Source organism: Pan troglodytes, chromosome 7 (genome assembly GCF_028858775.2).
Source record: "Pan troglodytes isolate AG18354 chromosome 7, NHGRI_mPanTro3-v2.0_pri, whole genome shotgun sequence".
Taxonomy (NCBI): Eukaryota; Metazoa; Chordata; class Mammalia; order Primates; family Hominidae; genus Pan; species Pan troglodytes.
In genome coordinates this window covers 121241251-121313339 of record NC_072405.2, presented here as the reverse complement: position 1 = coordinate 121313339, position 72089 = coordinate 121241251, and the positions used below count along the sequence as shown (strand labels likewise).

The window sequence follows — 72089 nt, the reverse complement described above, 5'->3', positions numbered from 1 at the left end:
ATTCTACAAGGGATAAAATATTTCTTCTATTTTAATACGATGGCTGGAAGGTGGGTGGATTAATTTTCACTTGAATGCTTCTATTAAAATTATTCTTACTTTACACATCAGGCATAATGTGAGGAGTCTGACAGGTGCCAAGTTTAAATATCCAATTTTGAATTTGGTGATTTGAATGTAACTACAGCATCAAAGATTGAAACATATTGGACCTGCTGTGAAATGGACTTCGATCAAGATTGTTTTAATAATTTTAGTCATAATGGTATTTCAGCCCCTCTGATTTATTTGTGCTTGATCATATCTTGTATTCCACAGCCTTCATATCTATTCAAATCTATTCATAGCTATTCAAAAAATTCCAAACATTCCAAAGAATTCACAAAAATTGGAGCTAAAAAACAAATTCATCAGTTACGTGATACAAAATCAACTCATACAGATAAGTTGTGTTTTTATAAACTAGCATAAATAATCCAAAAAAGTTAAGTTCATTTACAATAGCATCCAAAGAAATAAAATACCTCAGAATCAATTTAACCAAGAAGGTAAGACTTACATAGCATAAACTACATTACATTACTGAAAACAATGTTAAAAATTTGAATAAATAGAAAAATATCCCATGTACATGCATTGGAAGATTAACATTATTAAAAGGGAAACACTACCAAAAATGACTTACAGATTCAATATAATCCTACCCAAACCCAAATGATCTTTTTATTGCATAAATGGAAAATGAATCCTAAAATTCATAAGAAAAGAGAGCCTAGAAAACTAAAGACATATTGAAAAAGACAAAGTTGGTAGGGTCACACTTCTTAATTTTCAATCTCACAACAAAGCTATAGTTATTAAAATGGTGTGGTATTGGCATAAAAATAGACTTTTAAAATAGTGCAATAGAATTGAAATTCCTGTATGAATCCCATTCCTTTATGACAATTGATTTTTCACAAGGGTGGCACTACCATTTGAAGAGAAAATAATAAGTCTCTTCAACAAATGTTGTTAGAACAATTGGATATCCATATACAAAAGACAGAAGTCGTGTCCTTACCTGAAACCATATATAAACATTAACTTAAAATGAATTTATAAAAATAAATTTTAAGAGCTAAAACTATTAAACTTTTAGAAGAAAACATATGGGTGAATATTTATGACCTTGAATTCAATAATACATTCACAGATAGTGTAAAATAAAAGCACAAGAAACAACAACAATATATAAATTTGGTTTCATTAACATTAAAAACTTTTGTGTATCAGAAGGCATTATCTAAAAAGTGAAAGGGCAATTTCTGAAATGGAAAAAATGATATGCATATATTTCATAAAGGTCTAGAATCCAGAGTATATGAATAATTTATGCATTTTGACGGCAGATATAAAAACTAAATTAAAATTTGACAATGCAACTTAGTAGACATTTATTCAAAGATTTCAAGTGATCAGAAAAATGCATTAAAATGCTCAACATTATTAGTTACAAGAAAATGCAAAGCAATCACACAATGAGATACCACTTCAAACCCACTAGGAACATTTTAAATAGAATAAAATGGAATATAAGTGTTGAAATGGAACACTTGTACTTTTTGGGTGGAAATGTAAAATGGTACAGCTACTGTGAAAAACATTTTGGCAATTCCTCAAAAAGTTAAACCTAGATTTACCATATAATACAACAATTTTGTTTTTAGTTTTATACCCAAAATAATAAAAAATAGGTACTCAGACAAACACTTGAACACTGATGTTTCTAGCAGCTGCATTCACAATAGCCAACAACCAGAAACAATCCATGTTCATCAATGGAAGAACTGATTAAAAATTTGTTATAGGCTGGACGCTGTGGCTCACATCTGTAATCCCAGCACTTTGGGAGGCCAAGGCAGGTGAATCACGAGGGCAGGCATTCGAGACCAGCCTGGCCAACATACTAAAACCCTGTGTCTACTAAAAATACAAAAAATTAGCCGGCATGGTAGCAGGAGGCTGTAATCCCAGCTACTCTGGAGGCTGAGGCAGGGGAATCGCTTGAACCTGGGAAGGCAGAGGTTGCAGTGAGCCAAGATCGTTCCACTGCACCTCAGCCCGGGCAACAGTGTGAGACCCAGTCTCAAAAAAAAAAAAATTGTTGTAAATATGTATGTGTGTATGTGTGTGTGTGTGTGTATATATATATATATATATATATATATATATATATATATATATGAAATTGAATATTATTCACCTGTAAGAAGGAACAAAGTACTGACACATACTGAAACATGGATGAGCCTTAAATATAGTACGCTAAGTGAAAAAAGCTGGATTCCAAAGCTTATGTATTATAAAATTGCCCTTAAAAATCATTCAAAATGGGTAAACCTATAGAGACAAAAATCATGATGGTGGTTGCCAGAGTCTGTAGGGCAAGAGAAATGGAGTGTGACTGTTTAATGGGTACAGAGTTTTTTTCTGGCATCATAAAAACATTTTGGAACTTGTTATGGTTGTCGTAGTTGCACAACATTGTGAAAATACTAAATTGAATGCTTTCATATGGTAAATTTTATGTTAATGTGAATTTTACCTCAATTTTAAAAAGAAGAAATAAGTGAATGTACATATACCATACTAATTCTACTCAAAAGAATGCTGGAGTAACTGTACTGATTATAGAAAAGCAGATTTTAGGATTAGGAAGATTACCAAGGATAAAAGGGGATAAAGGTGTCCATTCTCCTAGTAGGCATAATGTCCGTAAATGTTTATGCATCTCCAAGAGAATATTAATATACATGACACAGAACCTGCTAGAACAGTGGAACAAAATAGTCAAGTCCAATATGATAACTGAAGATTTTGACATCTCTCTTGATAATTGATAGATTAGTAAGGATATTAATAATCTAAGCAGCATCATTAATCAACTTGATCTTATTGATATTTGTAAGCTACTTCATTCAATATCAGCAGAATAATGTCTTTCTTACAAGTTCATATGGAACATTCACCAGATAGACTACACTCAGGCCATCAAATGCATTGTAATACATTAAAATAATATAAATAATTCAGCCTATGTTTTCAGACCTCAAAGGAAATAAGGTAGAAATTATTAGCAGCTAGATAGCTAGAAAATTACAAAAATATTGGGAGATTAAACAACATATTTATTTCTCTCTTTTTTCTTTTTTTTTTTTTTTGAGATGGAGTCTGGTTCTGTCACCCAGGCTGGAGTGCAGTGGCACGACCTTGGCTCACTGCAAGCTCTGCCCCCCGGATTCACGCCATTCTCCTGCCTCAGCCTCCCAAGTAGCTGTAAACAACATATTTCTAAGTAACACATTTATCAAAAAAAAAAAGACATTTCCAGATAATTCCAAAATATTTTGAATAAAATTAAAAATTATCAAAATTTGTTGAACGTAGCATAAGACATGCTTAGATGAAAATGTGTACATTGAATGCATATATTTGAAGAGAAGTAAGACCAATACTCTAAGATTTCACCTTAGGGAACTAGATAAATTAAAGCAATTTAAGAAACAGAAAATAGTAAAATTTAGAGCAGAAATCAATACATTAACAGCAGGAAAACAAATGTCTTATTCCACAGACATCTACAGACATTGAAAGGAAAATAATGCAATATTATAAACAACTTTACTACTGCAAATTTTATAACTTAAATAGATCAATTCCTTGAAATTCACAAACTAACAAAATCGTGAAAGAAGTAAGAATAGCCCTAGATCTATTTTTTAATTGAATAAATAATTTATAACCTAACAAAAAAGAAATCATAAAATTCTAGGAGGATTTATTGCTGAAGTATACCAAACATTTAAGGGATAAATTATGCCTATTTTTTTTTACAATCTCTTCTAGAAAACAGAAGCAGAGGGAACATTTTCTAATTCACTTAATTAGGTCAGCAGTACCCTAATATGTAAATCAGATAAAGACATTACAAGAATGAAACACATAGACCCATGTCTTATGCACATAGGCACAAAAGTCTTTAACAAAATACTATCAAATTGAATACCAAATTTATAATATAATTTATTTACCTTGATCAATTGGGATTTTTTCAGACATACAAAGCTGGTAGCTCAACAATCACAAATGAATGAATGTAATATCTACTTCATCATTAAGCTAAAGAAGATAAATCATATAATCCTATGAATAGAAGCAGAAAAGCATTTGATAAAATCCAACACCCATTTATGATAAAAGCCATAGCAAACTAAGAATAAAGAGGACTTTCTCAACTCGATAAAGAATATCTATAAAAATTCTGGAACTAATGTTATACATTATAGTGAGAACCTGATATGTTTTCTCTAAAATTGAGAACAAAGCAAGAATGTCCTCTCACAGCACTCTCATTCAACAATGTACAGTACTCCTGTTTTATTTCCAAGTTTTTTTAAAAAATTAAATTTTCATATTTTTGTTAATTCTTTGGAATTTTCTACATAGAAAATCATATCATCTGCAAGTACAGGCAGCTTTAGTTTTTTTTTTTCTTTTCCAATCAGAATGCTTTTTATTTCATTGGTTTTTTCCTTATCATTTTATGTAGGATTTCCAGTACGGTATTCAAGAACTAAAAGACTCAATATATTTAAGATATTGATTTTTATTATCTTAATCTATAGATTCAATGCAATCCCAAACAAAATCCCAGCAAGCTAATGTGTTAACATTGACAAACTTATTTTAAAGATTATGTGGAAAAGCAAAACTCCTAGAATAATCAAAACAATACTGAAGAAAAAAGTTGGAGGACTCGCTATACTCCAGTTGAAGACTTACTGTAAAGCTACAGTAATCATATAAATTAATTGAACAGGATAAAGAGCAACAAGGGAGAATCTCCAAAATGTGTAATCAATTGATTGTTAACAAAAGTTCAAAGGCAATACGATGGTGAAAGAATAGTCTTTTCAACAAATTGTGCTGGAAAAGTTGTTGACAAGTACGTAAAATCTGTCTCACACACAGACAAAGAATTTACACATTTTACAAATATTAACTAAAAATGATTTAAAGACCTAAATATAGAAATAAAAAATATAAACCACTTCTGGGAGAAAATATTGTAGAAGATCTGTATTTCAGTTTTTTGATAAGTTTTTAGATACGACACTAAAAGCACTATCAATGAGGGAAAAAATTAAATTGGACTTCATTCAATTTAAAAAGTTTTGCTTTACAAAGGACAATGTTAAAAAAGTGAAACACCATGAAATAGTGGAAAATATTTGCAAGATACATATTTGATAAAGAATTTGCATCTGAAATACACGAAGAACTTTTACATTGAAAAATAAGAAAACAAACGAAACAATTTAAAAATGGGCAAAGGATCTGAATAAGCACAACCACAAAAAAGATGCACAGATGATATCTAGACATGTAAATAGATTACAATATCATTTGCCATCTTAGAATTGCAAATTAAAACAATTTAATACCAGTATACATACCTATTAGGGTGGCTAAAATTTGAAAAACTGACAACACCGAATGTTGACAAGGATGCTGAACAATAGGAATTCCCATTCACTCTTGCTAGGAATACAATATTGTACAGCTCCTTTGGAGAAGAGATTGAGAGTTTCTTATGAAACTACACAATCTTACCATATGATCAGACAACTGAACTCCTAGATATTTATGTAACTAATTTTAAAACATATATTCACACAAAAACCTGCATGTGAATGTTTGTAGAATCTTTATTCAAAATTGTCAAAACTAGAAGGATCAAATATGTTCTTTAATAGGTTAGTGGATACACAAGTATGGTGAATTCATACAATAGAAAGTTATCCACTAATTAAAATAATAAGCTATCAAATCATTCAAAGACATGGATAGACATTAAATATATATTGGTAAGGTGAAAGAAGCAAGTCTGAAAGACCGCTATATGCATCCAACAAATTATGAGACATTCTAGAAAAGGTGACATAATGATTATATTTAATGCTGTATCCTGGATGGAATCCTGGAACACACAAAGAACATAAGCAAAAACTAGGAAAATCTTAATAAGATGTGGATCTTAGTAAATAATTATGTATCAGTATTTGTTGATTAGTTGTGATAAATGTACTATACTGGCTGAAGAGGTTAATAGGGGAAACTAAGTATGTGGCATATGAGAATGTTCTTTCCTATCTTTGCAAATTTTCTTTAAATATAAAATATAAAAGGTTATTTAAATAACCCACATATTACAAATAAATATGAATTAAATTATTATGCCTTAAGCTGCTGTACAGGATTCTTTTCCCCATTGATTTCCCATCAGTGTACTTAATATTCATACAAACACCTAGGATTCTCCAAGCTCTCTGCAGTGAGACGCAAATGTCAGTGAATAGTAACTAAATTACTAAAATGATAAAATTTCCATCTTAACGTGTTATCATAATAGTAAGTATTATTATTGCAACTATTTTGAGTTTACTGTATGCTTTATCATTCTAAATAATTTATACTATAATATTATCACTGATTCACTAGAACAGCTGTATGATTTACAGTATTGATACCTTCATTAAACAATTTTTTAAATATATAAAATTTGTACATTTTTACAGGGTACATGTGTTATTTTGGCGCATGCATAGAATATGTAATGATCAAGTCAGGGTACTTAGGGTATTCCTCACCCAGAATATTTATCATTTCTATGTGTTGGGAATGTTTCAAGTCCTCTCTTCTAGCTACTTTGAAATATATATTAAGTTGTTATTACAGTCACTCTACTCTGCTATTGAATATTGGAACTTATTCCTCCTATTAACTATATTTGTACCCATTAACCAAGCTCTCTTCATCACACTTCCCCCAGTGAGTGCGCGTGCGCGCGCGCACACACACACACACACACACACACACACACACCCTTCTCAGTTTCTGATAACTATTATTCTACTTTCTACCTTGATGAGATCAACTTTTTTAGCTCCCACATATGAGTGAGAATGTGCAATATTTGTCTTTTTGTGCCTGGCTTATTTCACCTAACATAATAAACTTCAGTTTCAACCATGTTGCCGCAATTGACAGGATTTTATTCATTATTACGGCCAACAAGTATTTAATTGTGTATGTATACCATATTTTATTTATCCATTCATCTATTCATGGACACTTAAGATAATTCCATAGCTTTGCTGTTGTGAAAAGTGCTGCAACAGAGGGGTGCAGGAATACCTTTAATACACCGTTTTTCTTTCCTTTTAATAAATACCCAGTAGTGGGATTGCTGAATCATAGGGTAGTTCTATTTTTAGTTTTCGTAAGATATCTCCATACTGTTTTTCATAATGGTTATATTAATTTACATTCCCAACAACAGTGTATGAGAGTTTCCTTTCCTCTGCTTCCTCACTAGCATGTTTTTTAAAATGTCTTTTTAATAATAATCATTTTAACTGGGGTAAGATTACATCTCATTTTGGTTTGGATAGGCATTTATCTGATGATTAGTGATGTTGAGAATTTTCAAATATACTTGTTGGCCATTTATATTTCTTCTTTTGAGAAATATCTATTCATGTCCTTTGCCTACGTTTTAATGACATTGTTAGTTATTTGCTATTGAGTTCCGTATATATTTTGAATATTAGTCCCTTGTCAGAAGAATAGTTTGCAATTTTTTTCCATTCAACAGATTATCATTTCACTCTGTTGTTTCCTTTGCTGTGCAGAAGCTCTTTACTTCAATATAGACCAATAGAACAGAATAAAGAACCCAAAAGCAAATCCACTTTTTTATATCTACTTGATTTTTTTAAAAGATGCTGAGAACAACCACTGGCAAACAGACACCCTTTTTAATAAATGTTACTGGGAAAACTGGATATCCATATGCAGATGTATATCTTGCATTATATATAATACAAAAATCAACTCAAAGTGAATTAAAGACCTAAATATAATATACAAAACTATAAAACTACTAGAAGAAAACATAGAGGACATACTGCAGGATATTGGTCTATGCAAAGATTTTATGGCTAGGACTTCAAAAGCATAGGCAACAAATACAAAATAGGCGAATGATACCCTCATTTTACAGAAAATCAAAGGGAGCCCCTGGGAACTTAAACATTATGTACCTATCGAGTAGCAAGTCATGCAAGATGTGTTAGCATCAGACTACTATGAAAAATTTCTTTAGAAAACTCCTTTGATAAAAATATTACAACTAAAAGACTGCCTGGCCTGAATCAGTGGCTCTGTTTATAGAAAGAACTTTTTCAGTAACTTGAGGAGTGGCTTAGGTTTCAGGCATGTATACTTTTTGAAACATGACTTCAAGTCTACTATAGAATTCATGAAAAAGTGTTCATTTGAGTATGTGTGCATGTGAGGGTTTGTTCAGTCATGGCAGGATGACTACTAAAGACTATGATAAAAATCAGAAATATTGATTAGGTAATGGATATACAGAGTTTAGGTGTGTGGTCAGGATGGAAAAAGTGTTTTGAAATTTTTTACCTGTAACTGAACACATGGAAGTAAAATAGCTTTTCCAGAAAAGGAAAATTAAAAAAAAAGGTAGAGAACCACTCTCAGCATCTTAGTTGAGAACAACACTGAGAGTGGAAGGAAGGCATATATGAATACTATGGCAAAAAAGTGGGTGATGGCTGAAAAGTTTAGAATAAGAAGCAATGGAGAAACTGACTTTCAGGGTGGAATAAAAGTGTCCCTATTTCTAATACTTCGGAGATGATAAGAAAAGAAAATTACTGCTATAGTTGGCTTTTGTCATGCTCACTTGGGCTAAGGTAAGGAAACAATGAGGTAGCAGGCTCTGAAAAAGTGGGAATAATGTAAGCCATTATTTTGAGGATCCAGAGTATGAAAAGATTGTTAAAATTCAGTAGCAGAAAGGAGGCATAGATTAGAGCAACTTCAGCCCATTTAATTTATAACTAAAGTGTGAGATTGTTGTTACGTAACTCATCCTTAAGTATCTTGACTTTATTTACATAAACACTATTGACCTGGGGAGAGAAAACTTTATATTCAGTGCAATGCTGGCAATATGAAAAGACTACATATTTGCCACGGTTGAATTTTAAAAGATTTTTTAACTCAGCTGTCCTTTGAGAAACAAGTGAGTCCTAACCTCCCTTACATCCCTGTCAAATTGAAGCCTGGAGCTTTTATGATATTTATAAGGGTGTCTTCCACTAGAAACAATGATGTTGCTGGAATTACTGAATCTATTAAATGTTATCCGAACATTTTCTTATATAGGCATATCAAGGGAAAGCATTAAAAATTACATTATAAAACTGCACAATTATAATATTTGTAGAACCATAAAAGAAAAAGAAAGGTTTATGTTACAAATTGGTCCTGTCTTTTTGAGTCTTAAGAACTGGCCTAAAGTGCCTTATGCACAATTATTTCAAATTTGTATTCTTAAACTTCTAATAATTCACTGGCTAGAAACAGCATTCCATTTAGATTCTGGTGTTAGTGGTAATGTTACATTTTGTACTTTGAAAACATATCAGCATGAATTATCTCTGCTTGCATAATGACAAAATCATTTTAAATACTTATGTCTGGAAGGTTATGTTAACCATGTCTGTGCACAACTAGACACTATCACAATCAAGTGCCCAGAGTTAAATATTTTATTTTGTTCTCTTTTAAGGAAACCCAAAATAGAAAGTCTCAAAAAATGTATTTGTAATATTTCAAAGCCAATTTCCATTTCCAATGGATTATCTCTTTATCATATGCAAATCAATGTCAATTGCCTAAGAAAATCATTTGTATCCATTTCTCCAAGAGTCACAAACTTGCCCTGTTTTACTGTAACTTATATATCACTGTATTTTAAATTAATAAGATGATTAATTTCTTCCCCTCCACTTCACAGAAACATTTAATTAACTCTTCTTACCCAAATTCTCTTGAGAAGTTTCTAGGTGAAGCGTTTCTAATATCATCTTCTATCATCTTCTACATTTAGCACTTTTATAAGTGTATGCACACAATCAATGCTCCATTAATCTTGATAATAAGAGGGAAAAATTCAAATGCCATTTTTTTGTTTATGATACCATTCTTTTGTTCAAATGTTAGGGTTCTTAGAAATTTTGTCATTAAAGTACACTATTTTTGTACAATTAATTGTACAAATGCATATTACATGTAATTTTTATGTTTTGCATAACATCCAAATACATTTTTACTGCATTACTAACAAAATATATATATTAAGTATAATTATGTTAATATGGCTAAATTTATATGGCTTTAATTTATATATTAAAGCTCAGACTGATCTTTGACCCTTCTCATTCTTCTCTATTCACCATATCCAATATATTAACACATCTTGTTGGAACTTCATTCAAAATATGTTAAAAATTATCTCATATCTTTTCAACACATCCGTTGTTTACCTTGACCTAGGCCACCATTAATTCTCAGTGAAATTACTGCACTAGTCTCATTACAAGAATAAAAAACAAACAAACAGATTTTAGCCAGTAAATGAGACAAGAAAACTAAACGAAATGTATAAAGATGAAAAAATCAAAAAGTAAAATAGATTTCATTTAAGATGACATGCTTATGTTATACGAAATCTTTAGAAATATACCAAATCTCTTTCTTCCCAAAACACAGCAAAACAAAAGCCTAGAGCTCATAAGTAAGGTCTAGTGTGACAGGTCCCCCACTAGATTACTTAAGGATGTAGGCCTGCTGCTTGAACCTTAAAGGCTAGTCAGTGAGTCAAGGCCATGGGCTCTCAGGGACACCAGCCATTGGATTCTTAGGGATGCCAGGCGAGAAGCAGGTGTCCCTGAGAACCAAAACATCCCAGCGAGTAGCTGAGAGCCTACCAAGGAGAACAGTCCCATCTCACACACGCACAGTAGGCAAAAAGCCAGAAAATTAGCTTGAAAGCAGCTTTAAGATGAAAAGCGGCAGGACTCTTTAAAGCTGCCTGGCTGCTGCTCAGAAGTCTCCCATATGTAAGTGTTAATCAACTTACCAAACTGGACTTGTCTGGGTCATCTTTTGGTTGCCTGGCAGCCTTCCAGTTTGGGATGGTGGATGTTACAGTCCCAAGTTTTTCTCATAACACAAGGTTGGTAGAGCTACAGAATACACTACTAATGTGCATAATCAATTGAATTTCTATGTCCTCAGAATAAACAACCCATAACTTAATAAACTAATTCAATTTAAAACATCAATCATTATAAAACATTTTTACACAGTTTTTTTTTTTTTAATGGGGACCTGCAGCATTGCAAATTACAACACATTGCCTAGATATATTAAATAAGAGGCAAATACATGGAGAAAACTACATGTTCATGGGTTGGAAGTCTTAATAATTTTAAGATGGCAGTTCTCCCTAAATGGACATAGAGATTTCATGAAATTCCTATAAAAATCCCAATAGCACTTTTTATGGAAATTGGCAAACTGATTAAAAACTATACATAAAAATGCAAATGATTTAGACCAACCTGAAAAGAAAAATTATTGAAAAACAAGAACTTACACTTTCAGCTTTCAAAAATTCCAGTAAAGCTAAATAATCAATATGCTGTGATACTGGCATTAGGATAGACACAAAGCAAGGGAACAGACTAGAAATAAATGTGACATAAACCCATTAAAAGATGCTCACCATCATTGGTAATTAAGGTACATGCAAACATACATATACAAAAACACACACACATGTAATTAGATACATCTACACACTTACTACAATGGTTATTAAAACTAATGACAAAAATCAAATATTACAGAAGTTGTGTAGAAAGTAGAGCCCTCATACATTGCTTGCAGGAACATAAAATAGTATAAACATTACAGCAAACAGGGTGGCAAATTATATATCCTCATGACAAGAAAAAAATTAAAAATCACTTATATATAGAAAAGATAGTAGGACAGCAATGCACAGTTACTCTCTTGCCCAAGGGATACATCAACTTTTCAACTGTTTCATATTATATTCTGTGGGAACCTTTAACATATTGATACTGTACAGAGCATCACACAGGTGATATAGCAATGATAACATGTTAATCAGAATGAGTTAACTACATGTTAACATCTAATTACAATGGATGTTATAGTAAGACCCATGTTCACATGGAGGGGATAAAGTCTGCACAAAGTGGTTTCCCCCATTTGTGAAGACTTCAGGAGTTCAAAGATCTGAGTCATATTGCGACACCCCTTCTAAGATTAAGACAAATAAAGTATTGTACTGTATATCCCTTTGTCTCCAAGAAAGACAGCTAGTGCTATTTTTCTTTTCCAGTTAAGGTATCACTATTCACACACCCTGTTCCCTTATGTCAGGTCTACTTGACATTTAAGGTGATACATTTCTTCTCTCAACTACTGTTCATTTTCTTACTAAAAATAATAGTTCAGATAAAGTAAATTTTTTACATTTTTCTTCTATATAACAAAAATCTTGAGAAAAATCTATAAATTATAATCCTTACTCTCCAAATTCTGCAATCTCAGAAAGGTTACTTTAAAACAGTAATATTTAACTAATGTCTAACCCAATAGCTGACTCCTAATTATACATAACTATTACAATAGCTAACATTATAATAAACCCCTTCCTGGATTTCTACACTTCACCACACTTCATCTCTATCATGAACCCAATCATTTGAGTCACATCACTTTATTAACATAGGTATAATGTGCAGTTTCAAAATATATAACTTTCTAAAAAATGATAGTCTGGGCTGAGCATAGTGGCTCACGCCTGTAATCCTAGTACTTTGGGATACCAAGTCTGGTGGATTGCTTGAGCTCAGGAGTTAGAGACCATCCTGGACAACATGGTGAAAACCTGTCTCTACAAAAATTATCCAGATGTGGTGGTGCACACCTGTAGTCTTAACTACTCGAGAGGCTGAGGTGAGGGAATGGATCATTTGAGGATGGAAAGTCGAGGCTTCACTCAGCTGTGATTGCACCACTGTACTCCAGTCTAGAAATAAGAGACCCTAAGAAAAAGTATTCTTACTTTCCTCTTTTTAAAAGACATCTTTGAATCATTGCAAAAAGTACAATTTTTAAGAGGCTTTTACATGAACTTTCCATCTTTTTCCATTATTCACTATGGCCCTTTCTTAGAAAAGATTGGCCTTTCAGATTCAATGTGCATTTGGATTTACGCATTTTGAAAATGTGTGCCCCTAGAACAGATAACTACATGCCCCCCTTTCCAGGAGTATAAATTTTCCTGAAAGTTTAGGAAAATATGTTAATATGTAATTATCCAGATATATTATTTAAGGTAATTACATTAATGTTAAAGTCAGACTTCAAATACATGTTACATTGATTAATATTACTTTGAGCTACAGCCTCTGACACCAGGGAAACAGGCACACTATTCTCATTGCACATCTAAAATCAAAGTTCCTGAAGTAAATTTTACATACCTGTCTGTAGTATTGAGAGGTGACAGCGTGCTGGCAGTCCTCACAGCCTTCGCCTGCTCTCGGCGCCTCCTCTGCCTGGCCTCCCACTTTGGCGGCACTTGAGGAGCCCTTCAGCCCGCCGCTGCACTGTGGAAGCCCCTTTCTGGGCTGGCCAAGGCAGGAGCCGGCTCCCTCAGCTTGCAGGGAGGTGTGGAGGGAGAGGCGCGAGCAGGAACCGGGGCTGCGCCCGGCGCTTGCGGGCTAGCTGGAGTTCCGGGTGGGCGTGGGCGTGGTGGGCCCCGCACTCCGAGCGGCCGGCCGGCTCCGCCGGCCCCGGGCAGTGAGGGGCTTAGCACCCAGGCCAGCGGCTGCGGAGGGTGTACTGGGTCCCCCAGCAGTGCCAGCCCACCGGCGCTGCGCTCAATTTCTCGCCGAGCCTTAGCTGCCTTCCCGCGGGGCAGGGCTCCGGACCTGCAGCCCGCCATGCCCGAGCCTCCCACCCCCTCTGTGGGCTCCTGTGCGGCCGGAGTCTCCCCGATGAGCGCCGCCCCCTGCTCCTCGGCGCCCAGTCCTGTAGACCACCCAAGGGCTGAGGAGTGCGGGCGCACGGCGTGGGACTGGCAGGCAACTCCACCTGCAGCCCCGGTGCTGGATCCACTGGGTGAAGCCAGCTGGGATCCTGAGTCTGATGGGGACGTGGAGAACCTTTATGTCTAGCTCAGGGATTGTAAATACACCAATTGGCACTCTGTATCTAGCTCAAGGTTTGTAAACACACCAATCAGCACCCTGTGTCTAGCTCAGGGTTTGTGAATGCACCAATAGACACTCTGTATCTAGCTACTCTGGTGGGGCCTTGGAGAACCTTTGTGTCCACACTCCGTATCTAGCTAATCTGGTAGGGATGTGGAGAACCTTTGTGTCTGGCTCAGGGATTGTAAACACACCAATCAGCGCCCTATCAAAACAGACCACTGGGCTCTACCAATCAGCAGGATGTGGGTGAGGCCGGATAAGAGAATATAAGCAGGCTGCCCCAGCTAGCAGTGGCAACCTGCTCGGGTCCCCTGCCACACTATGGACGCTTTGTTCTTTTGCTCTTTGCAATAAATCTTGCTACTGCTCACTCTTTGGGTCCACACTGCCTTCATGAGCTGTAACACTCACCGGGAAGGTCTGCAACTTCACTCCTGAGCCAGCGAGACCACGAGCCCACCGGAAGGAACAAACTCCCGCACGCCGCCTTTAAGAACTGTAACACTCACAGAGAGGGCCCACGGCTTCATTCCCGAAGTCAGTGAGACCAAGAACCCACCAATTCCGGGTACGGTATGAATGAAAATCCAGTACTTTATATTAGTTTCTCCTTTTGGGGGGAAAAAGTATTATGGTGTGATTCCAAGAGCTTATGAGGTGTGTTCGTTACCTGGATATCTATCTATATATACCACATCCAATTTTAATAAGTAAATTTCCACCAAGTGATATATAGATGCGTACTAACTATTACATAATAAATATTGGAGAGTCTTTGTGGTACTAGCACAAGCTGGAAAAAGTAATGTGATGCTTTTTTTTTTTTTTTTTTTTTTTGAGGCGGAGTCTTGCTCTGTAGCCCAGGCTGGAGTGCAGTGGCGCCATCTTGGCTCACTGCAAGCGCTGCCTCCCGGGTTCACGCCATTCTCCTGCCTCAGCCTCCCGAGTAGCTGGGACTACAGGCGGCTGCCACTGCGCCCGGCTAATGTTTTTTTTTTTTTTTGAGATGGAGTCTCGCTTTGTCACCCAGGCTGGAGTGCAGTGGCATGATCTCGGCTCACTGCAAGCTCTGCCTCCCGGGTTCACGACATTCTCCTGCCTCAGCCTCCCTAGTAGCTGGGACTACGGGCGCCCGCCACCACGCCCGGCTAATTTTTTGTATTTTTTAGTGGAGAGGGGGTTTCACTGTGTTAGCCAGGATGATCTCGAACTCCTGACCTCGTGATCCGCCCGCCTTGGCCTCCCAAAGTGCTGGGATTACAGGCAATGTGATGCATTTTATACAAAGAGAGGCCAGAATACGTAGGCTTCTATTTTCAAATTTTGTCTTCTGGCAATGTTGATACATTTGCACCATTACATCTCTTAGGTAATTTTCAAGCATTTGCCTTTCTTTGTTATATAAATCTTCTCTTTCTAAAGGGATCAATTGGGATTAGAATTTTATCCTACCGCTAAAACATAAAGCAAAAAGGCCAAAAGTGATCTCACCTTTTCAGAGAAACGCACTTAAACAGCAGCAGCAGGTGCCTCTCTTTTCTGAGTTTCCCTTCACCTGAATGTGGTTCTGGTACTTAAAGGTACAGTATTTATTTTTTACATAACATAGCCCTAATGTAAGCCAAGTGCGTACCATGTGCTGTTACAAAGAAGTATTGATCCATTTTCCTGTTGAAGGAAAAGTTGCTATTTTTGGACTTATTGAGAGATGATATGTGGATTTCCAGCTTGATGTCTTCCTAAGGGATTTAAAGGTGATTTTTGCTTTAAAAGAGCAGAACAATACTATTTTTTAAATGGAACCTTTACATACTGGCTAAGTCATAGATATTTTATTACTTAGCAATATTGTCTGTTTTTCTCTTTATTGTAAAGACTCCTACATATATAATTATCTTACTTGCTCAAAGGTATATTAATAAAGCAAAAAGGTATATGTTAAACTAAAATTCAATGGTTTGAGAAGAAATTTCCTGACACAGTAGTTGAACAAAAGTCTTAGATTGTTCCATCTGAGCTTTCATAGATTACATGTTATTCTTATTATGAGCTTGTCATAAATGAACCTTGTAGTACTAGGGCACTTTAGTTTACAGAGTCTAACGAGTTTGTAATACAGTAAGAATGGAAATCCTCTTTTAAAAGTAGCTTATGTTTTAAAAGCACATCCTGTCCTTTTATAATGTCAAAAAGTTTAACAAAAATTTTATTAAAATTCACAAGATTAAATTTTTTTTATTTAACAGTCTACTTTGATTCTGATAAGATAAACTAAAAATTGTGACAATCCTAGGCAAAATGTATAGTAAGCTAAGTCAGATTTTAATGTAACTCTCTGTAGCCTAAATTTTCTTAGAACCCAAGAGTTAGCATAATATACTATTAGCATAAAAATTACAGGATTACTCTGGAAGTGCTGTTGTTTCTGGACCATGTTGGGGATTTTATTTCTATTATTCCTACCATCAGTTTTTACATTCATTCTGAATCTGTTTGGGTGACTGTGATTGTTAGTGCCAGTAGATGTGTGCTAACTAGTAATATTGGAAGATGCTTTATCTTAAAGTAATGTAACTCTGCTATAGAAGAATAGTCTGTCCTCCAAAGAATTAGTGTACTTTTATTAATAACTTTAAAATATTAAAGACATTCTCTTCTCCCCAAATATCGGTATCAAACATTGTTTACCTCCTTACATCTTAGTTTCACATGCATTATCTCTAATTTTACAGCAAGTTTGAATTAGGCAGAGACATTAATATCCTACTATTATAAATGATTACAGAAAGCTTTATTAACTTGCTAAGGTTTATACATCTAGTAAGCAAACAGTTGAGAATTCACATACGGATTTTCCGATTTCTTCCCCAATGTGCTTTCCACCGTACCATGCAATATTTCAAATGAAGTATCACTATGTTGTTGACTGTTCAAGATTAAATATGCATGAGAAATAAAAATAAGCATAGAGGATGAGGGTGATAGTTTAAAAGTAAGTAAAATATTTTTATCTCCAAAAAGCTAAAGAAGGAATACTATAAAAGAAACTTTAGTAATTAATATATCATAATAATATTTATATAATTTATCTTATGTATGTACTTAGTATAAGTAAAATTTGTAAACTTACTTGGAACAAAATTTCAAGTTACAGTTTCTATTTAATAGAAAATTTGCATGTTTCATATTGCTGTTGAAGACACTTAATTTTCACACAAAATCTTTCCCAATCCTTTTTCTAGCTTTCGCCTGCCATGCAAACTGAAAAACCAAAAGGTCACTTTCTCAGTTTCCTTTACTTGCATGGAAACCAATCAATGAGAAGTGAACAGAAGTTGGCTAATTAAAATTAAATTTAAAAAATAATATTATTATAAAAAGAGACAAAGTTTACCGAAGCAAACTTTCTCAGTTCTTCCATCATGCTTTCTTTAAAGTGAACAGGTGACTATAGCCATAGTAGCCATCCAGCAACCTAGTGAGAAATATTAACAGAAGAATCATAGACATGAACTTAAAGGTGGTTGAACCATGAAACCAACATAAGCAGCATCTACTGTCAGACTTATTATATCAGGAAAATAAAATTCTATATCTATAATATAATTAAGTTAGGTTTTCCCTTACTTACCAGAGAATTAATGCTTAACCATTTCAATTATTCTTAAAATTTACACTTGAAAAACAGTAGGTGTAAGTTACATTCTTTAAAAGGAAAGTAAATATCATCTGTGAGCTTTTATGACATTATCAAAGGTGAAGATGAATATAAAGCCAAAGTCAATATTTTGATAAGTGCTTTGTTTTAAATTTGAAAGGGGCTGTGTCAGTCTAATTCTCCCTCTCCTTTTAAGTTTAGTGACTGAAGGGCCAAAGAGCTGGCAAACGTGGTTTGATATAAACAAACATTACCACCCAAATATTACTTAAGTGGTAACTGAAAGAAATTCATTTCTCATTGATTGCTCTTTCCAAAAACAGATGCATTGGAAAACTGCAAGCTTCTGTATTGCAATTAAAATGGTGAACATACAGCAAGTATATAGTAGTTAAGATTATTAAGAGCAAAGCCTTATTAAATTACATATAGGAAATTATTCTTAGAAGAAACAAATTATGACAAAAATGATGTATTTCCTGAAGTTTTGTCTACTTTTCACAAAAGTATTCTTTTCCTGGATGATATCTGATACTCTTATGACTTGGTTTCAACTACTCACTTTATGTTGGATATTCAAATATGTAGATCAGCAGTTCTAAATCATGTTTCTAAAAACTTAGTACTTATCTTCCAACTCATGTTAACTTCTCTCAAATGCCTTTTGATTATCATGTAGCATGAAAGTATTTGTTCTCCTGTATTTTCTACCATATTTTAAGGTACTTTTACCTCCACAGCAGTCAATATTTAATCCAGATCCAGTCTTTTCATTATATTTCATTATATTTCCAGTGTCTCTCAACATCCTGACCTCTTATTCATTTTCACTGTCATTTTAGTTCTTCATTATCTTCCATGGACTACTAAAATAGTGGTAGAGGAGCATATTTCCCTACTTGCAATCATTCCATTTTCTATACTGACTCTTTCCTCAATATGTGTCTATTTTTGTAAAAACTCTTCAGTAGCTTCACAGTGGCAAGGAAACTCATTACAGCAAATAAGGCCATTCACAATCTGGCTCTATCTATATACAGCCTTAACGTCCTGTTCTTTCCGTAACCAAAGCTATGCTTTGCACAGATAAAACCACATGCTAGCTGATGAACACACAATTATTTTTCTTGCCTCTTTTATTTTGCTCATATTTAAGTGCCCTTTCACCTGCTTCCACTTGTTGAAGCCCTATTCATCATGTAAGACATAGGCCAAAGTGTGATACCTACTGATACAACTCCCTGATTTGATAAAACAACAAATTTCCTGGTAAAACTCTGCCGTAATGTCATCAGAAGAATTGTCTGAATGAGCTTGCTATAAAGAAGAGGAACCAAGAAGGCTTCTATTCTATCTGAATGCATTTTATTGGTAGATTTCACAGTAGTGATTTCCTTTACCCTCATAAAATCTGAACTTATTTATAACATGTTACTTCACATATTGTATTTTAATTATTGTCAATTATGTTTATTACCTCTGAGAGCCTATGAAGAAAGAGACAGTTTCACATACTTTTTATTTAAATACTTGCTGTACACAGTGTCTGACAAAATGTAGATGCACAGTGTGTTCAAATACTATAAAAAGTCAATGAGACTAAAATTGACAAAATATGGTTGATACTATGGTTAATTCACTGAACAATTCTTCTTCTTTTAACTTTACTATGTTGAAGCTTATTGGCTATAAACACATAGGATAAAAATAATTTTAATGGATTATTTATGGTTTTTTGAAGTTTGCCCATTATGTTTCTTTTCTCCCAACAATTACTCAATTTATTATAATAAACATTATTTTTTGCACATACAAAACAAAAAATATATAAACACTGATTACTACCTGGCACTAAAGTGTGCAATGCAGGTTATATGGCCATAGAAGAGCTACATTCCCTGACATCATTTGTAATTCTACACATACACACCTAATAGAGCTTTAGTGAGTATATTTTTCTTAAATTAATTTTTTCTACAAGTTCTAATACATTGTATTTGAAAAATATAAAAACCTAAATTTGGGAAAAGATGGTTTTGACCAGAGAGATGTGGAAAGAAGTGATATATGCTTCTGATGCCTGAAAAATTAGAAATGGAACATTTGCTTAGTCCTGGAAATGAAAGGCACATGTTGAGCCTCACAGAACGCTGTATTGCTAGATTTAAACAACTTTGGCCAAAATATTCTTCCCAGGTTTTCATCTCAGATTTTTATGGTTTGAGGTCTTACATTTAATCCATCTTGAATTAATTTTTGTATATGGTGAAAAGTGAGAGTCTAGTTTCAATCTTCTGTATTATGCCTAGCCAGCTATCCCAGCACCATTTATTGAATAGGGTTGTTTCATCAACCTTGTTGAAGATCAGATGGTTGTAGGTGTGTGGCTCTGTTTCTGAGTTTTCTATTCTGTTCCATTGGTCTATGTGTCTGTTTTTGTACCAGTACTGTGCTGTTTTATTATTGTAGCCTCATAGCATAGTTTGAAGTTGGATAGTATGATGCCTCCAGCTTTGTTCTTTTTGCTTAGGTTTGCTTTGAATATTTGGGCTCTTTGTTACTTCCATATGAATTTTAGAATTGTTTCTTTTCTAATTCTGTAAAAAATGACATTGGTAGCTTGATTGAGATAGTGATGTATCTGTAGATTGCTAAAATGACAGTATGACCATTTTAATGATATTGATTCTTCCAATCCACAAGCATAAGTGGTTTGTCCATTTATTTTTGTCATCTCTGATATTTTCAGCAGTGTTTTGTAGTTCTCCTTGTAGAGATCTTTCACCTCCTAGGTTAGCTATATTCCTAGTTATTTCATTTTCCTTGTGGCCATTGTAAATGGGTTTGTGCTCTTGATTTGATACTCAGCTTGGACATTATTGGTGTGTAGAAATGCTACTAACTTTTGAACATTGATTTTTGTATTCTGAAATCTTGCTAAAATTGTTTATCGTTTGTCGTGTCTCTTCTGGATTTTGGTATTGGGATTATGCTGGCTTCACAGAATGAGTTAGAGAGGAGTCCCTTCTCCTTGATTTTTTTTTGGAAAAGTTTTAGTAAAGTCGGCCTTGGAAAAAAAATTATGGTCAAGTCCCTAAAAGCAATTATGAAAAAAAAATTGAAAACCAGGACCTAATTGAACTAAAGAGCTTCTGCATAGAAAAAGAAACCGTCAACAGAGTAAACTGACAACCTTACAGAATAGTAGAATATATTTGCAATCTATGCATCTTACAAAGGTCTAATATCCAGACTCTTCAAGGAATATCCAGACTCTACAAGGAACTTAACAAGAGAAAACCAAGTAACACTATTAAAAAGTGGGCAAAAGACATAAACAGATACTTCTCAAAAGAAGACATAAGACATAACATTATGAAATGTTCAACATCACTAATCACTGGAGAAATGCAAATCAAAAGCATAATGAAATATCATCTCACACCAGTCATAATAGCTATTATTAAAAAGTCAAAAAACAACATATGCTGGCAAGGCTGCAGAGAAAGGGAATGCTGATACACTGCTGGTGGGAATGTGAATTAGTTCAGCCACTGTGGAAAGCTATTTGGAAATTTCTCAAATAAATTAAAACAGGGCTACCATTAGACTTAGCAACCCCATTACTGGGTATTTAGCCAAAGAAATATAGATCATTACACCAAAAAGACATATGCACTCATATGTTCATCACCATGCTATTCTCAATAGTAAAGGCATGGAATCAAATTAGGTGTCCATCAATGGTGGATTAAATAAAGAAAAATGTGTACATGCACACCATGGAATACTACACAACCATAAAAAGTATAAAATCATGTCCTTTGCAGCAACATGGATGAAGCTGGAGGCCATCATCCTAAGTGAATTAACACAGGAATGGAAAATGAAATACCTTATGTTCTCATTTATAAGCAGAAACTAAATATTGAGCACATATGAACATAAACATGGGAATGATAGTCACTGCAGACTACTAGGGAAGGGAGGGAGGGGGACTTGGTTTCAAAAACTACTTATTAGGTACAGTGCTCACCACTTGGGTCGAATATACCCATGTAACAATCCTACATATGTACTCCCTGTATCTAATATAAAAGCTGACTTTTTTTTTCCTAAAGATGTAAATATGGATTGCTCTCTTGTCTTCTAAATTTAATGGTACACATAATAATTCTGGATGTGGCATGAGTTTGGTTCCTTTGCAAGTACTTTGCATTTTATTTCCTTTTTTGTTCATTTATTGTTGTTTATTGATTGTTGTTTATTGATTGTTGTTGGTTGTTCCTAGGCTTGTTAGCTGGCAAAGCAAAAATTTATCTGTGTGTGTATATCAACCTCTATTTGGATACAAATCTATACGTTTTCCTGCATGAAACCACTGTATCATTATTGAGCTAATTCATTACCACATACATCATCCCAGTCTCCTCTCATTGCTGATCTGTAATCTAACATTCAAAGTAAGAAACCCGGTTTCTGCCATCTGCTATCCATTTACTTAATTGTTCACTTTTTGCATTCTTGTATATTGGCTCCAGAATTGTTAACTCATTCCCGTATAAGACACAACTTTATAGAATAGAGTATAGTGCTTATGAATAGTTCCTTTTACCTGTATTTTTTCATATGCCACTCATCAAAGTTGCTCAGGTTAACATCTCCCCATACCATGCTTCAGTGAAGTTGTTTGCTACACTTGTAAAACAGTTAAATTATTTTGTCACATTTTACATTCCATCCTGGGAAGTTCCAACTTCCTAACTTTTTAAAAAATCTTCATATGTTAGGTTTTACTATTTGTGCTGTAATTCACTATTTTGTCATAACTTTCCATTGGCATTAATAAATGTATAGTGTCATTTTCTACTATTACAGCATCACAAGAAATAGTTGCATAATGCCATGACGTTCTCTGTGTTTTATTTATTCAGACTCCCTCTTCTCAAACTCTAGTAACCATTGACTTCTGTCTCTGTAGTTTTTCTTTTTCAGAATGTCATATAAATGGCACATTATAGAATATAGCCTTTTCAGAGTTTCTGTCACTTACGTATATACACTTAGGATTCATCTCTGTATGGGTTGACAGCACATTCCTTTGTATCCTTGGATATACCCTGTTGTACAAATGAACCAGTGTTTGTACACGTATTAGCTTATTGATAGGCTTATTGGAGACACTGCTTGCTTTCAGTTTGGGTTAGATTTTAAATAAAACCACTATAAATAGTCATGCGCATGATTTTGTATGCACGTATGGTTTTAAAAGTTGGCTAAATACTTAAGAACACAGTTGCTGGATCTTATGGTAAGATGATATTCAGCTGTGTAAGAAACTGATAAATTATTTTCCAAAGTGGATGCACCACATAGGAGAATTCCCTGTTGCTCTTTATTCTTGTCAGCATTTGGTATTGCTAGTTTGCAAGATTTTGGTCATTGAAATAATTGTGTATTGATACCTCATTCACGTTTTAATATGCATTTCCCTCATGACAACAGAGGTTGAGCATCCTTTTGTATGTTTATTTGCCATATGTAAAGCTTCTTTGGTGAGGTATTTGGCCAGATGATAGTCCATTTTTAAGTTAGTTTGTTTGTTGTTTTATTGATGAGTTTAAATAATTTTTGTATATTTTGGATACAAGTTCTCTATCAAATATGTATTTTGCAAATATTTTCTCCCAATTTCTGACTTTTTTCATTCTCTTTACAGTGTTTCTCATTGAGCACAAGTATAATTTTAATGAATTCTAACTTATCTTTTTTTTCATGAATTATGCTTTTGGTGTTGTAATTCAGATTTATTACCATACCCAAGGTATATAGATATTTTTCTATGTTAGGTCCTAGAAGTTTACAGTTTTACTGTTTATGTTTAGATCTATGTTCCATTTTGAGCTAATTTCTTGTAAATGGTAAAGTCTATCTAGTACCACCATTTTGCATAGGGCTGTCTAATTATTTCAGCATCATTTTTGAATATGCTATTATTTCTCCACTGAATTGCCTTTTTGCATTTGTATAAAACAGTTGACTTATTTGTGTATGTCTGTTTCTAAGTTCTTTATTATACTTTTTATATACAACTTAGTTTATGTGTCTATTCTTTTTTTTTATTTTTACACACATATTTTTTAGATAGGGTCTCACTATTTTGCCCAGGATGGCGTCAAACTCCTGGAATTGTTGTATTTTGTTTTGGTTTTGTTTTTGTTTGGTTTGGTTTGGTTTGGTTTTCAGACAGTGATATAGTTTGGATATTTGCCTCCTCCAAATCTCATGTGAAAATTCATTGTTAATATTACAGGTGGGGCTTAGTGGGAGGTATTTGGGTTTGAAGGTGGATCCTTCATGAATGGCTTGGTGCCTTTCTCTTCCTCCTGGTAACAAGTAAGTTTCCATTCTGTCAGTTCCTGTGGGAACTGATTGTTATAAAGAGACTGGCACTTCCTTTCCCTCCCTCTTTCTTCCTCTCTTGCCATATAACGCCTGCTCTCTTTCTCCTTCCACAATGAGTGGAAACTTCCTGAACTCCTCACCAGAAATAGTTGCTTGTGTAATGATTCTTATATAACTTGCAGGACTATGAGCCAAATAAACCTTTTTTTTAAAATATAAATTACCCAGACTCAGGTATTTCTTTATAGCAACACCAATGAACTAAGACAGACTGTGTCTATAGTGAGTATTGAAATCAGGTAGTGAAAGATCTACAATGTTGCTTTCTTTTTTAATTTTTAGGGGAAAAAACGAAGAAAATAAATGACTTTAACTTATAAGGTTGTTTGCCAAAAAATATGCCATTTAATTTGGAGGAAATAAAGTCATAAAAGGCATAAAATAATAAGTAAAACATTTTCTAGAAAATTATTAGTAAATTAATTTCCTCTGATGACAATTGGCACAGGTATGGAGATAGATTTGTTGTCAGTTCTTGGTTCTGTCATATTAGGTATATGACTGTTTCAATGTTATGTGTAAACAGTAATAATAAAGACTACCTCAAGAATATACGTAAGGATTAAGGTGAAAAGTATGCATTCAGCTGAAATTGTTGTTAGTGTTATTTTTAACATGATTATCCTAATAAATGACTCTGTGGAAAAGCATTTGGAAAAAAAGTTAAACGTGAGTGACTGAAGTGGTTTCATGATTGTAACATTTGATGTAACCTTAAAAATCATTATTAGGTAGAATTGCATTGAGCAACAGTTGACACTCAATAAGCAAATATCCAATATGTTATTCTGTCAATATTTCTTTGCTGGTGTCCCTTTGCTATAAAGTTTTCCTTTTTATATTGTGCCTTTGTAATGGTTACTTTATTAGGTAGAAATTTCTTGAAATCTTTTTTGTAACTTAGAGAACTGAATAGTTTCCTTTTGTACTTGAAGTGTAATTAGATAGAGCTAAGATACTTAGGACTATAATTTGAAGACTAGCTGAAATCAAACAGATGACACCTAACACCAAAGACTCAGAGTATTTTCAGTTCAGATCACAGCTTTTAAGAACTAATAGATGGATGGTGTAAATCTCAAAACAGATGATATACTATTTTCAATAGTTGTTTAGTAGTCCTGTTTTCGAATTAGAGGCAAAACATCGTTAATTCTAAATTAAGAGGCAAAACATCAGTATTTCTAAGTTTAAGATAGAAACACAAAACTCAAAAGAGGTTTTAATATTTAAAAATTATATAATAATTTCTAAAATTTTCTATTATTAATGTGGAGCTATTTTGAAACATGATTACCCATACCTTCTCAAGGTTTCTTATGTAAACTGTGAGTACATCAAACTGGCTTTTTCATAGATTCAGTATTGCTAAAATGGCTATGAGGATTTTTGTCTAAACCATCTCTTTCTTTTGTATAATATTATTTAAGGAATTGCATTTTATTAGCTCCTATAAATCAAAAAGATGGAACAAACATGAATGACATCATTAAAGAGCTTATTATCTACAAGCAGATAAAGACCTATATATAAAACAAAACCACAAGCAGTGGCGTGTGCCTATAGTCCCAGCTCCTCCAGAGGCTGAGGCAGGAGAATCAGGAGTTGGAGATTGTAATGCCCTGTTAATGCACCTGTGAACAGCCACTGTACTCTAGCCTGGGCAACATAATATGACCTTAACTCTAAAAAAAAAAAAAAGATAAATAAAAAAATTAAAAGTCTAAAGTATTATGTGAGTTTTTAGGACAGAATGGTAAATTGCAGTTTGAGAAATTAGAAAAATCTTTTTTGTTTTTAAATAACCTACTTTTTAGTATAAACTAATGAATACTAGCTTTATATATTTTCAAGATGATTAACAGAAGAAATAGGAATATAAAATCACTAAGCATCTTAGCACAATGGCAAAATATATTTTATAGATTGATAAAATACATTTTTAAAATATACACATAGCTATGTATATACACACATACAAACATGCTTATATTTATTGGAAATATGTATGCAATGTCAATTTTGCATACATATAGGCATATACATATCTATACACCTGCATAGACACATTCGTACAGACACATATGTGCATGTATGCATACATACATATATATGTAACTTTACCTAAGTGACATACACACATGCATGCATACAAACACATTGTATATGGTGTTTTCCTGTTAATATTTTATAAGCAATTATATTGGGACAATTCTTCCTCCAAAGATTTCTCTTCTAGCAAAATGGCAGACTAGGTACCCTGAAATAAGTCTGTGATCTAAATTAAATATATAAATATTAAACTAAAAAATTCTAGATACATATTCCAGAATCTTATATTTTAAACTAAATGACTGCACTTGAAAGAAAATGAAGTAAATCCTTTACTCTCGGTTAAATACATAAGCTTTGAAGTAACTAGCTGCCCCACTATCATTACCAATACAAGCAGATTGAGGGTTTTGGTTTTAAAGACAGCTTGGCAAATGGTGTGAGATGGGAGTGGATAGCGGGGACTTGGACCCATGTAGAATCTGAAAAATCTCTGCATAAATGTCAAAAATAATACATCTATATGCTCAAAAAAGTATAAACTGGATATGAAATCCTGGCCCGCATAGACAAATGTCAAAGAAACTTTTCCCATCACATTATCGTTTATTGCAAGAAAAAACATCTCTGCTGAGAATTTGAGGCCACTGGCTAGTCTCATTTTGGTTTGGGCTTGAATTGAAACATTTTCATGGCCAATCCAGGCCTACTATATTAATAGCAATTTAAAAGACCCCAGACTTTTGATACGAATAAATACGAAATTTCTCAGGGGTTGGGGGAGAGGGAAAGACTTTCAAACTAAACCACAAAGAATCTTTTAAAGGAGAATGCAAACAAATAGGAGCTTATAGACTCAGTAAAATTTCTCTATAAACTGAATGTCAGCTCTGAAATGTGCCTTCACATCAATAACGGCATCCAGCATGAAAGCTGTAATATAATAGTTTGATTGTTCCCTTTCCAGTCTTCCTTACAGTCCCCTCTAAAGCAATTATTCTGTTCAACAGAGGATTTGTTTGTGATATTCCTTTAAGAATCTTTATTTATTCCCCCAACAGTTTCTTTTTCTGCATCCGCTGCTCTGTTAAGTGATCACCACATTCATTGTTCTCGTTTCTATTATTTCTGAAAAAAATCTTCAGGATTCTGCTTGTGGGAGTGGATGACATTTTTACAGTGTTTACAGGTAAGGTTTTTTTTTTTTGTCTAAGTATTAGTTATTATAAGGAATTTACTGAGTATTTGAAACATTAAATCCAAGCTCAAACTCAATTAAATATTGAGAAATTTGTTTTCTCACATACTGGAGATTTAAAAGTAAGGCAACTTCAAACATAATATAATTAGCAGTTTTGCAGCTTAATAAAGCTACTAAGAACCTAGGTTATTTTCTTCCTTCCAAAATGGTAACCCGCTAATAAATAGGTTTTGCTTTCAGAAGGCTAAATTTTGTTGCTTTTGCCAGATTGGGTCACATACCTACCTTTAAACTCATGATCAATAAGGGTCATGGTTCCACTAAGACAGATGAATCACAAATTTCATATAAGCTCAGGATGTGGTCTTCTATATGTAGGTCACCTAGAGGCAGAGTGATGTCTAATCACTCTGATTAAATAAAATCAACATATTTTGTTAGCAAGAATATTGGTTGAGTAACTAAACTTCTAAAGTAGACATAGTTAAAAGAACGATCTTAATTGTTATTTTAGATAAAATGAAACATAAATGTGCTTCTATTGACTTTAAAAGAGTTAAGAATGTGAATATGCCATAATTTACAGAAAAATTATATTACTGTTATTATTGCTCTAATTTTCATCAATTTTTTGCTATTGCCTAAATAATGTTGTAATGAGAAACTTTGTACTTAATATTTTGCCTTCATTCTGATTATTTCCCCTTACCTATTCATAGAAGGCAAATTAATGTTTCAAATCACATTTAAATGTTCCATCTTAGATATTGTGTAAAATTAGTTTTTCAGAAACATTGAATTTATTTCTTCATCAACAATGTAAAATATTTAAAATCTTATAGCTCAAGTCAGAAAGGAATATTTTTGGTTACTTCAACTTATTGACGAATTCAACTTAATTGATTTTAAAATAAAATATTCTTATTATTTAATTTGATTTTAAATATTACAAAGCTTGATTATATATTATATATAATATATAATATGAAATCAGTAGCCTACATACATATGCATGCACACTTATTCTGCAAATTGCTTATATACTTTATTTTTCTTTTGTTGACTTTTTCTCTTATGAATATTGGAAACCTATACACATTAAAAATGAACTTTTTGTAATATGTACTGTAAATATTTCCCAGTTTATTTTTTATTTGCTTTTATGGCACTTAATTTACAGTTTAATATTATTTGTATACAAATGTATATGTTTTTCTTGTTTTCCAATTACACAATATGTTCCACAATGATCCAACATAATCTGTATTTTTCCACTTATTATCTCTCTGACATAAGCAAGTTTCTTCTGTCCATCTTCATTTCTTAATATGTAAAAGGGAGTGAAAAATGTATTTACTCCACTGAATACCAATGAGAATTACTTAGACAAAACCAAGCTTAATTTAAAAATCAAAAATAATTATTAAATCACTATAATCCTGCTAGTTGGGTAAAATATTGAAAAACCGATTCATTTGTTTATGTTAAACATTTTAATTGTTTATGTTAATTATTTTAGGTTGATTATAATAATTTTTCTAATTCTTAAATATTTAGTTTGAAAAATCTAAACAAAATATGCTTCAGAGCATAAAATTAGTGTCTAATGAAAGCATCTTTGTGAACACAATGCTGGATTATTTTATTGGTTAATTTTAAATTATGTCAGTTATCAATGTGTTGTTAGATGGCTTCTGCTAATTCAAATCATGTAGTTTCTAGATATAAAACTAACCCCTCAGTTTGAGTTAGATTCCCTATGCCAAAAAGCCTAATTTAATTTTTCTAGCTTTAGGAAAAAAATAAGAATAACTTTTCAACTCAGTCTATTTCCTTTCAATAACTTCAAATGATGTTTAAAAATCAGCACATTACAAAATTATTTAAAATGTGCTTTGAAACTTTGAGGCTGGTTCCTTTAATTACTATTCAGATTGCATGTTCCCTTTTATAAGTTTGCTAACCTCTTCTATAATTAGGAAATTGTCAATGATGTTAGGCATTTCTCTTCTACCCTCTGCTATTATTTCACCCAGAATAGACTGGGTAGGGCATGTGCAGCCACTTCAACTTCCACCCATTTTTTATCAACTATTTTCCTAACTAAAAACAGATTCTACATGCCAGTTGATTTTTAAAAACTCTTGTTTTCCTATTCAGATTTTCTATTACTTATTTATTACCTTGCTTTATTTTGAATATTGCTCCTCCTTCATCATTTTTTTCTATTATGGGATACATGTATATATACACACACACACACACACACACATATTAAAAATGTAAATATATATATATATCCCATAATCTTACTGTGATGCTTCTTCTACATTGTTGCATAGGTGGAGAGAGAGTGCTCAATAACTATTTGTTAACAATAAATTTGCCTATACTTTGAATTCTTTTTTTTTTTTTTAAGAGGGAGTTTCGCTCTTGTTGCCCAGACTACAGTGCAATGGCATGATCTTGGCTCACTGCAACCTCCGCCTCCCGGGTTCAAGCGATTCTCCTGCCTCAGCCTCCCAAGTAGCTGGGATTACAGGCATGTGCAAACACGCCCAGCTAATTTTGTATTTTTAGTAGAGATGGGGTTTCTCCATGTTGGTCAGACTGGTCTCGAACTCCTGACCTCAGGTGATCCGCCAGCCTCGGCCTCCCAAAGTGCTGGGATTAGAGACATGAGCCACTGTGCCTGGTCTACTTCGAATATTTTTATAAGATGACTTCGTTTGGCTAAAACTAAGGTTATGTTTCACAAAATTAGAATCAAGCTTACATGTAAATAGACTTAATGTCCAGCAAAAATAGAGGGGATTCATCATTACATATTAATTCCTCCCTTGACTTTTTAATTCATCACAGGGAGCTTAAATGTTAGCTGGGTCAAACTATGTCGTGAATTAGAAAGTCTAATTGTCATGAATAATTCCATAAATTTCTGATAGTCTTCCAATATGACATATGAAAGAATACTATTTCTCTTAAAAATAACACTGAGGTGAAGCCCATCTTTGTGCAATGATAAAATATCATTGTAAGCATGCAAATTCAACCCATCCAGAATATCTACTTAGAATTTTTACATCCTCTCTTCACATTCTCAAAATATTAATAGTAAGTATCTGTTATGATTTACTATTAGTTAATTTTGCAACACTTTGAGGTCAGTTTAGAGATGGTAACTTAGTCCAATATTTTATACAACTCCATACATACGCATCATAACTTAAATAATTGTCAGGTTATCAAGTTTATAGCATAGGAATTTGATTACTTTTATTCAAAAAAACACATCAATAAATATGAATAGATTGTCTATGAATTATATAATCACTTACTTAATGTGTTTAGCCAATAGTTGGTGAAACCTTTATTATATTCAAGTGCTATGTAATCAGATAGAAAGAAAGAACATATATGATCATTATGAAATACATATTCTAGAGAAGATAACATTAATTATAAAGGAAAAAATATTTTCTGAATAGAGCTGCAGTGAGAGCAATAAAGAAAGATAGGGAAGATAGATTAAGAATTAATAATATGAGTAGAGAATTAAAGAGATTAATTGTAGTTCTCTTAGGTCCAAGAAAGAAAAAAATATTTGCAGAAAAATGCATTGGTATATACAAATCAGTAAAGACTTAGCATATGCCAAGAAATAAAATAGTTAAGAAACTCTGCTCATCCAGAACCTTGTGATTTGCTTATTTTGTGTTTGGGGGACAAAGGCTGTTGTGTAATATGGGAAAATGTTAGGAATTGAAACTAAAGAGAAATATACAGGTATTTTATGTGATGCAAAATAATTTAGAATGTATCCAATAAAACATGCTTAGTCTCTGAAAATATCTGAGTCAGATGTGCATATTTGTTTGCTATAAAGATCACTCTAGTGGGAGCATTGATGATTAACTTGAAAGTAGCTAGCCTAAAAGCACCAACTTCCTGGTAGTCTATTTATAGGTCTTGGAACTGTTAATCCAGTCTTAGAAAGCGTTGATGAAAGTTTGCATTATGCCAGTGTGAATGCTATTAAAGAAAAAGAGGCATATATAGAATTTGATTCAAAGATAGAAGGAATAGAATGACTGATCAGATGTTTATCCAATCGGCCATTATATTTCAGTGTTGGAAGTGAAGCTGGGTGAAGATTTCCGGGTAATTGTCAAATATCTGTTAAGCCCTTAGGTTTTAAGAGTTAATGTAATCTCTGATAAACAATGTTCACAGAAAGTGGGGGAGTAGTGTCCAAATTAAAGTTTATTTTGCCCTCTCAAACCACCTGAAAAACTCTTTAGAAAATTGTATAAATCAGAGTAAGTAAAAATAACACACATTTCTGAATACCTATTCCCACATATAAATATTTTCAAATTTTGGCCTTTCCATAAACCTGAGATGTAAATATTCCTCTTATGTTATAGTTAGAGATGTAGTCTATCTTTTAGCTATTGGGTTATAAGAAATATTCCCAAACTCATACTAATATTACAAAAATAATACAACACTGTATAATTATAGCTCATGTGTCATTGGCTGAAATTCACTGATCTCAGTGGGGCTTAGCTTATCAAGGCTGTCTGGCTGAGATAAATGGGACATCTGGGCTCAGTGTCTGTCACATTTCTCTCATCCTCCTTTCGGAGTAAGCAGATTGGACTGGGACATGATCTTCTCTTCAAGAGGGCAGAAGTACAAGGCCCAATGTATAATTGCTATTCATAACTCTACTTATGTCATATTTGTTACCTGGGTCCCTACATTAGCCAAGGCAGAACACATGGTCAAGCTGAGGTGCAGAGAATTACACCTTGACTACACAAGAGTATAAATACAAGGAGGAGTGAAACTCCAGGGCCATTACTGTTGCCAATCTAACACAAATAGGACACTCCATTTTTTAAGATTGTAAGTTCTGCAGGAAAAATGCCTGAGTCAATATCCTGGCCCTACCAGGAGCTCTGTAACCTTGGAAAAATTACTAAGCCTGGTTTCTCATTTTAATAAGGAAAGACAGCAAAACTATACCTCATATCATTAATGAGTACACATTTGTGAGCCCTATATCTAACACAAAATATGTACCAAAAATATTAATTGTATTATTCCATATATGTGGGCATTGAGGTTCACAGGAGTTGACATATTTAAAAATAAAATTTAACATTAATAATATGTGCTGAAATTGTGCTTGAATGCAGAAATTCAGATTTCCTGACTTTGGATTTCAGGTTTGTTAAACAACATCCTGCTATTACTATGTAAAAACATTGAAGTATAATCACTATAGAAAAAGGAAATATAATTAATCAATTATTACATTCTTTCTTTCTTTCTTTTTGGGGACGGGGTCTCACTCTGTCCCCCAGTCTGGAGGGCAGACCATCTCAGCTCACTGCAACCTCTGCCTCCTGGGTTCAAGTCATTTACCTGCCTCAGCTTCCTGAGTAGCTGGGACTATAGGCACCTTCCACCATGCCTGGCTAAGTTTTGTATTTTTTGGTAGAGACAGGGTTTCACCATGTTTGGCGAGACTGGTCTTGAACTCCTTACCTCAGGTGATCTGCCCATCTCGGCCTCCCAAAGTGCAGGGATTGCAGGGGTGAGCCGCCGGCCTGGCCTACATTATTAAATTCTTAAACTGATGTTACACAGACATCATTATAAAAATTACACGGTAGGGAATTAGTCGATAACTACTTTAAAATCTTTAAAGTATAAAATACATACTTTGTTCTATTTATAAAACATGATATGAAATAAATGACACATTAGCTGTATTAAATCCAATATATTGTCAAAAATAGATGCATTACGTGTAGACTAGTATGGATTATTGAACAAATGTAATAATTACATTTTTAAATTCAAGCTGTCTGATACAGAATGTAGAACTAGGACACTTGCAAAGGTAGCACTGTAGTAAACATTTTATCTTAATGATATTATGCTACTTTAATACAAGGATTACTATGTAATAGCACAAAGTCAACACTTTTAGGATGCCCAGGTACATACTGGAAATTGACCATTATATTCATTTTTTTCTACAGATATTGAATATTCTTTTAAGGGATACACACAGACAACTAGCTCTTTCTACCAGAAAAGCGTTTTTGTAGACACATTGCAGTTTCATTTTTCTTTAATGACTGACACTGCTCCATATGTTCAGAGCTCATACTTCTAAAAGAAATTTGACAAATTGTTTGCTGTGCATAGATTTTTTTTTTCTGTCTTTTGAATAAAACTTCCTTGGCTATGGTACATTTTACAAAACAATTTCTGCACATGTGACAGGTGGGTGACTTAGTACACAAATTGTCAGGATTCTGGCCTGTGCTGCTTCAGCGATTTATCCTCTAGGGACAAATAAAGTGTTCCTCTTCCATGGACATTTATGCTCTAACATTTTCTACCAAAGATAAAAGAGCAATACATCCATTTTACTTTCACTGATCATGAAAATATTCCCATAATCATCATACACAGAATAAATATCATTGCTTTATTTCTGCTCTTCTATCTGAAGGTGCCTAAATTTAAACTGCAACCTCTATGTATCATGGCATTTGCTAAACTCTCATCATTTCATCATGCTCAAATTATTTAAAACTAAGATTGGTTCTGGAGTACTCTCAAACAACTTCTTTTTTTTACATAGAAATATTATTGAATAATGGATCTAGGATATCACCCACCTAACTTTACTTGCTCCAGTGTGTATGAAAGGGAAGAGAGGAACCGAGGCAGAGAGGGAAAAATAGAGAGGGAGCAAGGTCTGGGTAATATTTACCACTTAGGCAGTACTGAATATGGGTAGGCGCTATTCTATATCAATTTAGACTTAGATTTATCCTATGAAGTGAAGATCGGTATTATGTATATTTGCCTAACAAGAAAACTACACAAGTTTACTTGATCAAGTTCACACAGGTAGCTACCTGAGACTTATGTGATATTTTTATTATTAATCTCTAACAGAATGACAACTATTGTATCTTCAAACTCATGTTATACCATTAGGGAATACAAAATGTATTAGCATAAGTACGTAGACTAATTATTGGAACGAATGTAACTTAAACATATCTGTCTCCTCTTCTACCTCTCTGGTAGTACAATTTAGCAACCAAATTAACCATCACAAATTTTTTGAGTCTGAAGATCCTCATTACATTTAAGAATATGAGTTCTAAATAGGGCCAAAAGAAATGCACATGTAGGTATTTAATGTTTTTGGCATCAAGGAAATTATGAAGACCTCTGTACCTTAGAAAAAGCTATAGGGTGAGTCTAACCAATCTCTTGATTTTCTGAGCAGATCAGTATGACATCCCTAGCTGTAACTGTAGGAAGATTAAGATTTTATATTCTTTTAGCATTGATAGAGGATTAATGTCAACTTGCCAATAACCTTTTACATATTATATTTGAAAAAAGATGGGTCTTTCAACATAGGCTGCCCCTAAAAAGAAAGGAGTACTATTTGTTCATCTAGTCAACATCAGGCCACTGAGGAAAATACTCAGATATTATTTTTATTGTCTGTTTAGTCTGAAAAGCCAAAACAAATGTTGAAAGATACCACACACAATGGCTGAAGTATCATGACTGAAATAATAAAAAGAAGAAAGATGACCAATATAAATACATAAGTATATTGCCATAAAGGAGAGCTTAGTGAAAGCAAAAGAGAAAACCAAACAAAACAAAATATTCCAGAAAAACATTAAGTTACACAAAATAAATTTAGAAATTATAAAATTAAAGAAATCACCTCTTTCAGAAAGAGATACAAAATAACTTTATATTTTGAAATACAAAACAAATAAAATATGGCACACACCCTGGAATGAAATTAGAATGATTTGAAAAACACAGAGATAAGGTTAAAAGACATGACAAAGAGTTCCAGGAGAGCAAATATTTAAATAATAGAAGTTACAATATAGTAAACATCAACAGATGGAGGAGAAATAATAAGAACAGGAATGAATGAAGAAAGCTTTCTACACCATTGATGGAATTGTGTTTCAGTTGAAAAGGTTTACACAAAACTTCAGGAGTAATACTGAAAAAGTAACAAATAACATATGCTGGTGAAATTTCTGAAATCCAAAAAAGAAAATAAATTTTAAATACATTTTAGATAGAACAAATAGCAAAGTAAAGTGATATGATAATTTATATTTTTATCACCTAAAATTGGAAATATGATATTTTTATAATAGGTAAAATAATGCTTCTTAGAAATATTTATAGTATCAGCTGAAATTTAAAATTATCCTACCTATAAGTAAATATAAGGAATGGTGCACACCAAATTATTAATTTTGATTTCTCCAGAGAATGCAATATGAAAAAGGGTGCAAAATATAATTAGAAGAGGTAGAGGAATTCTGTTTCTGGCTCTGTTGGAGTAATTTGTAATAGAATTACTTTACTACTGTAGTTTAAAAGAGTGGTAAAGTATATACATTAGTCCATTTTCAGGCTGATGATAAAAACATACCTGAGACTGGGCAATTTACAAAAGAAAGAGGTTTAATTGGACTTACAGTTCCACATGGCTGTGGAGGTCTCACAATCATGGTGGAAGGCAAGGAAGAGCAAGTTACATCTTACGTGGATTGTGGCAGGCAAAGAAAACTTGTGCAGGGAAACTCCTCCTTATAACACCATCAGTTCTTGTGAGACTTATTCACCATCACAAGAACAAACATGAGAAAAGACTTGCCCCCATGTTTCAATTACCTCCCACTGGCTCCCTACCAACACACGCAGGAATTCAAGATGAGATTTGGGTGAGGACACAGCCATACCATATCATTCTGTCCCTGGCACTTATCAAATTTCATGTCCTCACATTTCAAAACCAATCATGCCTTCCAAAGAGTCCCCCAAAGTCTTAAGTCCTGTCAGCATTGACTCAAAAGTCCAGTTCAAAGTCTCATCCAAGACAACGCAAGTTCATTCCGCCTGTAAGCCTGTAAAATCAAAAGCAAGTTAGTTACTTCCCAGACACAATGGGGGTACAGGCATTGGGTAAATATAGCCATTCCAAATGGGAGAAGTTGGAAAAACAAACAAACAGGAACTACAGGCCCCATAAAGTCCAAAATCCAGCAGGGCAGTCAAATCTTAAAGCTCCAAAATGATCTCCTTTCACTCCATGTCTCACATCCAGGTCAAACTGATGCAAAAGGTAGGCTCCCATGGTCCTGGGCAGCTTCGCCTCTGTGGCTTTGCAGGGCACGGTCTCCCTCCCGGCTTCTTTCATGGGCTTGCATTGAGTGTCTGCGACTTTTCCAGGCACACAATGCAAGCTATGAGTGGATCTATCATTCTGGGGTCTCCAAGACGGTAGCACTCTTCTCACGGCTCCACTATGTGGTGCTCAAGTAGGGACTCTGTGTGGGGGCTCTGACCCCACATTTTTCTTCTGCATTGCCCTAGCAGAGTTTCTCCATGAGGGCCCTGTCCCTGCAGAAAACTTCTGCCTGGGCATCGAAGCCTTTCCATACAACTTCTGAAGTCTAGGTGAAGGTTAAAAACCCGAATTCTTGATTTCTGTGCACTGGCAGGCTCAATACCATGTGGAAGCTGCCAAGGCTTACAGCTTGCACCCTCTGAAGTCACGGCCCAAACTCTACATTGGCCCCTTTCAGCCATGGCTGGAGTGGCTGGGATTCAGGGCAACAAGTTCCTAGACTGCACACAGCATGGGGACCCTGGGCCTGGACCCTGAAACCACTTTTTTCTCCTAGGCCCCTGTGATAGGAGGGGCTTCTGTGAAGACCTCTGACATGCCATGGAGACATTTTTTCCATTGTCTTGGGGATTAACGTTCGGCTCCTCATTACTTATGCAAATTTCTGCAGTTGGCTTGGATTTTTCCTCAGTAAATGGAATTTTCTTTTCTGTCACATTGTCAGGCTGAAAATTTTTCGAGCTTTTATGCTCTGCTTCCGTTATAAGGAGGAGGCCTCACAATCCTGGTGGAAGGCAAGGAGGAGCAAGTCACATCTTATGTGGATGGCAGCAGGCAAAGAAAGCTTATGCAGGTAAACTCCTCCTTATAAAACCATCAGATCTCATGAGACTTATTCACCATCATGAGAACAGCACGGGAAAAGACCTGCCTTCATGATTCAATTACCTCCCACCAGGTCCCTCCCACTATACATGGGAATTCAAGATGAGATTTGGGTGGTGACACAGCCAAACCATATCAGTATATGAATTTATTATTTTCAGAGGCTGTAAAAACATGTAGCAGAGGATTAGGATTCCCAAGTTATGGAAAGCAGGCAAGATAAACCCTAGAGTCACAGAACACACAGAGGGCTAAAAGATGCTTATGTTAGAATTTGCAAATGTAAAGACACCTGGACATTTAGTGAAAACTTCACAGTTGCAATATTTCAGTTGTATAGCTAAAATAGTCCAAGTCAGCTGTTACTAAAACACTTTAGGAAAACTTAAAAAAATTCAATCAATTCACAAATAAATTGTCAGTAGAAGCAAAGAACATCACCATTTACAGGGAAAAAAAACCACAATCAATCACTCAAAAGTATAATAGTTATGATACCAAATGTCCAATCAAATATACCATCATGCAAAGGTAGGAAATTGTGGCCCTTAAGAAGAATAAATTCAATTAGTAGAGAAAGACTTAGAAACAACATAGATAATGAAAAATATAAATATGAAATTAAAAGACATCAAGAAAAATTCTGGGAGAAACAATACTCAAATAATAGAACTTATAAGATAAATAAATGTAAAGAAGTAGATAAATTATAATTACAGTAATGATAGAAAATGATGAGAAATGATAAGGTTGGTGAAAGAAGCAGGCAAGGACTTTACAGCAGCTATTACGAACAAGAAAAATGAATGTAATGAAGTGAAAAATGGAAAAGATAAAAGTGACTCAAATCAAGCTACTGGAGATGAAAAATACAATAACAGAAATTAAAATTATACAGAATGAAATTAAAAGCAGTTTAGAGAAAGGAGAAGAAAAAATAAATATATAAATAATTAAATGCTCAGCAATAAAAACAATCTAATGTAAACAGCAAAAACAACTAAAAAAGATAGAGCCCAATTGATCTGAGATAATCTAGGGCAGTCTGACATACATGTAATTTAAGGCCCAAAAGATGAAATGCAGGAATTAGAAATGTATTTTGTAAAATATTGATTTAATATTCAAAACTTGATAAATCATTATGTTCAAAAATGCAAAAAAGTTTATACAATCAGAAAAATGCAAATGAAGCCATAATAAGTACAATATAAAGACACTTCTGAAAACCACGAATGAAGATAATATCTTCTAAGATGCCAGAGAAAAAGACATATTACATACAAGAGAAAAAAATTAGAATGACAACCAATTTCTTGAGAGAAACAATGAAGATAGATCCTGGCACAGAACAGTGGATTATCACAGTAACAGTCAAGCACTAGCTCCAATTTTTATCGTGTGCCAGTGTAGTATCAATTTCAGGAGCAGATTAAAATAGCTTCAAGCACGTGCTCTGCAGCCATGGATCTGGCAAATGTGCTTTTCCAGACATACAAAGAAAGAGGAAGAGGAGAAGTTCACATTTACCTAGTAGGACTAATAGTTATAATTTTAAAGTTTTGTCTTAAGTCTTTGTTAGATCTCTAACTTGATGTTTCAGTATGGAAGAACATGGACAATCTGAACATTTCTTAGAATATGACATTTATCCTCCATCTTGCTGACATCAGGCTAAATAGATTGAAAGAGCAAGGTGCAGCAAGAACTTTGGTGAGATGCATGCATTCCACAAGATGGGAGATGAATTCATTCTATCAACACTCCAGGACCTTACACATCGGTGGTCTGGAGCATGCAGGGACATTTTGTCCAAAATAAAAATTATAGTGTCTCATACCTCCAACCAAAGAAGAAAAGATGATATATGGTGGACTTCTTCATGATCTAGAAAATGCCTTGCTAAATGGGCCATACAAACAAGCAGACCCTATGTAGCTTACTTATGCCCTTACTTATACTTAATTGCAACTGATATTATTAGTTATCCTAGGTGGAAAAAGAACCCACGTGGAGTTTCTAGTAGTTCCCAGAATGTTCTGGCATACGCCTATACCACTTGCAGCAGAAAATTATACATATTACCATAAACAGTTCTAATCATCCTAAGAAATGTAATGATGAATATCTGATCATGACCTGTCAAGCAGAATTGCCTATCATAAGCTGTCTTTTCTTACATCCTAAAACTTATAAGGTTCAGGGAGAACAAACTGGTTCATTTAGAATTAAGTGAGATCAGGGCCAGAGAGCTTAAGTGAACTGCATGAGCCATGACCCAGATTCCCAAATGATCCATCACACTGCAGCTCTTTACAAGCCCTTATCTGTGGCCAAATGAAGAGTTTCTTGTAATCAACGGATGGAGGAGAAAATGCCAAAATTGGGTCTGTAATGGGTCAGCTAAGTATGTGGGTATATGCTGAAAATGAAACACTGCTACACTACAACCCCATTTAAGTACTTGGAAAACAGTCATCAGGGGAAAACACCCTAAATAGGAAAAACTTGAAAGAGTATACATGATCACGTGGTTATCTAATTTCTGGAGGAATATATGAAGTCTGAGATAAGAACATTTGCAGATTTCCAAGTATGTGTGAATGGCTTAGTTCATTGTTCAAGGCACATGGAATGGAATGATTGGAAAATTGTGAGGCGGTGCTCTACAAAGGTCCTGCTTTCAAGACGAAGGAGCTTATTCCTAAACTTCCACAAGTGTGGGCTGCCTATGAGAATCACATCTTCTAGACTAAACAGAGCTGCCTTGTGAAAGTTTGTCTCCCTCCACAGGGAGGATGCTGGATGACAAAGGCATGATCTCCTTTCTTCAATATGGGACATTTGTGAAAGCCATTTTATCTCTAGAGCTGCCTATAAAATTGGCTTGAGGTGTCAGCCTCAATAAGCTATGCTTGCTCCATTAAAGATTTTATTATCTAGAGCATTTTTTGTTTAAACATCTGCATGTAGTCAGTTTCCCTGAAATCCTGACCAAAGAGTAGATGTTTTATTATACCTAATGCTAAATGATGAGTTAATGGGTGCAGCACACCAACATGGCACATGTATACATATGTAACAAACCTGCATGTTGTGCACATGTACCCTAAAACTTAAAGTATAATAATAATAAAATGTTTAAAATTGCATTGTTATTAATTGTAAAAATAATAATATATAATAAAAAGAAATAAAATACAGCCACTTCAAGCTCTCAAGGCAATTAAGACTTTTTAAATGAATTCCCTTTATTGTGCCAGGCATAGTATTAGACTTTGAAAATACCAAGGTGTGGAGTCATAGTATTCTTTCTCATGAAACGTACTTTTATTTTACCTTTATTTGCCTGATTTTGCAAAATTATAAACTGTGCTTAGATAACTTCCTTGTTATTCCATATATTTAAACAATTTTAATTGTTAATAGGAGAACTGAAGGAGTAATATGTGGCACACTTTCAGAGCAGAAGTTTGTCATCATGTAGACGAGTGTTGCGAGACTTTCTTTCTTGGAGAATTTAATACTTAGTGACAAATTTTATTCTTTAGAAATTTGGCTACAGTGGTTATTTCTTTACACATCCTGTCTAATTAAAATTGGAACAGCTCATGTAGAAAATGTCCTTAAAGATTCTGAAGTGTTTTAAAATAAGTATTTGAAGGTTTTATTGTTTTTATTTCTAACAGTTCATTTTTGCTTGTTGATTATTTTTCTTACTGATTGATTTGTCATCACAGAAAACAGTTATATTCATGCCAATGCAGTAACTTTCTTTAACTGTTTAGTGTTTAACTTTCCAATGTTTCTAATTTTGTTAAATTATCGTGTTATAAAGCTGTACTTTTCTTTGTAATTACTTAGTTATATTTGGTAAGAGGAAAAATTGAGAGATCTATAAAAATAAGCAGGAGCAAATTATAAAGGATAATTAGAAACTGGAAAACAGTGAGCACAAAAGTACTATATGTATTATAGGTATCAAGGTCTTTTTGTTCGTTTGTTTGTTTGTTTGCTTTTTAAGCTTCCTATCAGTTTGTCTATGAAGAACAAAATAATGGAGAAAATACATTCAGAGGAAAACAGATTGGCTGTTATTACATAGTAGAAGATAAAAATAAACATTGCTTTTAATTATACCATCTCAGCAAATTATGTATGTTATATTTATTTACTTAATTATAAGTAAGTTATAATTATATAATTACAGAAATTATAAAACATTATAAGAACTTATAATGGTGTACTAAATGATATACATGTCTGAAAAAAGCACACAAGATGAACTTAAAAAAATATATATATATATATATATGTATTTTTTTTTTTTTTTTGAGATGGAGTCTCGCTCTGTTGCCCAGGTTGGAGTACAGTGGGCAATCTCAGCTCACAGCAAGCTCCGCCTCCCGGGTTCACACCATTCTCCTGCCTCAGCCTCCCGAGTAGCTGGGACTACAGGCGCCCACCACCACACCCAGCTAATTTTTTGTATTTTCAGTAGAGACGGGGTTTCACCGTGTTAGCCAGGATGGTCTCGATCTCCTGACCTCGTGATCCGCCCACCTCAGCCTCCCAAAGTGCTGGGATTACAGGCATGAGCCACCGCACCCGGCCTGAACTTAAAATATTTTAACTCTGGATCTAATTGAACCAGCATGAGTGATTTGCATTCTAAAATATCATGGCAATTGCTTTTTAAAAATGTACTGACCCCAGTAAATTAAATGTAGGATATACTTGATGATGTCTATATTTCTGAGCTACTTAATTGACATCTTGATTCATTTACGCATATGGTTTATTATGCACACAGTCTAGATTTATGGTTGACTTCAATTATTTTTCTTTTCTATTAGAGGAGAAGATCTGAGTAGCATAATATTTTGGAGAAAATATGAAATGAAATTTTTTCTTGTGAAAGATATCGTGTATATTAGTTTTATTTCTGACTAACCTATGGATAACTATAATCAAACATGTATCAAGTAGTACCACTGAAGAAGTGTTTGAGTTTACTGGGAACACTTATGACTCAGCCTATTACCCTGGCATAATTATTAATAAAGAGCTTTTTGTCCTTCTTAGAAGTGAGCCATTTGGGGTAACACCTTACACTGTCATACTATGTTTAGGTAATTAATTTGTTCTTCTGAATAAACTCTCAACTCCTTTCTTACACCCAATTTTACACAAATTTAGTTTTAATTACTGCTTTAAGAGCTCTCTGAAACCAGGAACTCATTTCTGAGGCATAGTAAATCCTGAGACCACCATGCTCACACAGTGCTATCATGTACTGTATGAACTTTGTAAAATAGAGCTTAATCTTATTTTATAATATAAGATGATTCAGTGATTACCTTGGTCCATGTCATTCAGCTGGTAAGTGGTGTCTGCATTATTTAACTATTTTAAACATTCATTCATTTGTGAAATGTTGGGTACCAATTATACTCATGTACTGCAGTTGCAGAGATGAATAACATGTAATCTAGGAACTCAAAAAGTTTAGCATCATTGTGTGGGTGACATATGATTTGAATTAAAGCTTCTGTTTCTTTATCTAGCATTCTTACCACCATACACATCGCTTCTTTAACTTATTTCAAATTAACACAACAAATACTAAGAATTTTATTAGCTGTGGTGTACATCCTAGGTTTATGAAGTAAAATATACTGTTTCTTTTCTCCCATGGTGTATTATTTTTTATATCAGAATGCATGACCCTGTAGTATTTTTGTAGCACATTTACTAAAACTATAAGGTATTATATTTAATGTATATGTTTTTACCGTATTTATAAGCTATCTCTTTCTACACAATTTTAACATGTGCTCTCACACACATACACATCTGCATTTTATCTTCCATAAGAGAAGTACTGATTATATATGAATAATAATATACAAAAGTAATCATAATTACCACATAAATGAGCAGTATTAGAATTTAGTAATAAAACATTTTGAATTTTTTGTTCATAAATAGGTATGGTACTGATAGTCACACATGTGTATTATTATCTTTAAACAAAAACCTCTTAGAATTCATGAGATATAATATTTTCAAATTTTATGTTTTCAAGAGAGATATTTGCCTCCAAAATTCACTCTTATATTGTTGCGTTTTTAATTTTATCAAGATAACCAGTTGAATTTAATGCATATGTGGTGCCATTTCTTTCAGATAAAATTGTTAACATCGCTTTAAAAAGATTAGAAATTTGAGGCCAGGCATGGTGGCTCACACCTGTAATCCCAGCACTTTGGGAGGCCAAGGTGGGCAGATCACTTGAGGTTAGGAGTTCGAGAGCAGCCTGGCCAACATGGTAAACCCTCGTCTTTACTAAAAATACAAAAATTAGCCAAGTGTGATGGCACACGCTTGTAATCTCAGCTACTTGGAATGCTGAGGCAGCACAATCTCTTGAGCCCAGGAGGTGAAGGTTGCAGTGAGCCAAGCTCCAGTTTGGGTAACAGAGCAAGACTTCATCTCGAGAAAAAAAAAAAAAAAAAAAAAAAAAAATTTAGAAATTTGAAATGATGCCAGAGTCAATATAAGATGCAGTTTTTTGCCTTACATTGCATTTGATGGAAAATAAAATTGACAGGTCTTTGCAAAACTAGTCATATAACTTTATTTGGGCAAAGCTAAAATTTCAAGAGCAAATAATTCATTATTCATAATTAAATGTTATATTGAAACATCTTATTCAAGTTCAAATGTTATTTATCTTAGAGTGACCAGCAAGCAGAAATATGTTTTGTTTTTACTTTTTACATATGAAATAAGGTTAAATTTTAAATTCACCTAGAAAATTTTAGATTGCAATGAATACCTTCTTTCTTATTTTGCAATAATTGTTTTTGTGTTTTAGAAGAGTACTTAAAATTCAGAATAGCATGAAGCAAACACTTTAATTTTCAGACATGTATTTCACAACATCATATCTTTTGGAAGAGAAACATCAACAGTACATTCGTTAGAAAAATAAATAATGTGTCTGGGCATTGTGGCTCTCACCTGTAATCCCAGCACTTTGGGAGGCCAAGGCGGGCGGATCACTTGAAGTCAGGAGTTCAAGACCAGCCTGGCCAACATGGTAAAGCCCCGTCTCTACTAAAAATACAAAAATTAGCCAGGCGTGGTGGCATGCACCTGTAGTCCCAGCTACTTGGGAGGCTGAGGCAGGAGAATCTCTTGAACCCAGGAGACAAAGGTTGCAGTGAGCCAAGATCATGCCACTGCACACCAACCTGAGCAACAGAGCGAGACTTGATCTCAAAAAAAAAAACACAAAAATAATCAATAAATACATAAAGTATATATATTAAACGTTAATATGCATGTTACCTATGATACAGCAAGACCATTAATTTTAACAGCATATATGTGTTTAAGTATTCACTGTAATTTAGCTAGTGGGAACAGTTAACTAAAAATACACTGGAATTCCATTAATAGGATAACAAATAAAATATATGTTGGATGCATAATATAGAATACTAGATAGTCAAAAGCAAAGTGAATATATATTCAGCAATGTGATTAAATTTAAAAATAATAGATATAGAAATGTAATAAGAAAAATCTAAAACAATATAATTGGAGCTAATTAAAATAATCTATACATACAAAAACAGTGTTACATGTATTAGCAGAAGATATATCTCAATAATACATTAAATGAGTATTCACCTGAGAGAGAAGGAGATAACAAAGAAGGAGGAATTTTTAGTGTAATTTAATTACATTAAACAATAATAAAAATGTCCAATCAAAAAATAGGATAAAGTTTATCCTATTAATGGAAATGAATGTGAAATCTAAATGGAAATGAATCTAAAATCTAAAATGAATGATCATAATATGTCTTCAATTGAGGAGCATAATTATCTATATTACCTACTTGGAGTTATACAAATTCCTCCAAAATGACAATTTATATGTGTATAAATAAAAAATAAACATGTACACCTAATTTATTAGATCATATGTCAATATATATTAGCATTTGTTATATGTTTGGAGTATTGTGTTATAGGTGCCAGAAAAGGAACTTTAAACAAAATCAATTTTTTTCTTTCATGGATCTGACTTTCTACCTCTAGGAAGCAGACAACAAGCATATAACCAGATAAATCAATAACATGTAAAAGTAAAATGTGAAAAAAATAAACATCAGAATAGTCTTTTATAAACTAATATTTGGACAGAGACCTGTATGAAACATGAAAGAAAGATATGCATGTTTATGCGAAAAGAGATTCTAAGAGCAGACAGTGAGTACACCTCTAAAGCAAAAGTTGATGCTTAGTTTTTAGGTGGTAGAAGTAGCACAGGTAAAGCTCTCGATATAACGTGAATATTTCAAGTTTATATTCATTTTTTCTCCAGGTCAAAATTGACATTTTAGGCATAAATTTTTAATCAAGAATATTTCATTTGGTGACATGACAGAAACCCAACTCGATCTGTAATAGGCCAAAAGGAAAATCCATTGATTCATGCTACCTAAGTGTAGAAATAAAGAAAAAAAATGACTGTCATCATTGGAATTCAAATATGCTGTTAGGAATTTGTGTCTGTATTATTTAAAGTTTTCAGTCATCAACATTAGAAACCAAGTTTTGCTAATTCAAGCAGTAAATAAATGGTTGGAAAGAATATTTTGTAGCTCACAAAATTTGCAAGAATTTTCAAGAACCAGACTCAAAAAGTAGGCAGGGAACAAAAAATTTTCTCAGCAAGGCCAAACAATATTTCTCACTAGGGACTGCCTTTGGGACCTTTTGAAATTTATTGGTCCATTTGTGGTTTGAGGATTTGCTATTAACATTTAATATGTGGAACCAGAGATTTTAAATATGCTGCAATGCACCGGGTAGGTCCTAGACTAAGAAAAATGTAGTGACAGAATTAGAACAACCCAGAATATTCACTGCTATGTGCCTGGACTCTGAATTCACTGTTCTAAGTAACCTCTATTCCTCTATTTTTACATTATTCTTTCAGTATTAAGCTTCCCAAATTGGGCTATTATTTGGTCATGTATACTTCACATCTTACTGTCTTGCTTTTGGGAATAGTGAAGAGAAAACATCTACTTTATTTCTCTTCCACACTGAGATTCACTTGTAAAGAAGCCGTTTTCAAATGTTAGGTGACTAAAAATTTCAAATCCCTACCACAGTATCTCATGACTGCTTCTGCTTAATTTTATTTTTATAGACACAAAATGAACAAGATGTCTGTGACAACCCTCAGGCCATTGACGCCTTCTCTCCTATGTATCAAATCACACATTTGGACTTTGACTGAACCCTCACATGTCAGATGCTCAATACTGAGGTAAACACAGTTGCCCCATGAACAGCTGCACACAGTCTGTGGCTAAGAGTCAATCTCTACCTTATTTGAACTTTATGGATGAGTTCCTTACAAGACATAGAAGTTTTATTTACAGAATAAGTGAAATGATGCTTGAGAATAAAGACAATAGGCATCCAGTCCTGTCGGTATGTAGACACGTATTTTTTGTGCGTACAAAACTCTAAATTGAGTTATTCACTAATACAGTTTTTACAAAGTTCAGATTTTTAAAATATTTTTCTGATGAAAAATACCTCAGGATATACATATAAAAAGTATCTTTAATGTGGAAAGAGGAATGTATAAACAGTTCTTTCCACTTAAAGACCTTTAAAAAATAAACTTTGTTTCTTGTTTTTAAGGCCAAATAAAGTTATATTTTATTGTTGATACACACATCTACATCTTTACTATTGTGTTTGGCTAAAACTGTGTCTTTGAATTTTAAGTGAACTAGGCAAGAAAAAAAGTGTATTCCTCATTTCTATTATTAATGAAATAAAGACTGAATGTAGAGGAGCTAGATTTAAGACCATTGCTTGAAATGTCAACTAATATCAATGGACCATGGAATGTGCAAAGTTGTAAAAAAAAAGCTTGCTTTGAAATCTACCAACAAAATATTATTTTAAAAAATCATCCCTAAATCACTCTATAAGATTTTACATTGGCTTCTAGCATAAATAGACATGCCACATATTGTCCCTCCTAAAACACTCTCATTTTGTGTCACTCACAGGTATAGTAAAAGGGAGCATGAACTTGAGAAAATATGCTTTCAACACAAAGCTGTAATAATATAAGGTCAAATCAGATTCTGCATTGGAGATAGAAAACTCTGAAGGAAGGTAGAGCTGTTTTGTCCGTATCCTAAGTGTCAGTAGCTCTGTGACTTTGTGTATTATTTAAATTCTCTAAGCATTTTGTTTTTCAACAAATAGTTTTAAAAATATTAATTAGTATACCTAATGCTATAAAAATAAGAGGTAATAAATGTGATTTGTGAAATCTTTCCTCAGGATTCTTGAAGATCATAGGCACCATACAGAGTAGAAAATTCCAGTAGACTGTAATAACTACTAAAGTAGCATTAATGCTAGATACTAATGGGAGCAAATACAGGAGTACTTACTACAGTGTAAAAAGTCAAAAAAGCTTTCCATGGAAACTAATGTTGTAAAGATAGCGGTTTAAGAAGATAAAGAGGATGATGGAAAGTATTTCAATAGAAATTATAGTATTTGTAAAGTCTTAGAAATGAGAGAGAGCCTAGGCATTTGAAAGAGAAAAAAAAGCACAGAATGGTCATAGCACAGAAAGTGTGGAAGTGGTTTAAAATGAGGCTGGAACATTATAATGAAACCAGTTTCTGACATTCCCTATAAGGTATTTTCAAGTTTTTGGCTGAGATAAGTAGAAAGAGCAAATAAAGAGTGAGAAGTGAGGAATAGATGAGGGAGGTGACTTCAAATCCAGATATTCTAACTTCATTTTCCAAATATTTTATGTTATTACATAGATAATACATTTGCCTCCACATTTACTGACCCTTAGCTTTACTTTGATTGTTCTGACAATCATATTTCTCTCTTCTGGTTTCTTGCCTTTCGGTACACATATCTAACTCATGCTTAAACAAAAGCCTTTCCTTTGATAATAACATACATGTTATTTAAGAATTAATGGGTTTTTTAGAACAGGTTTAGTTTCAAAGCGAACTTGAGAAGGTACAGAGATTTCCCATATACCCTCTACCCAACACGTGCATTCCTTCCCCCATTATCAACATCCCCCAACTAGAGTGGTACATTCATTACAGTTGATGAATCAACATTGACACAAAATCACCAAAAGTTTATCATTTACATTTGGGTTTGCTGTTGATGTACATTCTGTGAGTTTGGACAATTTACCCTGACATGTATCCACCACTATAGTATCATACAAAGCACTTCCATTGACCTTAAAATACTCTGTGTACCAACTATTCATCATCTCCCCTCCTACCTGCCCACTGCCAACTCCTAGTAATCATTCATCTTTTTGCTCTTTCCATAGCTTTATCTATTCCAGAATGTCATATAGCTGGTATAAGGTATGTACTCTTTTCAGATTGGCTTCTTTCATTTAGTAACATGCATTTAAAGTCCTTTAATGGCTTGAGAACTCATTTCTTTTTAGCACTGAATAGTAATAGTTCATATTCTAGAAGTACCATATTTTATGTATCCATTCATCTCCTAAGTGTATCTTTGTTGCCTTCATGTTAGGGCAATTATGAATAAAACTACTATAAATATCCATGTGCAGGTTTTGTGTGAACATAAGTTTGCAACTCCTTTGAGTAGACACCATAGAGCACACTTGGTGGACTGAATGCTAAGAGTATGTTTATTTTTATAAAAAACTACCAATCTCTTCAAAAGTGACTGAGCCATTTTACATTGCGACCAGCAATAAGTGATGCTTTTGTTCCACATCCTTGCTAGAATGTTGTGGTGTCTGTGTTCTAGATTTTGGTTGTTCTAATAGGAATGAAGCAATATCTCATGGTTGTTTTAACTTTTATTTCCATTTATTATGACATAAGGTGGAAAGTATTTCATATGTTTATTTGCTACCTTTATGTATTTTCGATAATATGTCTGTCAAGGCCCGTTTTTTAATCAAGTGTTTTTGTTTTCTTATTGTTGAGTTTTGAAAACTCTTGGTAACTTTTAGATAACAGTCCTTTATTATATATTTCTTTTGCAACTACTTTTTCCCAGTCTATAATGTCTTCTTGTTCTCTTGACATTGTCTTTTGCAGAGCAGACATGTTTAATTTTAATGAAATCCAGCTTATGAATTATTTTTTCATGAATCATGCTTTTGATGTAGTATCTAAAAAGTCATTACCATATCTAAGGTCATCTAAGTTTTTCTGCTATGCTATCTTCTAAGAGTCCTATAGTTTTGTGTTTTACATTTAGGTGTGTGATCTATTTTGAGCCTGTTTTGGCAAAAGGCATAAGATCCGATGAATTTTTTGCATGTGGACAGCCAATAAGTACAGCACAAGATCCTGATCTTTTAAAACATATTCCCATGGGTTATACTATTTTTGAACCAAAACTAGCAGATACAATTTAACCCCACTGTATAAATAGATTGAAAAAGTAAACCAACAAACCATTTTCCACTTTTTTCTGTTTTCTCTCTGCTTCTAATGCTGTACTTGAATTGCTTTGCTACTCAGCATCCTTTGACTTATCATTAATCAGTTCCAATGAAGAAGCTCATCATGGTCAGGTTTTAGTCAGAACTTAATGCCCTTGTCTACCAAGTGTAACCTGAAGTCTTATAGTCACATCTCTCCTTTATATATAAACTATCATCTAAAGAAAACATCACTCTATATGTGAATTTATGTGTCTATCTAGTTAATTCAAAATAAATTAGAAATATATGCATACATTTTATGGATCACACATAATATTTATCAAATCAATACACATTTAACAAAATGACTGTTAGTGAGATTATTCATAACATATAAATTGCCAGAACAAAAGAACCATGTCTTAAAATTTTCTGACAGAAACTTGACAATACATAGCATCTAGCAAAGTTGTGGTCTCTTGAAAGCATTTAGCAACACTTGTTAAACAATCTGATCTTTGACAAACCTGACAAAAAAGAGAAATGGGGAAAGGGTTCCCTATTTAATAAATGGTGCTGGGAAAACTGGCTAGCCATATGTAGAAAGCTAAAATTGGATCCCTTCCTTACACCTTATACAAAAATTAATTCAAGGTGGATTAAAGACTTAAATGTTAGACCTAAAACCATAAAAACCCTAGAAGAAAACCTAGGCCATACCATTCAGGACATAGGCGTGGGCAAGGACTTCATGTCTAAAACACCAAAAGCAATGGCAACAAAAGCCAAAATTGACAAATGGGATCTAACTAAACTAAAGAGCTTCTGCACAGCAAAATAAACTACCATCGGAGTGAACAGGAAACCTACAGAATGGGAGAAAATGTTTGCAATCTACTCATCTGACAAAGGGCTAATATCCAGAATCTACAATGAACTCAAACAAATTTACAAGAAAAAAACAACCTCATCAAAAAGTGGGTGAAGGATATGAACAGACACTTCTCAAAAGAAGACATTTATGCAGCCAACAGACACATGAAAAAATGCTCATCATCACTGGCCATCAGAGAAATGCAAATCAAAACCACAATGAGATACCATCTCACACCACTTAGAATGGCAATCATTAAAAAGTCAGGAAACAACAGGTGCTGGAGAGGATGTGGAGAAATAGGAACACTTTTACACTGTTGGTGGGACTGTAAACTAGTTCAACCATTGTGAAAGACAGTGTGGTGATTCCTCAAGGATCTAGAACTAGAAATACCATTTGACCCAGCCATCCCATTACTGGGTATATACCCAAAGGATTATAAATCATGCTGCTATAAAGACACATGCACACGTATGTTTATTGCAGCACTATTCACAATAGCAAAGACTTGGAACCAACCCAAATGTCCATCGACGATAGACTGGATTAAGAAAATGTGGCACATATACACCATGGACTACTATGCAGCCATAGAAAAGGATGAGTTCATGTCCTTTGCAGGGACATGGATGAAGTTGGAAACCATCATTCTCAGCAAACTATCACAAGGACGAAAAACCAAACACTGCATGTTCTCACTCTTAGATGGGAATTGAACAATGAGAACACTTGGACACAGGTAGGGGAACACCACGCACTGGGACCTGTCATGGGGTGGAGGAAGGGGGAGGGATAGCATTAGGAGATATACCTAATGTAAATGACAAGTTAATGGGCACAACACACCAACATGGCACATGTATACATATGTAACAAACCTGCACGTTGTGCACATGTACCCTAGAACTTAAAGTATAATTAAAAAAAAAAGAAAAGACAACTTGAAGACTTTGCCTCTGGGTCTAAATCCTGGCTCTACCATTTACCTGTTGGCTATGAGACTTGGTGAAATTACTTAAATTCTTTGTTCCTCACTTTTAAATGTCAATAATAGTATTCATGGTGTTGTTGCCAAGTGTTACATAAAACAATATATGAAAGTGCCTAGCACAGTGCATAGTGTGTCATAAACTTAGTAGGAGTTAGTTCTTTTTATTTTGTAAGTCTGCTGCTTGTGTATCTCATTATCTGTCTAGCATATATTATGTCCAACCTATAATTTAATCACAGAAAAATTAAAATGTGAGATTCAAAACTCATCAGATAAAGTGTTAGTGCAGAGAAAATATAAAGTTAACAATGATGATGAAACTTTTAAAGTCTTAGCATTTTTTTTTAAATATCTGCCCATTGTAGTCTTTTGCTTTCTTGATACCATTTTGATAGGTCTGACTCTTTTTGAATGTTCTGAGATATGTAAGATTTTGTATATATTGGACATCTTCACAACTCTATTGAGCTGTTTCCTTTATAGACAGAGACCATGAGATCTTATTTCTCAGCTTCTCAAAATAAAATTTAGGTAAATTCACTGAAATGCCAAGGGAAAAGTTAAGAGATGCTATAGTTAGAGCTGTACTGTCCAATATGTAGTGTTTGGCAGCATTTGGCTATTTAACCTTGGAATATGGCCAGTCCAAATTCAGAGGTACTGTAAGTTTAAAATGTATGTGAGTTAGTATGAAAAGGTATGAAAAAATTAATGTAACCACCTCAATAATTTTATAGTAATTATATGTGAAATAATGCTTTTGATATATTGGGTTAAATAAAATACATTATTAAAATTAAAAAAAATTAACTAATTTAGAATGCATGGGGGGAAAAGCAAATATTGAAATACAAACTGAGTAAAAGGAATAAAAAGTTCTAAAAAGTACTAAAGCAGTATTGTTCGATAAGAGCTATGATGATGGAAATGTTCTAGTGGCTAATAGCATTTGTATAGGATAGTGGAAATCAAGGGTTCATGAACTAGAATTGATTATCACGTCACTGATAAGACTGCAGGGCAATTTTAACACTTAAACTCATTATAACTGTTTGAATTTACTTCCTGATTGAAATATTTAGCATACTGTGTTCATAACCATGTAACTAATAATTTAAAAGAACAGAAAAATCATATTATAAAACTACAGATGGATAGGCGCAGTGGCTCACACCTGTAATCCCAGCACTTTGGAAGGCCAAGGTGGGTGGATAATCTGAGATCAGGAGTTCGACACCAGCCTGGCCAACATGGTGAAACCCCATCTCTACTAAATATATATAAAACTAGCCAGGTGTGGTGATGGGTGCCTATATTCCCAGCTACTCGGGAGGCTGAGGCAGGAGAATTGCTTGAACCCAGGAGACGGAGGTTGCAGTGAGTCGACACGGTGCCACTGCACTCCAGCCTCAGCAACAAAGTGAGACAACGGAAAAAAAAAAAAAAACCTACAGGAATAAAGATTGAATGGCAAATTTTCTAGACTCAGTAATTAATATCACTGTGATCCTTTCCTCTTTAGAAATTGAGTATAAATAACATTTCAGAAATTATGGATAATATTTATCATTCTCAATCACAGATATACAAATAATAAGCCTTTCCAATTCTTTTTGTGTTTTTTTTTTTTTTTGAGACGGAGTCACCCAGGCTGGAGTTCAGTGGCGCAATCTCATCTCACTGCAAGCTGCAAGCTCCGCCTCCCGGGTTCACGCCATTCTCCTGCCTCAGCCTCCAGAGTAGCTGGGACTACAGGCGCCCGCCACCATGCCCGTCAAATTTTTTTTGTATTTTTAATAGAGACGTGTTATCCAGGATGGTCTCGATCTCCTGACCTCGTGATCCGCCCACCTTAGCCTCCCAAAGTGCTGGGATTACAAGCGTGATCCACCGCCCCCGGCTAAGTCTTTCCAATTCTATTGAGTATAACCATGTGGTTATGAAAATGTACTCTGGTGACAGACTTTCTTTTAACCCCTATACTCATCTATATATAGTTTCTAGTTGAAGCTATATTTTAAAATGTACCCTCTGCACATTTTAACAAAATAACGCAATCTGGTTATAAATTGCATTACTTACTGTGCTTTGTCATTTCAATGACACAAACAAGGGTAACTGTACTTAATTAGAAAATATCCTCCATGTGAATTTTACAAGAAATTGTTCCCTTTGCCCATCCAAGGAACATCTGGAGCAGAGCGCCCCTTGTGCATGCGAATTTGTAAAGTTTATGAGATATGCTCCAGAGAAGCAGTTCCTAAGTTGTGATGTATACATCCTAGAGTGTATTCATTGGTATAACAAACAGAAATTTGGGGAATTTTGTGTTTTTTTTTTAATTTCATGCTCTTCAATTACTATATTTTTGTTTTAAATGCAAATAATAAATTTGTTTACTGCATATCATGTAATTTACAAATGTAATTAAATACACATATATTGAGATACAAACTCCAAAAATTTAGCTTATGAAATGTGAAATTTTGAAATCATTGACCAATATCACTCCGTTGAGATAGCACAAGCCTTCTAGTTATTAATACTTTGGTTTGGTAACAGGAAACATTTGTTTTTCTTCTACGTTCACCAAGCCAAATTTACACACAAAAGCCTCTTGAACTTTTATTATTCAATTTGGGTATTTTTCAGTCTCTTTCTTTCCATATTTTGTGTTTCAGTGTTTTACATCTGAAAAATAAAATAGAAGATGCTGAAAAACTAGGCATGGAAGCCTACAAGCCAAAGAACAGACTATAAGCCAATAGTAGAATTTCTAAGGTAGCATATTCTCTAAACTGTCACTCAAAGTTTCCACTACAAAGGGACACATTAATCTGAAACACAATTCTATATATTTCTAAAGAGCTTCCTCAAATTTAGCTATTTATTTATGTAATGGTCCCCACCACTTATTTGCCTCATGTGTCCAAATTTTTTAGTTCTCCAGGGATGAGTTCACATTCTACTTTTCCAGAAAAAGTTACTTTAGTGCTTCCTATCTTAGGCCATGGTATTGAATATTTTTGACTAATCATCAAAACAAGATACCATTGTTTTCCAGCAAGGCATAATAGTGTGAAAAAAAATTTGGAAGAAAAAGCAACAAATATTACTTTCACTTCTGCCACACATTCTGGTATTTGGCAATTCAGCTAATATGAGTCTCAAAATTCTAGTTATTTATATGTTTTTTAGTTATTATATACTAGGATTCTTTTGTTTCACCAAATTTTCAAAATAACAATAAAATAACACTATTCATGTGTGTAATCAGTCTTTGCAATATATCAGCAATGCAGATCCAATTATAATCAACCACTGGAATGTCATGTGCCAAATATAACTTTGAAATATTATCATGTTTTACGTTTACTGCTGAAAGAGATTAATCTGGACTAAGAATTCTGACTTCATAGCTGCAGTCTCCTGAGAGGCTCTGTCAGAAACAGACTAATTTAGTTTACTGCAATCAAAAACAAATTATGTCATCTCTAAATTTGTCTTCCAAATGACCATGAGGAGAAGCAGCATTGTTTCTAAAAACACTAGGGACTGAAACTCCAAACAAGAGAAAGTTGGTATGCTGCAGAAAGAAGAATGTTTAGTTTCAACAGTGTAATTAACACCCAAACCTTAGGCAATTATGTAGCAAAATAAATATGACTATATGCAAATATAAATATGACTATAACTTCATAGCTAAACACTAGAAATATCCAAAGAAAATAAAGCGGCTAACCAGTTCAATTAATCAAGGCTCTATAACCAATTTTAACAATGTTTGCAAATGAACACTCTCTTTTTGATATATCATTGCAATAAAAATATTTTAAATAAAAACAAAATTAGGCTTTCACAGGTATTGTTATTTTCACATAGCTTGTATTTTTCATGAAATCCAAAATATTTTCATATTTCTTATCAAGCCATTACTCATAATTTTTATACTCCTACAAAAAGCACAAATTATTATTATGTTATAGAAATACATTTTTTTAAACGTGATGCCTCATGATAGGAAAAGTAAATAACTTATGAATTAAAAACATGAAAGGAAATCACTAAGTTAGGAGTAAAGCAAAATTTCTTATCTAAGTTCTTGGAATCTGGGCTATATCCCAGAAATATAAAATATTGAAATGAAGATGTGAGTTCAAACAAAAGAAAAAAATAAACGTCTAGCAGTTTTGGGAAATGTATAACTGACTCCTGTAAAATGGAATGCATTTTCTAAGAGAAGTCATAACCTATCACAGACATAGAACATATTTATTTATTAAGTATGGAAAATATGTGAATAATGATGCAAGAACATGGGAAAGCAGATAGTGCTTTGACATACTAATTTCATTTCCTTTGTGTAACTACCCAGTGCTGGGGTTTCTGGGTCATATGGTAGTTCTACTTTTAATTTTTTTTGGGAACCATTATACTATATTTTTCATAATGATTGTACTAATTTACATTATGACTAACAGTTTTGTATATGGATTCTCTTTTCTCTACATCCTCTTCTAACTTGTAATCTTTTGTCTTTTGGACAATAGCCATTCTAACAGGTATTAAGTGATATCTCATTGTGGTTTTAATTAGGATTTTCCTGATAATTACTTATGTTGTGAATTTTTTTAGATACCTTTTGGCTTTTTGTCTGTCTTCTTTGGATAAATGTATATTCATGTCCTTTGCTCATTTTTAAATCAGATTGTTTTCTTGGTATTGAATTGAGTTCCCTATATATTTTGGATAAGAACTAATTACCAGATATTAACTAATTTGTGTGGTTTGCAAATATTCCCCCCCAACAGACTTATTTATTAAGTAGAGGAAATATCTAGATGTTTTCTAAACCACCTACTAACTGTTGGATACTATATTAATATAATTAATTTTTGATCTTTTTATAAAACTTATCTTACTGTTTTTCAAGGTAATTGTAGCCTCTTGTCTTTAGAATGAGTCATTAAACACACACAAAAGTTAAAAACAATCATATTTTTTATACAATTAATTAAGTGTCTTTGAAACACATCTAACAATAAATGATAGAAATATGAAGGGAAAAAGATTTATGTGACAGTAAGTATGGCTGTAGAAAATCTAAAATGGCTTGATTGCGAAGTGTAAATAGTATGCAACAAACAAAGCTAAAAATAGAAATTTAATTTTAAATGATGACGGAAAAGTCATATTATTAGTTTTCAAAACGTATTTGAGAGTCACAGTAAATAAAACTGCATGATTATAATACAATAATACACAAATAGAAAAGGGAAGTGAGTTTTGTGTTCTTTAAAATCCATGGGGAATGAATATATTGCTTAGATGTTGTAATAAACTGAGACTATTTCTTACGTGTTCAGAAACATTCAAAAACTTACTAAAATCAGGTCGTGTGATGCCTCCCAATTTGTTCTTTTTGTTTAGTCTTACTTTGGCTATGCAGGCTCTTTCTTGGTTCCATATGAATTTTAGAATTGTTTTTTCTAACTCTGTGAGGAATGATGGTAGTATTTGATGGAGATTGCATTGAATTTGTGGCTTGCTTTTGGCAATATGGTCATTTTCACAATATTGATTCTACCCATCAGTGAGCATGGGATGTGTTTCCATTTGTTTGTGTCATCTATTATATCTTTTAGCAGTGTTTTGTGGTTTTCCTTGTAGAGGTATTTTGACTCCTTTGTTAGGTATATGCCTAGGTATTTTATTTATTTTTATTTTTTTGGCAGCTATTGTAAAAGAGGTTGAGTTCTTGGCTTGATTCTCTGGTCACTATTGATGTAGTAGAAGAGCTACTGATTTGTGTACATTCATCTTGTATCTGGAAACTTTGCAGAATTATTTTGTCAGTTCTAGCAGCTTTCTGGAGGAGTCCTTAGGGTTTTCAAGGCAAACAATCATATCGCCAGCAAACAGGGACAGTTTGACTTCCTCTTTACTGATTTGGATGCCCTTTATCTCATTCTTTTGTCAGATTGCTCTGGCTAAGACCTCCAGTACTATGTTGAAGATCTGATTTCAAACTATACAATAAGGTCATAGTCACCAAAATGGCATGGTACTGGTATAAAAATAGGCACATAGACCAATGGAACAGAATAGAGAGCCCAGAAATAAACCCAAATACTTACAGCCAACTGATCTTCGACAAAGCAAACAAAAACATAAAGTGGAGAAAGGACTCCCTTTTCTCAAAATGGTGCTGGGATAACTGGCTAGACACATGCAGAAGGATGAAACTGGATCCTCATCTCTGACATTATACAAAATCAACTCAAAATGGATTAAGGACTTAAACCTAAGAACTGAAACTATAAAAGTTATAGAAGATAACATCATATACATCATATATATCATATATGTGTGTGTGTGCATGTGTGTGTGTGTGTATGTGTGTGTGTATATATATATATATATATATATATATATATATATATATATATATATATATCTATCTCACAGTTAGGAATACTACTCAGCCATAAAAAGGAATGAATTAACAGCATTTGCAATGACCTAGATGAGCTTAGAGACTATTATTCTAACTGAAGTAAATCAGGAATGGAAAACCAAACATTGTATGTTCTCACTGATATGTGGGAGCTAAGCTATGAGGACGCAAAGGCATAAGAATGATGCAATGGACTTTGGGGTCTTGGGGAAAAGAGTGGGAGGGGGGTAGGGATAAAAGACAACAAATATGGTGCAGTGTATACTGCTCGAGTGATGGGTGAACCAGGTTCTCACAGATCTCCACTAAAGAACTTACTCATGTAACAAAATACCACCTGTACCCCAATAACTTATGGAAAAGTAAAATTAAAAAAACTTACTAAATATTGAGCACTAGAAGGATGCTTAAAATATCTGTGGCCAATTTAGACAATTTGGTATTATAGAAAAGATTAAAATAATAAAGTATGTCTTTGTGCTTCAACCTAGAATATCTTCAAAATATAATGTTAACTGAGTAAAAAAGTAGAACACAATGAAACATAATTTCATTCTGAACAAATAATAAATGAATCAAAACTATTTTATTGTATGTTTGCATGTATGTAAAAATATTGAAGTAATTCTAATAAATAATCATCAAATTTTGAGTGAGAGTGAAAAAGGTGGTTGAAAGATGATTAAAAATTTACTCCATAGATTTTTGTAATTGTTCACATTTTAAAACAATAGTATATGTAACAAAAGAGATTTTAAGTGCTATGAGCTACTGGAAAAATACTGGAGGACATTAGGGCGGAGCTTGTTCAAAGTGATCAGGCCATCTATATTGCGTAATGGCTGATTGTTTACAAAAGGCTTCTACACTCCCTTGCATAATTGACGACAGGGGCTCTTTCTTTCTTAGAGCTTTGTTGAGCTATAATAGATTTAAAAAAAAAAACTGCACATATTTAATGGCTACAATTTGATAATTTGAACATATGTATATACCTATGAATCCATTACCACAATTAAGGTTATAATCATATCCATAACCTCCAAGAGCTTCTCCATGCTCTTTCTTGTGTAAGTATTTTTTCTTGTTGTTTTTGCATGTCTGTGTGTATATGTTTATGTGTGTGTGTGTGTGTGTGTGTTACAAACACTTAACCCAAGATCTTCCCTCTTGACAAAGTTTTTAAGTGTATAATATAGTGTTGTTAAGTATAGTCACCAGGCTGTACAGCGGATCTCTAGAGCTTATTATCTTATCTAACTGGAACTTTATACCCATTAAACACCTTCCACTTTCCTCCTCCCTCAAGCCCCCAGCAACAACCATTCTACTCCCTTCTATGAGTTTGACTATTTTAGATATCTTATATAAAGAAAATGTAGCATATGCATACAGTGAAATATTATTCAACCTTAGAAAGAAGGAAATTCTTCCAGGTCTGACAACATGGATGAACCTGGATACCATTAAGCTAAGTGCAATAAGCCAGTCACAAATGACAAGTATAGCAGTATCTTCCTTGAGAAAGGGGTTTCTGGGTTGTAGAACTGTCCAGAGACTAGAATAAGAAGTACATCTTAAAGGGGCAAAGAAAGTGTTCATAATTGCAAGTTTTCTGCAAGTAGATGTTTGGGAGTTCACGGGCGTACAGTCAGGAAGAAACCTGTCTAAAGTTTAGCCAAACTGAGAGAAACAATGTTAAGGCCTTCTTGGTCAATACTATTTGTGTCAACATTCCAAAGTGAGGTTTTGACTTGAAAATAAGCAAACTTTCCCATGAGGACCTTACACAATATTTTTCTCACTCTACTCTTTTCTCTATCTCTCTGTAACAGAGAAAAACATTGGGAAATTAATCTACTATCAATGTACAGAAAGTCAATTCTTAAATAGAAGCTGTAACAATAATGAAACATAATATTGTTTAAGTTTACCCAGGTTAAGAAACATCTCCACCTAAGTTATCTGATCAGCAGTTTTCAAGCTTGAGTCCATTATTATATTAAATTGCAGAGTTAATTGTTGCGAGTTTTTCTAAGTGTTTTTACCTATTACCTACTGTAAGGAATCCATTATTTGTATTAAAAAAATAAAAAGAAAACATTGATTTAATTCTGTTATATCTATGTAACTTTGAAAAGATATGCTATACAGATAATTTGTATGTAAGAATACCCTGACATATATACCCTCCTCAGTAGTATGTAGGTCATGGACAATGCCTTTCATTTCTATACCACAATGAATTAAGTCAATGCCTCACAGGTAGTGAAAACTCCATAAGAAATGGCTGAATTCACAAATGAATGAATGATAAACTGGATATTTGGTCTGATATTAGTTGTAGGAAGATTATCATTAACTGTCATAGTATTAGTTAAAAGCCTTGTTATTGTATGAAAAATTATATCTCTTGATTTAACAATTTAAAGGGTTGGAAAATCCTCTTTAGTGTTTGTTTAAAAAGCTCCTTTGTACAAACATGGACTTGACCTTTAATAGTGTAGGAGTCAATTTTATGAGAAAAAAATAAGTGATCATTAGATTAGAATATTCTTTTACTTCTAAATTATAGCCTTTTCCTCTATTATTATGTTGGATATTATTTAAATTCATCTTTAGATTAATAGGTGGCCATTTGCAATAGAAAATCTTTTGACAGATTGAAAGAGCTTTCGATTTTCTTTTGGTAACAATTTTGAAAGGACTTTTTTTAAGAAAAAAATGCATATAGTCCCCCACTTCTATTGCAACACACTTTGCTAAACATATTATGAGTAACAATCACGTGGTTGTAAGAACACAGCACATATGTTTATTTCATATGTAAGATCTGATATGTTACCAAACAGCAGTTCCTGAGAGATACCTTTTTATACGTTATCATATTCCATTATCACAATTAACAGTATCTGCATTTTAATGGAAGGGAAAACTAGTTCAAATATGTCATTTTACTGCATCCAGGTTACAAAGCTATTATGTTTCGGAGCTAAGATTTGAATGCAAAGCAGTTTGTTCCAAGACTGTGCCATTCCTTAAATTACCTATCTCTACTCTTGGTTTTGTTCATGAAATTATTGTGAGAAAATAGTGAAGATACTCAGATTTCTCTTCTGTTTGTAATCATTAAGAAATAAGTGGTTATCAAAGTCTGTATGTTTCCCAAGCACTTCGGAGAAAAGAACTTATATGAAATCTCTCTGATCTCTATCTTCAATAAGTTTATAATGGCCAGAGAAATAAGGCAAAAACAAATGTAAGAGGCCTATCAATATTTTAAAACTAAAGCCTATAATGGTTAGTTTCACAGGCTCAAAGAACAATAATTAAAATCAAGTTGGAGAAGAGGATCCAAAATGAAAAACACACAAAAGCAAATGAACCTAACATAGTACAAATGCATATCATAATTGCACACAAAAGAGAGTGGAGGTAGTGAAGAAAAGAACTAACTTAAGTAACTTTGGAAAATGGTATTTTCTCTATATCTGATAAAACTAAAAGAAAGAACTATAAGCAACTGTGTTGTTGCAGTAAGTAGCTTGCTTTGCATGGGGTATAGATTAGCAATTCCACAACTATTTTATCTATATTCTAGAATTAAACAAACAAAATGTGGATAATAAGAGGTAGATTTTTCACTGTCAGATAAAGCAGATAAAAATTAAAAAATGAAGGCTAAAATAAACCTTGTGGACCAGGTGTCAGTGTGAACTCAGGTGGAGGGAGGGGAGGTGGGGGAGAGAGAGAGAGAGAGATGTGTGTGTGTGTGTGTGTGTGTGTGTGTGTGTGTGTATGCATGTGTGATGCATTTATCTCTATCCCCTGAGAAGACCGATAAGTAGTGACAACTCAATGAGTATATCTAAGACCTGGATATTATTTTGTGAATTTCCATCTCCAGAATTAGAAACCAGACTCATTGGAGAAATGGATAATTGCAGGAGTAGCATACAAATGTTCAAAATGGAACTAGAACCAATATAAGAATGGTCCCAAAACGTATGAAAGTATTCAAAGCATGATGAAGATGTGTAATAGATAGAAAATCAATTTAAGAGGTTCATAATGTCCAACCAAACATGAGACAATATGAGCCACAAAAGATAATGGTCCATACTAGAGTATTACACAAAAAATAAAATCAGAATTCATGAATCTACACTAATGTACATGAGCAATGTAATGCATACTTTTTTTTAAAAAAATAAAGGAAATTTCTTTATTATAGTAGTATTACAACTAATGTAAAATATAGTATAAATAAAAAACCACCATTTGACAAACATTATGGTAATAGGTATAACATGAATTTTATCAATGGATGGTAAAAATAATTGAAAATTATGGTAAGAGAAAAATTTCAAAGAATCTCAGCAAAACATATTTTTAGTTAAAGTAAAAATGTTGTTAACAGTGGAGAAACTTAGTGGACAACCCCATAACCAAATAACAAAATTAACACAACTAACAATGGCACATCTGATGCCTTGTGCCTGCTGATATGATGCCCTGAGAAATAATAACTAAGAAATATCACACAAGTTCAAATTCTACAAAATAAGTGGCCAATATTTTCAAAAATGTAAAAATCATAATATTTTTTAAAAGACTGGGAAAACAAAAAATAAAGGAGAATTAAAAAGCATGACAACTAGATTTAATCCTAGACAACAAAAAGTACACTTGTAAAACAACTGTTAAAAGTAAATTAAGTCTAGAGATTATAGTATTGTATCTATGTTATGTTTCCGGCTTTCATATTTGTACTGTGGTTTTGTAATAAGTTTTTAAAAATATGATATACAAGTAACTAGAACTGTTTCTTTTTGTTTTGCTTTGTTATTTTCTTTCTACTTTTATTTTAAATTCCAGGATATATATGCAGGAGCAGAATTGTTTTAATTGATTTTGCAAAATTTTTGATCATCATCTGAAATTCTTTCCAGATAAAAAACTTAAGAAAAAAAGATCTAAAATAATTCCTTAATATATGCTGAGTCACATTTTATCTGCTTCATGTTAAGAAGAGAGAGATAAATACATAGCCATTTTGAAAGGCTTTCATAAAAGAGGTAGGACTAATGGGTGCCTTAAACAGAGAAAATAGAGTATATATATGGAATCATATAATGAATGCAGAAATAGATATAGAATATTTGAAGTTGGTGAGGATACAAATGGTATCCAAAGAATAAATTATATTGGTGAGCATAAAGATAACAACAACCAATTGACCACCTGTAACATTTTTAACTTAATTTGATAGACTGCTTACTATACTATATATATATATATATTTTTTTTTTTTTTTTTGAGGCAGAGTCTTGCACTGTTGTCCTGGCTGGAGTGCAATGGCACAATGTCAGCTTACTGAAACCTCTGCCCCCCAGGTTCATGCGATTCTCCTGCCTCAGCCTCCTGAGTAGCTGGGATTACAGGCACACACTGCCAGACACAGCTAATTTTGTTTTTATTTATTTATTTTAGTAGAGATGGGATTTCACTATGTTGGTCAGGCTGGTCTCAAACTCCTTACCTCGTGATCCATCCATCTCAGCCTGCCAAAGTGTTAGGATTACAGGCGTGAACCCCTGCATCCGGCCTCCTTACAATATTTTTTATGGTCAAAAGTGAATGTGTATGTATACGTTGTTATAAAGAATGTTTTCATAAATGGTTAATATTTCGCATACTCAAAAAAATAACTAAAATACACAAGGAAGAGATGGAAATCCAACATGGAAATCAAGTGAGTCCACTGAACTGATGGAAAAGAATGGACAGGATGAATCTAAGTAACTTTTGATCTTGTTTTAATTTTGAGTTATTTAAAAAATAAATAAAATTCTTAGCCATCTCTATGGCAGACCTAGTTAGACATATAATATTAGGTTTGTCAGTAAACTTAGGAGGCCATGTAGTAATGAACATATTCCTGAATTGGTGGTTTTAAGAACAGATTTCATGTTCCTCATTTTCCATACAGGATATGACATTGGCCGGTGTTTTGATGGATTTGAGTCTCTGTTTTTTACTAAAATGAAAGTAGTGTGACGAAGTAATAATAACACTGAATTTAGAAATAAAACCAACATGCAAATGTATGTATTTGCATGTTTCTTGAAAGTTATTGTAAACTTATACTTTTATTGTCAGAATCTGAATGACTGTGTTTGTAAATGGGAATGATTATTATGAACCACAGGAAATTTTTTTTAGAGTCAAATAGGTTAAATGTGAGATTACTTTATAATGTATGAAACAATATGCAAACATATATTTACAGCACTGGCGACTTTTCAAAAATAAGTTCCCTGACTGCAGAAAAAAAAAAGCATCTTACGTTTTTTCCTAACTCCAGTACTGATCACAGTGCCTAGATTGTAGCATACATTCAAGTATCATTGAACTGCCTGTACATATTAAAGCGTGGAATTAGGTATTTCAAAATATAGAAATAATGTAAAACCTCATAGGATGCATATACTTTTTGGCTTTAGTGAATAGATTATGCTTCAAAAAGTATTATTAATATTTTATAGACATTTTGTTAACCAGAAAACTCTTACATTCTTGCCCATGGCAATAAGGCATTGTCTACTTAAATCAGTAAATGTTGGTACATCATAACTCCACAGTAAGATGGTTTTATTTAATGGTTCCATCACACTCTGTTGAATATAGTGCTTTTTATGAGATTACCCTATTTTTAATTGTTTCATTCACTCGGATCTTCAGAGACAATGTAGATAGGAATTTAAAAATCACAGTTAAATGAATATCCTTGTAACTTACATTTAGTATGTGCAGATATTCAACGTTTAAGCTTCCATTTAAATGTCTTTTTTTGGCAATTCTCAAAGGAAATAGAGTATGTGACACATGTAAGCCAGCGACAAACTATATTAGTTTTAGAAGATAACTATAATATTTATTTGCATGATTCATTTTTACTTATAAAATAGTTATACAATTGTGGACATATATAATGCTCTAGAGACAAGAAATAGCTTATAAGTATGTTTTCAGAAATTTGAATGTGATTTCATTTTGCCTAGACCATTTTCTGAGCTGGCCCATACTGAGAAAAACATATATGAATTATTTAATGACATGTTTTCAATACTGCTTTTATTACAAAACATGATAAACAAATTTTACTTCCCGCAACAAATGATAACTTGCTCAATATGCTTTTGTAGTAGAATTTAGATATAGTTCCAAACAAAAATTTCCAACTTATTTTTGAATAGTCAAATATTGCTAATATAAATTATGTATCTGAAATAGAGTAAGTTGAGATTATTTACTCTGAAATATAGTTGAGATTATTTACTAATTTATTATTCTTAATTTTCCCCAATCTAGTAACATTTGTGAAAAAGTGAAATGGTAGTTGCTGGGTATAAATAATGTATTAATTCACCAGGCTATTAAATATGTCTTAAAATAAACATGTCATTATTTGATCAGAACAGTTGCTTTACTGTTATTTTTAATTAGTGGCAAGTAATTTTTTATTGAAAGTATAACTCAAAAACATTAACTATATATGCTGTTTGCAGATGACATGATTGTATATCTAGAAAACCCCTGCGTCTCAGCCCAAAATCTCCTTAAGCTGATAAGCAAATTCAGCAAAGTCTCAGGATACAAAATCAATGTGCAAAAATCACAAGCATTGTTATACACCAATAACAGACAAACAGAGAGCCAAATCATGAGTGAACTCCCATTCACAATTGCTTCAAAGAGAATAAAATACCTAGGAATCCAACTTACAAGGGACATGAAGGACCTCTTCAAGGAGAACTACAAACCACTGCTCAATGAAATAAAAGAGGATACAAAGAAATGGAAGAACATTCCATGTTCATGGGTAGGAAGAATCGATATCGTGAAAATGGCCATACTGCCCAAAGTAATTTATAGATTCAATGCCATCCCCATCTAGCTACCAATGACTTTCTTCACAGAATTGGAAAAAACTACTTTAAAGTTCATATGGAATCAAAAAAGAGCCTGCATTGCCAAGTCAATCCTAAGCCAAAAGAACAAAGCTGGAGGCATCACGCTACCTGACTTCAAACTATACTACAAGGCTACAGTAACCAAAACAGCATGGTACTGGTACCAAAACAGAGATATAGACCAATGGAACAGAACACAGCTCTCAGAAATAATGCCACATATCTACAACTATCTGATCTTTGACAAACCTGAGAAAAACAAGCAATGGGGAAAGGATTCCCTATTTAATAAATGGTGCTGGGAAAACTGGCTAGCCATATGTAGAAAGCTGAAACTGCATCCCTTCCTTACACCTTATACAAAAATTAATTTAAGATGGATTAAAGACTTAAATGTTAAACCTAAAACCATAAAAACCCTAGAAGAAAACCTAGGCCATACCATTCAGGACATAGGCATGGGCAAGGACTTCATGTCTAAAACACCAAAAGCAATGGCAACAAAAGCCAAAATTGACAAATGGGATCTAATTAAACTAAAGAGCTTCTGCACAGCAAAAGAAACTACCATCAGAGTGAACAGGAAACCTACAGAATGGGAGAAAATGTTTGCAATCTACTCATCTGACAAAGGGCTAATATCCAGAATCTACAATGAACTCAAACAAATTTACAAGAAAAAAACAACCCCATGAACAAGTGGGCAAAGGATATGAACAGACACTTCTCAAAAGAAGACATTTATGCAGCCAACAGACACATGAAAAAATGCTCATCATCACTGGCCATCAGAGAAATGCAAATCAAAACCACAAGGAGATACCATCTCACACCAGTTACAATGGCGATCATTAAAAAGTCAGGAAACAACAGGTGCTGGAGAGGATGTGGAGAAATAGGAACACTTTTACACTGTTGGTGGGACTGTAAACTAGTTCAACCGTTGTGGAAGTCAGTGTGGCGATTCCTCAGGGATCTAGAACTAGAAATACCATTTGACCCAGCCATCCCATTACTGGGTACATACCCAAAGGATTATAAATCATGCTGCTATAAAGACACTTGCACACGTATGTTTATTGCAGCACTATTTACAATAGCAAAGACTTGGAACCAACCCAAATGTCCAACAGTGATACACGGGATTAAGAAAATGTGGTACATATACACCATGGAATACTATGCAGCCATAAAAAGGATGAGTTCATGTCCTTGGTAGGGACGTGGATGAAGCTGGAAACCATCACTCTCAGCAAACTATCACAAGGACAAAAAACCAAACACCGCGTGTTCTCACTCATAGGTGGTAATTGAACAATGAGAACACATGGACACAGGAAGGGGAACATCACACACTGAGGCCTGTCGTGGGGTGGGAGGAGAGGGGAGGGATAGCATTAGGAGATATACCTAATGTTAAATGACGAGTTAATGGGTGCAGCACACCAACATGGCACATGTATACATATGTAACAAACCTGCACATTGTGCGCATGTACCCTAAAACTTAAAGTGTAATAAAAAAATTAAAAAAATAAAGAATTTCAGACAGTACCTGGCATGTGGCAAGAGCTCAATATTTAGCTTTTCTTCTTCTATTGCTTATTCTGGATATCTGGTATAAATGGAATTATACAATACATGGCCTTTTGTATCTGACTTGTTTCACTTAGCATAATGTTTTCAAGGTTCATCCATGTTGTAGCATTTATCAGTACTTCATTGCTTTTTATGGTTGAATAATATTCTACGATATGGATATATCACATTTTGTTTATGTATTCATCAACTGATGGACATTTGGGTTGTTTCCACCGTGTCGCTGTTTTCAAAATAGAGTCGCTATGAACATTGGTAAAATAAATAAATAAATAAATAAAATATAATAAAATAAAGAATTTTCTGGATATTTTGATATGATTCCGACCACTTATTTTAAATGATCTAAATTTAATACCTCCAGATTCACAAAGTAAGTAAGATAATTATCTCTAGTACTTCAGAAACATTTCTTGGTTAGCACTGATGCACACTATTCCAGAAAGTCTGCGCATTCTGATGTTCTTGAATTTAATTCACCAGAAATATTCTTTATGACTTGTTGACTGAAAAATAACAAGTTCTAAAACAGCTTGCCTTATATTCATAAGAAAATAAGAATGTGAACCTTAGTGCATGATACATGAAAAAATCATGTATTTCAGTCATAGAAAATGACTAAATTTGCTTTCTATTTTTAAATACAATATCTACATGTACATTATTAAACTAACCAAATGATAATTTTTTTATTCTAATTTGCTTTCTCAGGTTGAACCAAATGATAATTTCAAAAACAGATAAGAATGAGAGGAGAATAGTATAAGCCAATTTTGCTTGTTTATTAAAAGTCGTAAATAAAATATTAACTACTTGAAAGCAATAGCATATGAAAAATTATAGCACCATACTTGTATTATTGGAGGTACAGTGACTAAAGTGTTAGAAGACAAACTAAATTGCAGAGGGTTATCAAAGACAGATACTATTTTTCTCATGCATACTAGTAAAAAAATAAGTGTCCAACTGATGCTATGGTTCTACCATTCTTGGCAATGTGGATTGTCAAGGTGCTCCAATTATGAGTGTGGATTAAGTCTATAATAAGTAACTTCCAGGAAATTACCCAGATATTTGTTCACATCACTTTCACTCTCATACTTCAGGCATGAACTAAGCCATATGGCTAAAATGAGCTGCAAAGGAAATTAAGAAATGCAGCCTTCTGATGAGCAGCTACGGCCCCTCCAAGTACACACACACGCCCCAAACAAACAAGAATGAGGGAGGGGAAAGAGAGGCATACACACAAACAGAAAGAGAGAGGGAGAGAGAGGGAGGGAAAGAGAGAATAGATACTGGGCATAGTTCAGTAATTGCTATGATGACCTCTTCTACCTAAAGTCTGGATCTGAGTGTACCCATTATACCCTTCCTCCACAGAAAGAACACTAATCATTCCTAAGGAAGAAAATTAACAACGCCGTGAGTTATAATATCTGGCTGAAACTGAAGGAGCTCTGTGTAATTAAAAGTCCTTTCTGCCCTGCCTGGCCATGGTTCTGTATGCATTGATGTCTTACAAACTGAAAAAAAAAAAAAAAGTTATTTTCTCATCTCCATTCCCTAGCATAGACGTATTACATGGTGTGGAATTGAAACAAGAAAATTGCATTTTAATCTTCCACTCAAAACATAGAAGAATGAAACAAACAAACAAAAAATATTCTGTTGTCTTAGTCTACCACAAGCAAAGTCTGGCAGTCTCTTTGCTTTGGTAATGGCATAAATTCCTTGATTAGCCTACAGGATAGCCCATTGTTCTGCTCTTTTAGTGGAATAGCTAGCAGTTGCTTTGTCATTTTTTCCCCCAAGGTTCCTACCATTAGTGTTGGGAGGTTTCTTTTTTGTTTTTTTGAGAAAGAGGAAAAAGTTGTTATTTTTCATAAAAACTTAAATTTCATCCAAAATACTTGATTTTCATGAAGAAAGTAAATATCTCTGCCCCTAGTATGCATGTGTGGAAACTTTCAGAACCCTGAAGATAAATACATTTCAAACAAGTGAGTTTGAAAATATCAATAGCAAAATAGGAAGTAAGCTAATTAGAGAGGTAAGAACTAGATGGCTTAGCATTCCAATAATAATATATAACCTTCTTTAAGAGTAAAATCTTGGTCAAAAGACAGATGAAAACTCCAATAAAATTTCACAACTCATGGAAAAGTCTATCTTCATAATTCTTTATGAAGCAAACTATATATATATGTTTTATATATAAAACATATATATATATTTGAGACAGAGTTTCGCTCTTGTTGTCCAGGCTGGAGTGCAATGGTGCGATCTTGGCTCACGGCAACCTCTGTCTCCCGGGTTCAAGTGATTCTCCTGACACAGCCTTGTAAGTGGTTGGGATTACAGGTGTGTGCTATCATGCCCGGCTAATTTTGTATTTTGAGTAGAGACGGGGTTTCTCCACGTTGGTCAGGGTGGTCTCGAACTCCCGACCTCAGGTGATACCCTCGCCTCGACCTCTCAAAGTGCTGGGATTAGAGGCTTGAGCCACCACGCCCAGCTGCAAACATATTTCTTACATTTTCCAACATCACAAAATTTTACTGAGCTATGATATGTACTAAAAGCTGATAAAGATGGTGTTGTTATATTTAACAGTACTCTGAATTTTGTTGCCATTTCTAAAATGGTATTCAGAGGAAATTATGCCCATGTTTCTATAGAGAGAATTTTAAAAAATACATGAGCATACAAATTTGAGCAACGTTGATTAAGGTTCCATAAAATTGAAGCAGGAAATAGTATAGAATATACTTTTGCTCACTCTATTAAAATAAGTCTCTCATAAGTATGCTTCAGTTAAGTTCGAAGGGTAGGAAAATTAACCTGGAACGGGGCATTCAGATTAAGTTTATTTTGGAGAAATTTCTATGTCAGCTGAGATTATTTTCTATAAAAACAGAAGAAAGATGAATATCACTAATGATAGCACAAACCACTAATTAGAAGGCAGTATGTAGAATTTTTCTGGAAGAATAAAACTATAAATGACAAATTAATTTTATCAGAAATTGTAAGAAAATGCAATGAGGGTAATAGGAATGTTATATTTGAATACAATGGACAGCAAATTGTAAACTGAATGTATTCACTAACACAAAAGAGAAAATTACTTTTAATGATTGCCTATTGTTTCTCTCTACATAAAGTTTGAGTTTCATGTCTGATGACCTTATGGCTTTTTAAATAGACACTTCATGTGACATCATTAAATTACTTTATACAGTATTACTACATTTCTATGGTAAAATTTAAGCAAGAGATTAATTTTGAAAGACTTTCAGAGAAAGACTTGTAAATACAGACATGAGACATAAATCTGATGTGGGCCTTTGCTTTGTTTTGCTTATTTTCTTTTAGTTTTTGTTTAATAGCAAAAAATTGGGGTTTGTAAAAGTTTAGAATACTCGCAGGAATGTTGTCTAGCAACATTTTTGGTTATATTAGTAACATCAACTACATGGAATAACAGCAAGAAATTTTCTTCCATGAAAAATTAATTTTCCATTTCTATTGCAAGGGGAGAGAAAAAACTAAGTGCTGCATATATCCCCCAAATTATATTTAATTATTTCATACTTAAATTTTCTTTGTTACCACAGCATAAAGGGTTGTCACAGTGCAATGGTGGCACCTATTGGCATATGGGATATATGACATTAAACTGTCTGAATTTTCCCCAAATTTTCTCTTTTCAGTGCATATAAGGTCTAGAATTGAAGAAGGCATGGCTAAAATCAGCACTTTCAATTTTAAATGAACAAGTTTAAAAGCCAACACTAAATGCAATGCGTAAGGTGGCATTAGTCATGGAGGTTTTCTGACCATGGGACATTAAAAATAATGAGAAGAGAAAACAATGTCAATATTTATTTCACAATAATGCTTTTGTGAAACAGTGAAATAATGAAAAATCAGAAAGATAGATAGATAGATAGATAGA

General features: G+C 33.5%; 1 long non-coding RNA gene across 2 annotated transcripts; it reads left to right on the top strand.

The window, feature by feature from the left end:
• Window positions 1-14496: 14496 nt before the first annotated feature.
• Window positions 14497-71461, top strand: LOC104007728 (uncharacterized). 2 transcript variants are annotated; one of them, XR_008536806.2, is made up of 7 exons: window positions 14497-14802; window positions 27471-27598; window positions 37552-37680; window positions 46947-47066; window positions 47827-47935; window positions 49146-49182; window positions 69512-71310. It is a non-coding gene; the product is annotated as an uncharacterized LOC104007728 (long non-coding RNA). The 2 variants fall into 2 exon arrangements; XR_008536807.2 differs by lacking the exon at window positions 47827-47935 and having other exon boundaries at window positions 69512-71461.
• Window positions 71462-72089: the final 628 nt, after the last annotated feature.